Source organism: Castanea sativa, chromosome 11 (assembly GCF_040712315.1).
Source record: "Castanea sativa cultivar Marrone di Chiusa Pesio chromosome 11, ASM4071231v1".
Classification (NCBI taxonomy): Eukaryota; Viridiplantae; Streptophyta; class Magnoliopsida; order Fagales; family Fagaceae; genus Castanea; species Castanea sativa.
The window spans coordinates 63,287,208-63,354,693 of record NC_134023.1 but is presented as its reverse complement, the minus strand read 5'-3'; the positions used below and the strand labels follow the sequence as shown (position 1 = coordinate 63,354,693).

The 67,486-nt window shown below is 34.3% G+C and overlaps 4 protein-coding genes across 10 annotated transcripts; 2 read left to right on the top strand and 2 right to left on the bottom strand.

Annotated features, from left to right (window-relative positions):
• The first annotated feature begins 18,006 nt into the window (after positions 1 to 18,006).
• LOC142618025 (zinc finger CCCH domain-containing protein 53) lies at positions 18,007 to 22,978 on the top strand. 4 transcript variants are annotated; one of them, XM_075790999.1, is made up of 10 exons: positions 18,007 to 18,494; positions 18,856 to 20,096; positions 20,182 to 20,361; positions 20,458 to 20,637; positions 20,755 to 20,849; positions 20,934 to 21,182; positions 21,305 to 21,488; positions 21,640 to 21,843; positions 21,925 to 22,006; positions 22,158 to 22,978. In XM_075790999.1, the coding sequence occupies exons 2-9, from the start codon at positions 19,087 to 19,089 to the stop codon at positions 21,986 to 21,988; spliced, it is 2,166 nt and encodes a 721-aa protein (XP_075647114.1). In that variant the 5' UTR covers positions 18,007 to 18,494; positions 18,856 to 19,086; the 3' UTR covers positions 21,989 to 22,006; positions 22,158 to 22,978. The 4 variants fall into 4 exon arrangements, with proteins under 4 accessions (XP_075647114.1, XP_075647115.1, XP_075647113.1 ...); XM_075791000.1 differs by having other exon boundaries at positions 18,047 to 18,494; positions 21,925 to 22,001; XM_075790998.1 differs by having other exon boundaries at positions 18,047 to 18,494; positions 20,458 to 20,643; positions 21,925 to 22,001.
• Positions 22,979 to 35,450: 12,472 nt separating this feature from the next.
• Positions 35,451 to 48,783, top strand: LOC142617285 (calcium-transporting ATPase 4, plasma membrane-type-like). 2 transcript variants are annotated; one of them, XM_075790071.1, is made up of 8 exons: positions 35,451 to 35,753; positions 39,900 to 40,109; positions 44,512 to 44,575; positions 44,665 to 46,604; positions 46,726 to 46,884; positions 47,272 to 47,443; positions 47,555 to 47,853; positions 48,275 to 48,783. In XM_075790071.1, exons 2-8 carry the CDS (start codon positions 39,936 to 39,938, stop codon positions 48,581 to 48,583), a joined length of 3,117 nt encoding a protein of 1,038 aa, XP_075646186.1. In that variant the 5' UTR covers positions 35,451 to 35,753; positions 39,900 to 39,935; the 3' UTR covers positions 48,584 to 48,783. The 2 variants fall into 2 exon arrangements, with proteins under 2 accessions (XP_075646186.1, XP_075646185.1); XM_075790070.1 differs by lacking the exon at positions 35,451 to 35,753 and having other exon boundaries at positions 39,747 to 40,109.
• A 1,045-nt stretch (positions 48,784 to 49,828) lies between these two features.
• Positions 49,829 to 53,769, bottom strand: LOC142618071 (uncharacterized). 3 transcript variants are annotated; one of them, XM_075791038.1, is made up of 4 exons: positions 53,616 to 53,739; positions 53,536 to 53,585; positions 52,247 to 52,555; positions 49,829 to 50,006 (listed from the first exon to the last, which is right to left on the bottom strand). In XM_075791038.1, exons 1-4 carry the CDS (start codon positions 53,670 to 53,672, stop codon positions 49,937 to 49,939), a joined length of 486 nt encoding a protein of 161 aa, XP_075647153.1. In that variant the 5' UTR covers positions 53,673 to 53,739; the 3' UTR covers positions 49,829 to 49,936. The 3 variants fall into 3 exon arrangements, with proteins under 3 accessions (XP_075647153.1, XP_075647152.1, XP_075647154.1); XM_075791037.1 differs by having other exon boundaries at positions 53,536 to 53,769; XM_075791039.1 differs by lacking the exon at positions 49,829 to 50,006 and adding an exon at positions 50,095 to 50,399 and having other exon boundaries at positions 53,536 to 53,746.
• A 1,357-nt stretch (positions 53,770 to 55,126) lies between these two features.
• Positions 55,127 to 59,634, bottom strand: LOC142617378 (putative glycerol-3-phosphate dehydrogenase [NAD(+)] 1, cytosolic). Its single transcript, XM_075790206.1, has 5 exons — positions 58,519 to 59,634; positions 57,289 to 57,510; positions 56,316 to 56,563; positions 55,724 to 55,863; positions 55,127 to 55,535 (listed from the first exon to the last, which is right to left on the bottom strand). Exons 1-5 carry the CDS (start codon positions 59,177 to 59,179, stop codon positions 55,409 to 55,411), a joined length of 1,398 nt encoding a protein of 465 aa, XP_075646321.1. The 5' UTR covers positions 59,180 to 59,634; the 3' UTR covers positions 55,127 to 55,408.
• Positions 59,635 to 67,486: the final 7,852 nt, after the last annotated feature.

Sequence of the window (67,486 nt, the reverse complement as noted above, 5' to 3'; positions counted from 1 at the left end):
TGTCCTCCTCTCCCCTATTTTCAGGTCCTATCCCACACATTTTCTTCGTTTATTTCTCACCCAACTTCATAGGTGGACTTGGCACATTCTTGTTTACTAAAAGATTCCTCTTTCCCCACAAGATTAATTTCTAATTACATTTATGAATACATTTTTTTTTAAATCTTACCATTCAACAATTTCATGATGATTATTATTTACACTCAAATCAAAAGAAAGAACATTCTATGATGATTATTATTTAGCATTAAGTTGAGAAAACAATTTGAGTGTTTTTTTTAAGAGTAAAATGTTATTTTGATCTCTAAACTTTGCTAAATATTTGTTTTTTGTCCTTAAACTTTAAAAAATGAATTTTTTTCATCCTTAAACTTTGTAAAAAGTTTTTTTAATAGTTAATAGATAAAAAATAGGGATGAAAAAAAAAAACTTTTTCAATAGTGTTGGGATGAAAAGAAAAAAAAAATGGTAAAATTTAAAGACAAAAGGTAAAATATTTTCAATTTGAGTTTTTTTTTAGGGTAAAATACTATTTTGAATTCTAAACTTTATTAAATATTTGTTTTTAGTCCTCAAACTTTAAAAAGCTTTTTTTCATCCTTAAATTTTGTAAAAGAAAATTAGTAGTTTAGAGATAAATATATGGATGAAAAAGAACTTTGTTCAACAGTGTTGGGAGGAAAAAAAAACTTTTTGTAAAATTTAAGGACAAAAGGTAAAATATTTTCAATAGTTTAAGGACAAAAAATGAAATTTTCAATAGTTTAAGGACAAAAAATGAACTTTTTAAAGTCTATGGGTGAAAAATGAACTTTTAATAAAACTTAGAGACCAAAATAGTATTTTTACCATTTTTTTAAGTGACAATAAAAAATTAATTATATGCATAATTGAGTTAATCGGAACTCACTTCTTTACCATTGTGGGAGGTAGAGTCTAAGGATAGCAAATGAGTCAAAGTCCAACCGCCCTATCAAAACAAGAAATAGCTAAAAGGCCCGAGCCAAGCATAGTGGGTCCAAATCAAGGCGGGCCCCAATAGCGCATCCAAAGCTCGGAGTAAATGGGAGGATGGATCAAGTTATCACAAAAATCCAAGGATTACCACCTAAAGAAGACTCCTCGAAAGGATGCCCAAAGAACAATTAACACTCAAGTAATGAGTCATCTCTCCTCATACTAGCTCACCTAGCTCCCAAAACATAAGTAAGAGAAACAGAGGATTAGGAAAACAAACAAGAGGATAAGAAAAACCATGGGGGGGGGGGGGGGGGGCATATATCCCTTCCGCATTAAATACTCCCCAACTACTAGTAGTGCCGCATTTATAGTTGAATGACACACTAGAACAATGTCAAACAGACTGCCTTCCCCCCACCTTACTTCAAAAGAAGGAAAAAAGTAAGGGATGTGAAAAATATCTTAACCCGAACCATATCCTCCCTACAAATGGATGGTGAGGAGGGGACCTTCATGAGTATAAATAGGGACGGATTTCCCATGCACAAGGGATCTAGAACTAGTGAGTTTAAGAAAGAATATAAGTGTTAGATAGGGATTAAAGTTAATATAAATTTGTATACTTAGAAAGGAACACCCCTTCTCGGGAGAGCCGAGGATGTTTTATATGCAATAAAAACAGCATCTTTTTCTTCTTATTATCAAGTATTTTGCTACAATTCATTTGAGATTCATTTTTACATTTGCAAGTTGGTTCTTCATCCACCTCTACAAATTAATTGCTTCCATTTAGAGTCCGTTTGAATAGAACTTATTTTGCTAAAACTGAAAACTGAAAACTGAAAACACTGTAGCAAAATAATTTTTAAATGTGTGAATAGTACTGTGGGACCCATTTTTAATGAAAAAGTTGCTGAAAAGTAAAATTTGTGGAACCCATGAACAGTGCATTTGTGCACTATTCATGGCTGAAAAGTCAAACCTTGCGGCTGGGTTAAAAAAAAAAAAAAAAAAAGCAAAACGCGGACGTGGACGCAGAAACTTGGATCCAAACGCCCTCTTAGGCCTTAATACTTCAATTTACAGGTTTTACCCATAAAACCATAATTGTATTGAATATTCTTATAGCATTAAGTGTATAATATAATGTTCTTCTTTCTGAATTAAAGAAATGGTAATTTGGGCTTAAAACGAAATGATGAACCATTAAAACCTTATAAAAAGAGTCTAAATTAAAAAATAAAATAAGTAAAAGTTTGTCTATTCACCTAGCTTGTTTGAGTGAGTTTATGTTTTTTTTTTTATTTATGTGTAATTTTATATATAATTTTTCAATCCAACTTATTTTATTCAATTTATTTTTTAAGCAACATAAGAAAATAAGTTCACCCAAACAAATTCTTTATAACAAGAATTTTTTTTTTTTTTAAATGAATAGCCCTAAATTGAACACTTGCGTTTTGATATAGACAGAAGAGAAGGTTGACGAGCCGAAACTGAGTCAATGAATCATCTATGTTCCATGAATTTTCATCGATTCTCTAAATCCAACCCTCTAAAGCGACATATATTGGGTTTTTGCATGCAACCTACTAATATTTACATTTTGGTGGACCTTTTCCTTGAGTGCTTTATTAAACAAAGATATAAGGTTTTTTGATAATCTAAACAAAGATATAAGGTAATAGTTACTAATCCAACCTTTCACATCTTTGATTTGAGGTGGCTACTTGCTCAGCCACTTGTTTTCCTTAGAAAAGCCGGCCTCATGGAAAACATGTTATTTTTAGCCCTAGTTGAATACTATGACCAAACTGTGATACAAAGTAAATTTGTCTTATTAATCAATCAAGTGCCCATCTTCACTCAAAACAAAAAAAGCAAAATGGGACAAGATATATGGCCTGCCATCAAAAACTCCATTATAGAAAAAATTTGCTTTCTCTTTCTCTTTTCTTTGCCTTTGGGGCTTTTTTTTATTTATCAATATATGATTGTGCTCTTTATCATCAGACTAAGACACCAATCGATTTTTTATGTAAGCAAAAATTATATCTCAAATTTCTTATTCAATTATCAAAGACCTTACCAATTACTAATCCCACCTTTCACATCTTAAGTTACCACACTGCGGGCTACACTCCTTGCACTAAATTTGTATTCGTTATAATTGGAAAGGTATAGCTTGACATGGTATTTATAATTGGATGAGAACTCAACTAGAGACCATACATGTCACTTTCTAAATACAGAAGCCAAATTCTGTTTGCCGGGGTAAAAAAGGTGATTGAGGAAAAAATTACAATAGTGAATAAAGTAAGATATGTCACCACTCACCACATGAAAGTTATTATTTTACTTCATGATGGTTAAAATGACTTTATCTAGTGAATTAGATCTCTCGTGATATGGAGTAACTGTCACAGCATATATTGAGTTGTCTACTTAAACCCTAAAAATAAAAAAAAATTTAAAAATAAAAAATTTGAGAGAGAGAGTGTTTATGTATCAATGAATGCAAAGTACATGGAAGTGTCCTCTATATCTAAAGAATTTAAAATACATTATGAACAATAATAATAATTAGAACTGCAATAGAAAGGACCTGAACACTATATATGAGAGTGATTTATGCCCTTGATTTGAGAGTGATTTATGCCTGTCTTGAAACTTAACGCTAAAATTAATTATTAGCCAGTTGTTCATACCAAGTCATATTCACACATTAAATATTCTAGTTTAATTCAACGAGTCTACTTTTCTAGCTAGCAAAAATATCTACTCCATTTACAGAATATTAGTACATGCATTTGCTTTGGAAAAAGACTAAAAGCTTTTCAGGCTTAAAAGTTGATTTTATCTCTCTTTTGATACGCAACCCATCTAGCAAAAACTCCTTATTCATCCAAAAAAGTAAAAGTAAAAGTAAAAAGGAAAAACAAAAGTATATTTAACACACATATAGAACAAAACAACAACCCAATTGGATTCCAAACTTTGTCTTTCTAGCAATATATATATAAGAGAGCTTCTTGGGTTTCCATCATATAATTGATTAAAGAGAGTGAGAAAGTAGGGTTAAATAAGCAAAGGGTCCATGATTCTCTCATGCGGGCCACTTGATTGTGCCATGATAGCAAACCTAGCTAACCTCTCTCTCTCTCTCTCTCTCTCTCTCTCTTTTTGGCTCTGTGAGAGAGTATATGTATATATAAACAATGACCCATGCATCTAGTCCTCTTTGTATAAAAGTCCTTTGTCTTCAAACATGAACGAGACCTTGTACACACAAACGACAATGGTGTATGTATAAGCTCCAATCTGAACACATACGGCCTCTGCATCACGTTTATGATTTATCAACTCAAAACCTCACACGTATACACACAGTCAGTCATGTATTTATCAAACACAGTACGTACCAAACAGTACTTTGGCATCACTCTAAAGTCTCAAAGATCATCATCGAGAACCTTACATAGCTTCAAACTAGTTAGTTTGTCCCCCACTATCCTTTTTTTAGAGAAATGATGATGCATTGTTAAGGATCATGATCCATGAAAGAAGAAGCTTGAATTTCATAATGATTCAATTTCATGAAAGTGGGGTCTCAAAGATTAGACATAGTAGAAATACTATATATGTTAGTGCCATTATATTGTTGTTAAGTTCCATTTTTGCTATTGCATTTTAAATCCTTTAGTTTATGGTGTACTAAACTAAATTTTTATAGTTTTAAAAAGTAATAATTTAAACCATAAGATTTTAAAAAATAACAAACTAGCTCTTTTTTTTTTTATAAAAACTTTTCCATTGTAATGAATTGAGATTTAATTTGTTACACTTCTTAATTATAGGTTTATAATTATTTTTATTATTTATTTGGTTGAGAGTACATGCATGGAATGTTATAATTTATAAGTTGAAGATCATTTTTCTTTTGCATATTTTTTCAATAATTCATGCAACATCACATGCGGCCCACCACTTCACACGATAAATAGATTAATTAATAGCTATAAGAAATTTAGAGAGGATCTTTCTGTTAAGATTTGAGAATGGGAAGAGAAACATATATTCTAATTTTTTATTTAGGATTTAGTTTTTTCATTTTATGCAAATTTGACATATGGAAATGTGTCATATCTTGAAGAGAGAGAGAGAGACCAAAGTTATAATACAATGTCTTTGCAGTTCACTATCATCTGCAGAACAATGTTAGTACTTACTAAGTTAAGTCTTCCCATGTCACACTCACCTTTAGATTCCAAAAAGAAATGCAATATCGTGGTGCAAGATGATTGGGGTATAGCAAGTTTTGATTCTTTTATGAATTATTATTTCCACTATCAGTGGATTTATTGAAGTAAATTATTTCTGAAATGTTCATAGTTAAAAGAGATGGAGATACTTAAAAGTCAAAGACTCATAGTAACTGCCAAAAAAAAAAATGGCTGATAAGAATATTTTTGTTAAGAAAATGTATCATGTATGTTTGTATTAGGTATTGATTTTGTGTCAAAACATACTTAAATTCACACAAAGCCTTGCCTTTTGCCGTGATTGGATAATATATAAAAAACTATATGAGAAAATTTTGTGAACAGAAAAATAGATTAGTAAACCGTCTTTTCTAGATGTATCCTCATTCTCAATTAAATAAAGTAAACCATCCTTGTTAATCCCTTCATTCTTGATGATATTAGCTTCTTGTTGGTTCATTTTAACAAAATAATAATAATAAATAAAAGCCTGATTTAATTAAATAAAGTTTAAAGGCAAGAGTTAACTAATCAAGTCAAGAAAACATGCATGTAAATTAAGTTTAAAGTTATCTAAAATAATAAATCTTGTGTATGTTAAAATGACCTAAGGTCCTTAAAAGGAAATCCTTTATTAACCAATAGAATATATATATATATATATAAGGCCACCCACACATGGCAACAAAAAAAAAACATTTATGGCCCTATTATTGGCCCAAAAAAATAGCATTATCTATTCATCTTACAATGTAGTTTTTTTTTTTTTTTTAAGTAATAAATAAAAATAAAAAGCTATCTTCTCTTTGAATGTTGTGCACTATTTTAATGAATTTATTTTAATTGCAGCAGTTTAAGACTTTAAAATAATCCAATTTCCTAAACACATTGATGGTAAATAAACTATTCATTTCTTCCTCTACCAAAATTAAAATAAGAATGAATAATTTTTCAAACAAATTTGTTACCTGAAATCCAACATTTCCAAAAGAGAGAAAATGACTATCTCTAAATACAAAAGGGAAAAAGGATACTTTCTCTCCTCTTGATTTTTGCAAAAATCAAGACTTTTCTTTTTCTCATTCCTCGCTTTGCTACTCTCTGTCTTGATTCTTTTTTTCTTTTTTTTAGCTTTCTTTGTAGCTGCTCATCAATTGATGTACAATGTTTGATTGCTCTCCTTTCATCTTTATATAATTTTGAAAAATTAAAACTACTAAACTCTATTTGTTTGCAAAAATAGTATTAATTTTGAATATTTTCTCAAACATAATGTTTATTCTCAAATTGATGAAAATACTCCAATTAGCATATTAAGTTATTGAAAGGTTAGATCTTTTTTCAAATGCATGTGTTATTTACAAAAAATTATTAACAATATTTGTTGCAGTTATATTTTCTATTTAAGATTAATTGACTATGTCATAAGAATGAGTGACTTTGTTATTTTGTCAATTAAAAATGAAATGTTAATAGAAGTGCAGAAATGCATGAGATGATTCTATGAATAACCATTGTTTTTGGATATCTAGTTAATTATTCCATGAAGCTGAAAACGTGTGATCACATGTGTAGACTATTTAACTCAAGGGATACCCAATCTTGCTTGGGTGAAAATCAATCCCACTCAAGCAAGATTCTTTAACTCACTATTAATCTCGATCACAGGATTCTTAAAGTTTGCTTGAGTGAGAAAGGTTATTATATGCTTAATGTATAAAAAGTATACGCATTTTCATTCCTTCTTTTGAAGAATTATTAGACTTAGTAGACTAATTAAATTAATCATCATACTAGAAACATAAGAATTTATGATTGAATGATGGTCATAGCAACAGCATGAGATGATTCTATGAATAACCATTGTTTTTGGTAGGGCTGTCCACGGGTCGGTCCGGGTCGGGTTTGTGCCCAACCCGGAACCGACCCGCCGGAATCGGGTGGAGAAAAAACGCACCCGCCGCCGACCCGCCGGAGTAATCGGGTCGGGTGGTTCAGGTCATCAACGGGTGGCGAGCGGGTCGGTCGGAATCATAGATCTGAGAAGACGACGAGTAATCGGTGAAAAAACACACAGTCCGGCGAAGAAACCCAGATTCCGGCGAAATTTTCCAGATACCGGCGATATTTGTCTTAGATCCGGTGAGATTTCGCAAGATCCGGCGAAAATCTCACCGGATTTGATGAGATTTCGCCAAATCCAGTCAAAATCTCACCAGATCTAAGGAAATATATCGCCGGAATCTGGGTTTTTTGCCGGAATCTAGAAAAAATTCGCCGGATTCTGGAAAAAACTTGCCGGATTCTGGAAATTTCGCCGGGATCTGGAAATATCTCGGTCGGGTCGGTTAAAATCGGTTTCTCAGCCTCAAAACCGCCAACCGACCCGCCGTTTTCGGGTTAAGGAAGCTGAGACCCGCCGCCGACCCGTCACCGACGTCGGGTCGGCCGGTTGTCGGTCCGGATCGGACGGTTTTTGCGGGTGGGTCGGGTCCCGGTTTTGCTTGGACACCCCTAGTTTTTGGATATCTAGTTAATTATTCCATGAAACTGAAAACGTGTGATCACATGTGTAGACTATTTAACTCAAGGGATACCCAATCTTGCTCGGGTGAAAATCAATCCCACTCAAGCAAGATTCTTCAACTCACTATTAATTTCACAGGATTCTTAAAGTTTGCTTGAGTGAGAAAGGTTATTATATGCTTAATGTATAACAAGTATACACATTTTCATTCCTTCTTTTGTAGAATTATTAGACTTAGTAGACTAATTAAATCAATCATCATACTATAAACATAAGAATTTATGATTGAATGATGGTCCTAGCAACAGCAACTTGTTTTCATTTGACCCATTTTTAACCCATACCTAAATCTCAATTTGACTCGTTATCGACATAATCAAACTTGAACCCTCTAATCCAACCCATTTTCCATGTCTAATATTCAAAGGAGGACATGACAATAAGAGTAGGCAAATGCAAAAGTCCCAAAATATTAGCCTTGTTATTTAAATGATTTGATTGCTGGTAGGCCTCGAGGTTAAATTTTATTCAAGGCAAATTATAACTTACTCATTTGTGATTTGACTAAAATTTAAGCAACTTGTTTTCATTTAACCCATTTTTAACCCATACCTAAATCCCAATTTGACTCGTTATCGACATAATCAAACTTGAACCCTCTAATTTAACCCATTTTCCAAGTCTAATATTCAAAGGAGGACATGACAATAAGAGTAGGCAAATGCAAAAGTCCCAAAATATTAGCCTTGTTATTTAAATGATTTGATTGCTGGTAGGCCTCGAGGTTAAATTTTATTCAAGGCAAATTATAACTTACTCATTTGTAGTTTGACTCATTTGTGATTAGCTCAGTTAAATTTCTGTAACCTACCTTTATTAAAAATATGGCTAAATATGTAATTTTTCTCCACTTTTATATCTTTCTTTAAAAACACAAAAAACATAAAAATACAAGATCAAATAAAATAAAAAACAATCCATTGCAACACTTACATCATGGGATTTTAAACAACTTAAATTTCAGCCAAACCTCAAGTAGTTAAAGTGTCAAATTGGGAGTCTAGGAGAAAATGGTTTGAGCTGCGAAATTAACAACATATTGTAATTTTTTCTTTAAAAAATTGTCAAATTTTAAATCACAAATAAACAATTTATATTTCAACCTAAACACATGGGCAAATTATAACTTTCCCCTTCTAACCAAAAAAAAAAACAACATTCCCTTTATTCAAGGAGGAAAAATGCAATCTCCGTACTTTGAAAATTATAATCCATATTTTCATTTTTTTTTTTTTTTTGATTGTGTTTTAATATGTTCGAATTCGAAATATAGCACCCAATGTTGTCGAGAAGATAGAGAGAGAATGGTGGGAGTAATCAAAGGTTGGGACACGTTTCATATAGAGGGTGGAAATCTCATGCACCCTATGGATGTAGGCCATGTTTACAACATGGAATTTTGATTTGGGCTTAATGACAAAATTCTCGATATTCGAGTTTTTCCTTTTAAATTATATTCTGACCGACCAAAATCGATTGGATCAAATCGAATAAGGTAGTTTCATCGGTGGGTCAATTTTTGGAGCACCTTATTTAATTTAAATTAAAAAAAAAAAACTTAAATTATTGTTTCTTTAGATAACAATGACTCACTAATGAGACAAAATGAATGGTTCTAGAAATTTTAGAGAGGGTTTGGTAGAATAGTTTGAAATAAGATTTTTAAAATATATATGAAAGAAAATGTGTATAAAAATGTATGTAATGTTGTTTAAAATATAAAAATGTGAGTTTAGAATGGAGTACCAAACAAACCCTTAGTGCGTGATAAAACCTCCAATGTTACGGTAACAATTTTAAAAAAAATTTATAATTAGTAAGAATTATGAAATTGACCCCAAATAATATTTAAAATTTATATTCTCTGCTTGGTAATGTTTAGGTAACTATGTATCTATCTCATATCTATTTGGGGAAAAAATTACAGAATTTGGCATGATGGGTGCCTTTTATGAAGCCCAAGCTAAGCTCCTTAACATTATGAGGTGCTCCTTTCCTCTCTTATTGTTATGTTTTATAACTACAAAATTGCTCACAAGTGTGGTTATTTACTTTCCTAGTCCATTTAAACCCAATTTTGACTTAAATTGAGACCACTCGAGCAATAATGGTGTTTATCATTACTTGAATTCGCAATCTTAAACTTGCAATATGATATAACACAAAAAAAAATAAAAAATTCTTACCACTAAATTACCTCCTCGGATTATAATGAGGTGCTCCGTTTGCACAAAGGAGAAAGGAGAGTGAACATGATAAAACAGCAACTTTGAAGCATTGGAAACCAGAGAGGGCAATTAGACAAAGCAATGGGACAGATCACGTGCAAAGAAGCGTGCAAAGCACTTGAGTGAGAAGAGTACTAGTGTCCTTGTGTTTGGAGCTAAAGTTTTAATTGAGCCATGTTCCACAGGTGGGAAACAAACAGTAAACCATAATTCAATGTGGGGTTTTAAAACAGTAGCCACAAAAACAAAAACAAAAAAAAATTATAAGAGAGACACAATATCTTTGTCTTAAAAACCCACTCTTAATTAAGAGAACTTACATATAAAGTCAGGCAAATTTCACCATCTTTTTCAAAAAAGTTGTTTCTTGGGAGAGCACAAGTTGATGTTTGTTTCGATATTATAATTTGGAGGGGCTACCTAACTGTGACTTCTAATTCCATTGCTTTACTAAGAAAAAAACTATTATGCATTTATGCTTATCAAAAAAAAAAAAAAACTATTATACCTCTTTGTTTCTGTTTGCTAATTTGGCTCCTTGCATTTTTGGGTGGCCAGGGGGCATGTAACATCATTATATCTATCTTCAATCTTCTATTGTCTACTAGCCTAGATACCTTTCATTTATTGCTGTACTTTTTCTTTTTTTCTCTTCATAATGTTACAAGAATTTTCACTTTCATACATAATAATTATAAGGAAAAATTCCAATATTTCCTCTCTCTGTCAAAAAAATAACCTTCTTGGAATTTGGACAGTGATGAGTTCCATGGTAATTGGAAATGCCACTAGATCCATAGGCTATCGACCTTATGAGCATTAGTATATCCCTGAAGAGAAGACATAAATATATATAAATACCCACTTCAAAAAAAAAAGTACATAAATACTAGGTTAATTTTTAGAATTGAATCAAAGATTTAAAAAATAAGCCAACATTTCTTAAAAAGTCTGAATTAAATGAGCTTTTCTTTAATTTTCTTAAAATAAGAGAGTCAAGGGTCAAATCATTGGTTCAATTTTATATAGATGAATGATTTGTTTTTGCCTACAAAATAAAACTTTCTCAATGCTCCGAATTTGTAAATTGTCATCATACTTCTGGAAAATTGAAAAAGAAATAAGAATGAATTTAATTAATAGATACTTTCTAAGAAATCATACTAAATTGCAAAAAAATATATGTATACAAATAATATAATATTAAATGACTCAACAGTTACACATAGATGAGGCACAATGAACCAATTTGTGTTTGTATTACCACAATTTGATGTGTTATGAACAATTCAAGCTTTTCGTAAATAGAGCGATCATCATAAGTTTCAAAGCAAAAAGTTTGGAATGTGAAATATAAAAATACTAATAAACATTCTAAAAAAATCGATAGAACTAGTAGATACATATATACCATTAGTTTTGGGATATATCTTAATTTGTAATATTACTTTTTGTGACTCAATTCATTTTGTGTCTAAGAGTCCGTTTGGATAGAATTTATTGCTGAAAACTGGAAACATTGTAGCAAAATATTTTTTAAATGTGTAAAAAATTAATGTTCACTCTTTTTTTACTGTTCATATGCCTTGGTGCATTGTTCATATCCCATAAACAGTGCACCAGGCGTTGGTCTTTAAAAAAATAAAAAAAAATAAAAACAGAAAAGGAGGAAACCTCACAAACGTAGACGTGAACGTGCTATCCAAACCAGCACTAACAAGAAGTAGGGTTTCTCTTGGTTTCCCTATATAAGTTGGAGGTAGTAGCCCATTGGGCATTTTGAGCTTTTTGTGAGGAGTCATGTTTGATGATGTACAATTTTATATGATGATTTAGAAATGACTTATTTTTTAGTTTGGAAAGACTCTTCACAATATAAGGTTGATAATGTATAAAGTATTTTGACCTACCTTGTTTTCTTTAATTAGAGTACAAGATACTTTCTATTTGTTCATTTCACAATCTAGATTTTGCTTGTTGAATCTAATCATCTAACAATGTATAGATTGTCACATCATTTAAACTTATAAAATGTCATAGCAGTTTATAAACCTTTAAATTTGTAAAATTTTAATTCGAATCATGAAATTGACATATTTTAAAAAGAGGTTATCATTTTTCTTTTTTTATAAAGAAATTGCTAGTCACTTTTAATATTCAATTTGAGTTAATGATTCAAATCCTTGTTCTTTGTTTCATGTTATCATTAAGGTTAATTATATTCTAACTAATAACTACCTATGAATTAGATCGAGTTTGTTTACTAGCCAATAACTAGGGGTTTAAAAAAAAACTACATTTTACATATCCAATACATTAACCCAAATAATTAAATTTGCATGTACAAATCAAATTCATTGAAAAAAAAAAAGTTAAAAAATCACAGTTGTTTACCTGATTATAATAGAATGCATTATATTTATAAGTTAATAAAACAATTAGAACTCAATTTAATAAAATTTTTAATTATAGACCGTCAATTTATACTTTATGTATGTCATAAGTAAATAAAATGTAATCTCTCTCTCTCTCTCTCTCAAATTACATTTTGTTCACTGTGATATAGGGATAAGGTTAGGATTCGGTATGTAGTTAGGGATGACAACAAGCAAGGCAGGTGTCCTATCCCCTCTTTAGGGTGGGAAAAATTTATGTAAGGTGAGAGCAGAATAAGTCAAGGATGACAACAAGCGGGGTGCACTCAAATCAAAAGTGTCCTATCCCCTCTTTAGGGTGGAAAATTTTCATTTAGAGTGAGCGAAGTAAGTCATGGACAAGGTGGGTTAGATGTGTTTTGCATCTTTAATAAGGTGACTTTAATAATAATGAGTCAGAGATGAAAGATAAAGGGGAGTGATAAACATGGGTTCGTCAGTTGTAGTGAGGTCATCTAGACAGCGCCAAACTGATGAATCATGGGTTTGTCAGTTGTAGTGAGGTCGTCCAGACGAGACTAGAGGTCTGCTTGTGTCGCGACGGAAGAAGAAATTCTCCGGAATGGTCACCAATGTGGTGCCTGCCACAATGCCTCCGATGCCAAAGTTAGTACAAGGGAGTTTATAATAATAGACTATAAGAATGATTAGGGATATCTTATAACTGTGTTCGTACTTTCTGTTGGCAATGCATGAGCTTTATATATGTTGTTCTAGATTCTAGCCATTGTGACAATTATTGTGACTTTAATGCCTCTTTTAGTAACGCCTCCTGGCTTGTTGATATGAACTTTAATGGTCTCTTAACGGTCCATACAATTGTCATTGTAACCGCCTAAGGTATTTATTTAGAGTGCATTAAGTAGTTTTTTTCCCTTTGTCTATGATGAAGCTGGAATCGTTAGTGGCATTTGATTACCTCGTCTATAAATGCCAATTCGTTGGTTTGGACGACTTCGTCCAAATAGGTTCAGTTCGTCAGTCCCATCAATGCCTTTCTTGGTAACGCTTCTTGCTGAGTAATGGGATTTTAATATGCCTTCAATGGTTTGTCTAGCTGGTTCTGTAACCGTCCGGGGTATTATTGGTGGCACTGAATGATCCTGATATCCTCGTCAATGACGTGGATACTTGCTTAGGCTCGTCTTAGAGAGCAGTCTCGTCTGTCCTACTGAACTCGTCGGTAGTTGATTTTGTTAGTTCCATTAGGGAGGAATAGTCGTGAGAGTGTCAAGAGAGAGAGAGAGAGAGAGAGAGAGAGAGTATTTAAGGGGTGCTAATAGAATATGTTAAAAATAAATTATAAATAAGATATGTATAAAAGAAATATAAACTATATATAAAAAAATAATCAGTATATATTAAATCAAACACACACGCATTTGAGACAAGACCAAATGAAAAGAAATGACAAGCAAAACTTATCCTCATCCCATCACCCCCTTCAAGCTAGGAAAAATTCGTGTAGGATAAAGTGAGGTAGGATAGATCAAGCTAGATGATAAATTTTTGCAATCCTTAATGAAGTTTAGAGAGTAGCATTTAACAAATTCTTAAATTTTTATTTATTTATTTTGGTGTCACTTAAATTCTCCCTTTAAAAAAGTTCACATGTAAGTCAAATCGATTCAACTATATATTAAAAAAATCCTTTCAACCACCCCAGTGTAACAAAGATGTACATATAATTTAAGGTGATTGAAGTGACTCTTTTAAAATCACAACCAAATGGTCCAATGAATTAAATATGTTTTCTTGAAAACATTGTTTGCAGCAAAGACTTAGAATTCATTATGTACACACGTAGTATTATTAAATGCCAAATTGGTTAGTTTCAACTTATAACCATGTTACTATAATTTAACAAGAGATAAACTGTTAGTAGAACTCCTTGTCAATTAATGTTTGAGATTGATGTTTAAGGTAAATTATTCCAAAATTCCTTAAAATTTGTGAAAGTATTAGGAACCTACTTTATCCAACTAGTTTAGTTATTATTCATTTGTTAGAGGCATTATGCTCTAAGATAAATGATATGTCCACAACATTTTTACAATATTTTTACAACAAATCCTAAGTGGCAGGATGTTACTGGTTGTTATTGTTGGGGCAAAAAAGTAATCTTAGTGTTAGGTTCAAATTTGAACCAATAACAACTAACCACCTATGATTTGTTGTAAAAATGTTGTAAAAATTTTGTGGACGTAGCACCTCTCTATGGTCTAAAAGGCTCAAATTTATTAGTCTAAGCTAATGTATTTATGAGCAAACAAAATAGTTTTAATTCTATTTTTATTGCAAGCACTACAATCATTGAATTAGTTGGCTGCTATATATACTTGAAAGTGAGATTCATTATAAAATACAAATTATATATAGTAAAGTTGAACTACATTAATTCTTTCTCTTGCATTGTCTCTCCTCTCTCAAATGCTTTTAATCTCCCAATAAAATTTTTTTTTTTAACAAAACTATAGGGTGTTGTTTTAGATAAAAGTTAAAGAACAAAGTTTTCCTTCAACTCATTATATATATAGAAACTTATAAAACAATTCACATGTATTATTTGAATCAGTTACAAAATTAATTAAATATGTCATTTGATTAAAAACACACGTGAAATTAAGAATGATTTTATCAATTGTCACGAAATGAGTTTGAGGAATTTGAAATAAAAAATTTCCCCAAACTTGAATGGGGATTAATGTAATTCTTTTCTAATACTTTATTTTTGTTAGTTTACAAAACTTTTGTTTGCTATTCATAATATATCCACTTTGGATTTGGACATTTGGGAAGAAAATAAGATTGAAGTGGGTTTCAAATCAGTGTAATGAATTGGGGGATAAGTTTATTTATTATGACATATATATATAAACCTTCTTGAAGGAATTTCTTGACTAAATAATTTCTAAGCAAGCTTTCATTGCCACCACCCTAGTTTATATTTTGCTATATCCTCTCATAATGATTGAGAGAGAAGAACAGTTTTGATAATTGATATATGATCCGACCACCTAAAAGGCATAATATTTTGAGACATAAGAGCCAACGCATATTGACAATCTTCTTTTTTTCTCATTTGCTACGCGTTTTTGAAGCACGTGAGTAGCACATTCTGCAGAAAGACAAACCTTGTGGAGACAGATACTACTGCATAATTTGGTTTGCCTTCTTAATACATGTACCTCAAATTGGGTTTGGTCAATGCTTTTTATTTGAACTTGCCAAAATTGCTTAAGTAATGTATTTCTAACTATGATTTGTATATTAAAATTGGCATATATTAATGCGCTAATAATACTTGTAAAGATGACAAGATGAAAGTTTGCATAATTTTTTATAATTTAACTTGATGGCAGGCCATGTCAATTTTTATACCATAATTCTATATAAGAAAAAAATTTATTTCTTTTTAAAACCTTTGAAATGAAACACTGAAATGTATTAGTTAAACTACAAAACTCCATTGACTAATAATAACTTATTTTTTAATTTTTTTTGTTAGATCGGGGGAGCTTATTAGAAGAGTTATATGTCATGCAAGCGAATAACGTTAGAGACACATTTCTCACCATAGTTGATATTATATTTTGTTAAAATAATATCACTTTCACATGATGACACATATCTAACATTACCTTTATAATGCACCAATTATAACGACTTGTGTAAAAGTTGTCAAATATAGATGAAAAACAGTTTTCTCTATATCGATGTGAAGAAATCTTATAAAATTTATTATATGATAACACATATAACTATTTATGTATATTATTTAAATAATATACAAGCGAATAACGTTAGAGACACATTTTTCACAATAGTTGATATAGCATGGCTGCCCCCCCCCCCCAATTTTAAAAGATAGTTTTATATTATATATAAATATTAAATATTTATCTACAAAAATAGAAGTTGGTCCACCCAAATGTTTGAGTTAGTCCAATAATGCTCTTAAAAACCAATAGAATTTGTCAATTAGTCTAGTAGTTATAGAGACAAGGTAGTTTTTGTTTCCTCTAATTCATTTTTTGTACATGTCTAATATGAAACTAGACAATTTTTATATACTCATTAGAGTTTAAAAGATGATAAATTTCCCTACAAAATTATCTTACGAATATTTATATATTTGAAAGTTGTTAATTTTATATACAATATATTTATAAATTATGACTTACTCTAGTATCAAAATATTATGTTTATATATGTGTATGTACATTTAAGCATATGTACAATGATTTATCTTGAGCAGAAACTAATATATAAATACTGAAATTTGGCCCCAAACAAAAAATTCTAATTCCATCCTTGCATATAACTATTTATGTACAATTATTTAAATAAGTTACCTTATTAATTAAATAAGCATCGAGCTATTGGGTGTGTGTTAGAACATGTGAATTGTTCTATCAATCCACATCTTATGGGTTGGGAGGAGTTCTTCGAATCCATTTGTAAGTAAACTTTTTCATATATGAGTTTCTCAAAAAGTGAAAAAACCATGAGAGTGCCCACACCCCATGTGGAGGCTCCATGGTTTTCCTTTTCTCTCTCTCATGAAAGCCATACTTTATAAGTTCCAACTACTTGTTTTACTCACCACCCAGAGGAAACCACTCATTTCTCCCTCCCTCTCTCTCTCTCTCTCTCTCTCTCTCTCGTACATATCACTGAGTAATAAACCATAAAAAAGACGTAGAAAAGTGATTGAGCTCTGTGCTGTAAATTATAACAGGAGGGGGGGGGGGGGTCTCTGAGTTGAGTTGAGTGTTTAGAGAGAGAGAGAGAAAAAGAAAGAGATTCAGTCATCATTTATTTGTTGTGGGGGCATCTTAAAAACGACAACTGAGGAAAGCAAAAGAAATGCAAGAACCATGCCTCGCTCTCTATCCTATACAAATCCCCATACCTCTTGTAATTTTCTACCCCTCAAAAGAACAAATCTCTCACCCTTTTCCCCTCTCTCTCTTACATAATTAGACATTATAGTATCATAAATCTTCATCATAATAACAATTATTTTTTTAAGGGAACGAGAAAGAGACCCATGTATAGCAAAGACAGGGGAGCATATGCTTGTGGGACATAACCGAAACTATCCCAAATGATGTGCTCATTTAGATGCAGAAACAAAAATTTTAAAATTTTTTTTTTTTTTTCCTTTAAGAAAGAAACCAAATAGAGTTCTTCTTTTTTTTTTTTTTTTTTTGAGAGAGAGAATTTGATTGGGGAGGCATTGACTCTCTCCCTCAAACAACACATGATGAGCCAATCCTGCCAAGGACTATAATATAAGCGCGTGAAACTACCTCCAATCACAAAACATTGTGATTCTGCATTATGGGTCCCAAACCTTCAGCTTGATTCTCATTGGTGCGTGTGGTACACAAACGCATGGTTGAGAGTGTGGAATTTTCTTACAAATTGGCTTGGGAAAAGATAGAAGAAGAAGAAAAAAAAAATGCATAGTATAGTATAGAGTTTTTTTATTTTATTAAAAGAGTGTCAGAGGTTAGGGTCAAGTGAACGTGCAGTATTTGAAGCACAGATCTGGATCCACTCAAAACACCAAACCCAACTCAACTCAAACTAGACAACACAAAAACAGTACAATATACACAATACATCACAACACACCAACACTTCTCTCACTCACTGCCACTCTTACCAGTCTTTTGCTTTTATACTTTCAAAGGAGAGAGAGAGAGAGTGTGAGTGTGTGTCTGTGTGAGGTAGTGTTTAGAAAGAGAGAGAATCTAGAGAGAGAGAGAGCTTAGGTAACTAGCTTTCAGCTTCTTCACTGCTCACTTAATAGCCCTGACCCCAAAAAACAAAGCAGCAGCAGTGAAGCAATTGAATGGTTCTTCTCTGCTCTGCTGCTAGACTCTGCAGACCAGCATAGGAAGAAGGCGGTGGTTTGGCTTTTGTAGTAAAGTTTGACACTTTGACTGCTATTATTTATGTTTGAAGAGAGAAAGAGAGAGAAACAGCAACAGGAAAGTACCTTCTTTCATGGGTAAGCCTTATAATTCTCTCATGCCTCATACCCCAAGAGCTGGCTCTTTCAACTTTCAGCTTTAAAATTGAAAAAAAGGATGAGAAAAAAGTAAAAGGGTTTTATACCTACACGTTGCTATTTCTTGCTCCTTTTGTTTCTGAAAGCTTTTGCTCTTGTAGTTTCTTAACAGAGAAATTTAACCACCAAGTCATTTTTTTTTTTGTTTTTGTTTTATTTTTTTTTTGTTTCCTTTTAACAAAGGCAACTCATAGCACCTTCTCTTTTTAAATCAAACCACACGGGAATACTCCTTTTAACACTCAACTTTCTTTTCATTTTTTTCCTTTTCTCTTTACCTTACTTTTGTTGGGTTTTGCAGGAATAAGAGAGAGAGAGGCACTGTACTACTATTCATCATCACAAGTTGGTAGGTAGGGTTTGTGTGTGGTTGAGAAAGAAAGTTTACTTGTATAGAGTGAGAGAGAAAGATAACACTTTACTCTCACATACCCAAAGGAACAAACAAAACCAAAAACTAGGAGAGGCAGGTCGGTTGGTTGGTTTGGCGTGTGGAAATTTTTAGTACCAAACCTTATATCACTCACACCTCATGGATGGTTACGAAGCAACAAGAATTGTGTTCTCAAGAATCCAAAACTTAGACCCTGAAAATGCATCCAAAATCATGGGTCTACTACTCATTCAAGACCATGGTGAGAAAGAAATGATTAGGCTAGCATTTGGTCCAGAAGCTCTTGTCCACTCGGTGATTCTCAAAGCTAGAAAAGACTTGGGACTAACTTCGAACTCTCCGTCTACACCTTCTACTCCCTCATCTCCGTCTCCTTTTCTCTCAAGCAACACTCTTTCTACTATGTCAAGGCAAAATTCCACAGCTTCAAGGCTTGGTGGGATAAATATTCCTCCATCTTTAACTATTCCAAATCCTTCTTCAGCTAGTTCAGCTTCTTGGGCTGCTTTGTCTGAGCTTCAAAGTCCAGAGGACTTAATTAGTCCTAACAATTTAGCTGTCGGGTCATCTTCTTCAACTACAATGAACTCTTCTGCTTCTTTACCCTTCTATGGAAGTGGTACCACTGATGTGATGGATGACTTTCAGCTCCAAGACCAGCTTTCATTCCTCAATGATGGCTCTCCCACCTTAGGCCCCAAAAACCCAGATTTATATTATCCTCAGTCAGACTTATCTTCAAGTCCAACTGGTGCTGACCCTATGCTTTTTCCTTCATATGGTAGTTGGGGAGGGTCTTTACATCGTAGAAGCTGTTCAGTTAGTGATGTTTGCTTGGGTTCTGAGGACCCAAATTCTGGCTTTGGATGGAAGCCTTGTCTTTACTTTGCTAGAGGGTACTGCAAGAATGGAACTAGCTGCAGGTTCTTACATGGTGGACTTGGAGAAACTGTTGATGGTACTGCAATGGTTGGTTCACCAAGCAAGATTGATATAATGGACCAGTGCCATGAAATTCTTAGATCCAAATCTGCTCAGCAACAAAGATTAGCTGCAGCCTCTCAGCTCATGGCCTCAGCTTCTTTTCCTTACTCTCCCAAGTGCATGAATATCCTACTACAACATCAGCAACAAAATGATACTCAAAGGTACAACTTTGTTACTGTATTTAAGCAAATTATTAAGCTTGGTCTTTTTGGGGTTCCATTTTTTATTGTTTTTGCGTACATGTAGAGCTGCTGCGGCTCTAATGATGGGTGAGGATATGCACAAGTTTGGTCGATCCAGGCTTGAAAGAACCGAGTTTTCAATGAATGGTGGGGCAGGAATGGTGAACCCAGCTTCAAGGCAGATCTACTTGACTTTCCCAGCTGATAGTACTTTTAGAGAGGAAGATGTGTCAAATTATTTCAGGTTCTACTGTCTTCACCCTTAGCATTGAATTGAGTAGTTATTTGTGGAAAAATGATTGGTTTTGTTGCTAAATTGTTTTGATTTTGTTGGTGATAGCATTTACGGGCCAGTGCAAGATGTGAGGATTCCATACCAGCAGAAGAGGATGTTTGGGTTTGTTACTTTCGTTTATCCAGAGACTGTGAAGCTCATTCTTGCCAAGGGGAACCCTCATTTTGTTTGTGATGCTCGTGTGCTTGTTAAGCCTTACAAAGAGAAGGGAAAAGTTCCGGACAAGTACAGGCACTCTCTCACTCACTCTCGTTTCTATCCTCCTTATCACATTGCTTTTAGTACAAATTTCTATGTACTGCATGTGCTTATGCAGTAATGCTAGCTATTTGCTATTTGCAGGAAGCAACAGCAGCAACAGGTGGAGAGGGGAGAGTACTCACCTTGTGGCACTCCTACTGGAGTTGATGCTAGAGACCCATTTGATCTCCAGCTTGGTAAACAAACTAGTCTCTTGTAATGCATATAGATGTGCCTAAAATGCTACTTTTCTTTCAACTAATGGATTTGTTTGATTAAAGGATCAAGAATGTTTTACAATACACAAGACATGCTGTTTAGGAGGAAGTTGGAGGAGCAAGCTGATTTGCAGGCTCTTGAACTTCAAAGTAGAAGGTTAATGGGTTTGCAGCTTCTTGATATCAAGAAACAACATCACCATCGTGCTCTCTCTGCTGGCAGCCCTATTCCTTCACCTACTCAGTCTCCCAATCCATTTAACCAAAACATTGTTCTTCCTTCATTCCAAAATGGCCCAGAAGTCCCAGAAGGTATGTCTCTAATCAATTTGTTCTAGGTGCTACCTATGATTTGGTTTGAAATACCTTATTGCTAGAGTTTAAATTTTTAAAGAATTAGAATGAAGTTTTGGATTGTATTTGTTTGATTGCAGATAATAATAATTCTTCAAGCGCATCGTCGGCCATTTCTGCAACTGCTCCTGCTGATCAGCAGCAGTTGCAGCAGACGGCAATCACTGTTGCCGGCAAAGAATTGACTGAAAATGGTGAGAATGCCAATGGTAATGGCAATGGGAAGCAAAGCCCCTCTCATGAAGAAAGTGATTTGCAGGAATGGTATGTAACTTTTCTAAAGCATAATGGAAAGGCAACCCAGAATACTAAAGCACCTTTTTGTATCATCAGATTTGTATCAAATTTCTATTTTAAACCAAGCTAAAGACTTCCTATACATTTTTCTAATTGTGTATCTCATAATTGAGTGCAGTTTGGAGCACAACCTCCCTGATAGTCCTTTTGCTTCTCCAACCAAAGCAGCTGCAGACTTCTTCACCAATGGAACTAGTGAGACAAATGTCTCAGATGCATCAGCTTCATCTATTAACAATAAATTGGCTACTTCAACAATACTTCCTGCCGCTTCTACACTGGAAATGGCATCCTTCAAATCTTTCAACTGCCAAATGCCAAGGTACTCTCATACATTGCCATTAATGGCTATTTTTTAGTGCTTGCTCAATATCTGTAAATTTTAATGGGGTTTTCAATTCAGGTTCTCCTCTGGCCATGGTGCAATTGGAATGTATGCCGGCACCGGTGGACCAATTGGAATTTAGCTGTTCCCTTAAGGTCAGGTAATGAACTTTGGATTCCTTGATATCGAAACAACATAATTTATTTGTTTTTGTTTAGCAAGCAAACAATTTGTGATTTGTTTTCTATAAATGAAGTTGGTTTTGTTTTTGTTTTGATTTGTTTTGGCTGTGTCTGCTCAAATGTTTGCAGGAAAGATTGAAGGAAAGTATTATAACCAAACAAACTTTCCCCATATCAAAACAAGATCTGTAGAGAATCACCATTACCATCACCACCACTCACCGCCATTATCATCATCATGATCATCCTCATCGTCAAATACTATACTACTTACTACCATACAAAATGCATACGTAAAAAGCAGTAAAGGAAGTGGGTCAGCCACTTCTTTCTTTGTTGTTGTTGTTGTTGTTGTACTATTTTCATCTCCCATTGTCTGTAGTTGAAGTTGAACCACAGGTTAAAAAAAAAAAAAAGAAGAAGAAGAAAGAACATAGAAAGAGTCACACTGTCAATGTGTAGTGGTAACAAACTCCTGGCACTGTAATTTCTCTCTCATTTTCCCATTGTTTCCCCCACTAGAAACAAAAATCCCAAATTTAGTCTAGTCACTGTTAGTCTGTGTCTTTAGGGTGTACTCAAATCTTTGTACAGCAGAAGAAAAGAAAGAAGCAAAGAGAAAGCCAGAGAAGCTGAGGAAAAAGAGGTAAAAGCAGAACATAACTACAAGCCTGATTGATAGCCCCATAAAGGGTAATTTAGAATTTAAAAAAAAAAAGAAGAAGAGGGAGGTTCTGTTTCAAGACTAAAAATAGGAGGAGTACAATGTGGAATTTCTCTTACCAATTTAATATGTATTTTGCTGTTTTTATTTGTAGTACTTAGTTTGTTATACACAGTATCAAACTATCAAAAACCCCCCCTTAGATTACAAGACAGAAAGAGAGATTTGGAAAAGAAAATTCCTCAAAGAAAAGTTTTTTCAATTTTTTTTTTTTTTTTTAAAGTCTAATTGGTCTCTCTCTCTTTTACTCTTTTAGTGCCTTTTGATTGTCAAGAAGAAGAAGAATTTGTCTCTTAGTTAATTTTTTCATTTTTGTCATTATTTTTTTCCCTCCTCTTCCTTTATTATTTGTGTGGGACCCATCTATAAATTTTTGCCATTATTGGTGGGGAAAAGAAGTTGGGCCACAAAGGCACAACCTCACATGGGGAGGGTGCTGACAGTGCATGTGGGTCCTACTCATTTATAGGATGCCAGGTTGTGTGTGGGTCCTATCCACCAATTCCCAAACCCATGTGAGTGATGCCACACTTTCTCTCTGTCCCTCTAAATATATATATTTTTATATATGTATATATCCCCAGCCTTTACTTTCTCAGTTGTTGACAGGAAAGGACATGCACAGATCTAAAAGTAGATGTAGATGCCCACACGTATGACAAAAGTGCACGGTCTTGCGAGAATCTTTTGGGGTCTGTAATTTTGTGACACCAAATTATATTTTTGACAGTGTGTGAATTTTTTATTTATTTTAATTTTTAACTAGTATAGCATAGTACAGTATAGCATTGAAGTTTGTAACAAAAGTTAAAGTGAGAAAAAAGAGAAACCAGGCTGGCTTTGGCAAAGCTGTGGATAAGTACAAGCCGTCAAATTGTTGTTATATGACACGTATTAAAGGGTGGGGACTTTGATGGGAGACCACACCTGTTTCCTCGATGGTGAGTGAATGAAAAAAAAGAAAAAATAAAAAGAGTGCCTTTTCTTTCTAGACCCTGTTTGGTTTCCTGGAAAGTCATCATTAGTTTCTTTCAATCATGGCCCAATTTTTTCCACATAGAGATAATCCCTGGTCCGATTTGATAGAGACATCTTTTGTCCACATTAACATAATTGTAGGATTTAGTCTGTAAAGTAACAATTGCATACGATTGTGGGTATTTAGTGGGGGAATCTAGGACTCGTTTCAGTTCAAACTCTTAGATCTTTGGCTATAATTGCCAAGGAAGTTACTAAATCAGTAAAATTTGCTGTCTTTATGTTTTTCCAATGTTTCGACTGTCTACAACTTCTGAGGAATTTTCAAGGATTGGTAAGTATTTATTGGGACATTGTCTTTGAATACCATGCATTGGCCATTAGAATTAAGAAATCCATGTGTCTCAAATTTCTGTGTTATTTAATTTGTATCCAAATTCCCAAGTCATTGGTCAGCATCATAAAAATTCCTTGTAAATTTGTATTCGAATGCGACTCAACTCAGCCAAATTGAACTGGATCGTTACTTGATAATCTCGAATTCTAGGCAATTAAATCTAGCACCAAGTACCTAGTATTACTTAATGGCTAACCACCGCTAATGTGTTTCCATTGGGTGGTCATGGAACAATATTTTATGAATACAATGCAAAAGTAGATAGTCAATATCATATTAAATTTTCCTTAATGATGATCTACAATCTAAAGCATCTTTATGGGATATACTTTCTCAATTCACCAAATCTATCCGTGTTTAATACCAGATGTACATCATTTTGTGGGGGCTTGACATAGCACCCTACCAACCTTTGGATGAAATGCCAACCTTTTGATGGAATACTTAATTGATTGAAAGAAGCTTGATATAATTGGCTTAACTGGTAAATTTCTTGTCTCGAACAAGGGACATAAGTTTGAATCTTGTATTGGCTTGATAGTAAAGAACAATAATCAAGGGACATATACCATAATTTTAAATCTTATGATATCTGAAAAAAAAAAAAAAAAAAAAGGCTCATTATGTTAGTAAGTACTCCTTATGTCTTACACTGTTTTTCTTCTATTTAATTTAGGGATGTTCTAAAATATGGTTGTTGGGGTTGTTTGTTTTTGCTGCCGTGCCACATTTTGAAATGTTAATGGGCATAGCCTTTGCAGTTTGGTTCAATATAAAAGGTGAGCCTAACACTCAAATGACACCTGCTTGAGATGATGGTCAATTGTATGACTTTAATACCCACACAGAGACAATAACCCACCTATAAAGAATTAAAACTGAAGTAGCTTGATAATTATAATTCATTTTATTATTAGATGGGAAAATTTTGAAAGAGGTGGTGAGTGAGAGAGAGAGCTCTACTCGTGCTATAAAAAATACACAGTAAACCTACTCTCAAATTTGTTGTATATAAACTAATGAATTACTAGGGCATTGAGATAATTTTGACAAATTGATGGTAGGTTGAATCTTGATCAATGCTTTCACTTGATCATGCTTCTATAGAATCTCAATTGAACTACTAAGATTTGTTTTCACGTAGTCGTCGGTTTTTGGAATTTAGAGAGGGTTGCAACCTTGAGGATTGGGTTTCATGGGATATTGCGATAATTTGGTATAATGTAAATTTCAATAACGTAGGAGAAAGGAAAGAAATGAAAATAATAATTTTATAATATTCATTTCTTCTTTTGTTTGAGAGTTTTAATAGAGAGAATAGAAATTCAATTACCTTCTTAGAGAATTTAAGTGAAAATGAATGGAATGGGTAAGAGGGAACTTTTTTTTTTAAGCCAGTAAGAAGGAACTTTCATTTCTCTCCATTTCTTCAAATTTTCATTCCTCTCAAAATTGGGAGGAATTGGAGGGATTGAAATTAAATTTAATAATCTTTTTACTAAAACTCCCAAAATAACCCTATATATTTAGCCATTTATTTTAAAATATGGATCTAATAGTAATACCATTATAAAATGATAATATTCATTTCCCTCTATATTACTCCCAAACAAGGTTACTTATCTTTCATTCCTGTATTTTAAAACATCTAAACAAAGTTACTCAATTTTATTCCATTAATTTCTTTTCTATTTTTTTCCTTGTTTAAATACATTCTATTCTTTTATGATCATTCTATTTCATTTAATTCTATTCCCTTTTGAACTCATAAACGAAGTTTACTTATTGGCTCATGAATTTTGCAAGTACTACATACATTGCAATCTTTCCTTTTAGGCCAATGGGTGAGCTTAGACTAAGGCCTCTCATGCCCTTCAAGCCATACTCTCTCGAATTTTCCAGTAGTTTTTCATATGGGCTTGGAAAACATAGATGTGAGAAAAGACGAAGTAATTGGCCCATTGATATTTGAGCTTGCTATAGCAAAAATGGGTTTAGCAAAAATGGACTTGACAATGATTTTCTTTGAAAAGTCAATAATTATAATATTGATATATTTACCTTTTTATTTCATTTTCTTTACAAGTTTCTTTTGCGTTTAATTATTGATGATAGTTTTGATAATTTATTTATTTATTTTTATTTGAAAGTGTTCCTTAAAAAGTATGTTTTTCCAAATCAGACCGACCCACACACACACACACACACACACACACACACACACACACACACACATATATATATATATATATATATATATATATATATATATCATACCCCTACTAAATCAGTAAATCTTGTAATTGAAAATTATTGATTTTCCAAATTAAATAAACGGTTCAGTTAAAAAAATTATATATATATATATATATATTGTGTTTATTAACTTTTTAAAATAAACAACATTCCTTTAAAGTCATTAATAAAAGACTTAAAACAATAGAAGGAATATTTGATATTTCAGATAGAGTCCCATCCATTTCCATATCCTTCATTAATTTTTTTATTTCATTAGTTTTTTTTTTTTTTTTTGAAAATGGTCATTAGTTTTTTCTTGGTGGGCAAAAGTAATTAAGATATGTATTTGCATGGAGTTGCATGTTACTGTTAACCACAAATAATAAAGAAACTTATACATTGCACACTTCTAAAATTAGTCCAAGTGTTCTTTTCTTGGTATAATTATTGTATGTTTATCCATTGCACACTTCTAAAATTAGGCCAAGTGTTCTTTTCTTGGTATAATTAATGTATGTTATTTTATTTGTCTTCGGTTGGGTTTGAGGCTTTGAGATAATAATGATTAGTGAAATGATATATTCATAACATTTTCACAACATTTTTACAACAAATCCTAAGTGGTAGGTTATTAGTGTTGGAGCAAAAAAGTAATCTTAGTGTTAAGTTCAAATTTGAACCAATAACAACTAACCACTTACAATTTGTTGTGAAAATATTACAAAAATATTGTAGACGTAGGACTTCTCGAATGATTAAGACTAAATTGGCTTCATTACTTCCTAGCCATATATTCTTTGCACTGCTATGCACGTTAACACTGGGCTCCTCTGCTTCTTCATTACCTAATTGAGACCAACAGGAAAGTGTGTGTGTGTCTATATATATGTATATATATTTATCATCCTTGTGTAATCCATTATCACACTTTGATTGAAAAAGACGAAATGCTTCTATTTTTTTAATTAATTATTTATCTTATTAAAAAAAATCTTGAAGGTAAAACTACACATCACAAACTTTTAGTTTAGAAAGTTTTGTTAGAATTGTTTTTTTGTGATGAAATATTTTCCATAATAAGAAAAAACTTACATGGTAAAACATATATTACCGTAAACACAAAGGCATGTAATATATATGATTGCCCTAATCATCAAATGGCTTGTCGTTTTCATAGATTTGGATCTATGCTTATGTTTGATGACATAATAAAGCAAATAAAGCTTCTTTTGTTTTGGGGCCATTTCTAAATTAGTGGGCTAATTACATGCGTTGGTTAAGCTGACCTTTCATCACCAAGTTTTTTGACAACGCCAAATTTAGACAAACATGGATAATGTCTATTTTAATTAATTATCTATTACTGCATATATGAAAGTAACATCAGCGTGAGGTTATGAAGTCATGCTCACCTCAGATTCCTCCTTTTTTTTTTTAAAAAGGATAAAATATTATTTTACAAAAAACATCACTTAAACCATAAAGAAGACTTTAAAATTCTATTAAAAAAAGAAAAAGAAAAAAGAATAAGATGACTTCAAAGCATTGTTCTTAACTCCTAACTAGAATATAAAATAAATTCCACAACAAATTTAAAGAATTTTTTTTATTTGCCTTTATTCGGTCGCTTTTGTCCACTAATATAGACACACTGTCCCAAATCTTTCATTATTTTTTGGGTGAAGTGAGAATTTGAACTCTAGTTCTCTTAATAAAAAAAGAGAGAAGGCTATACCACTGCACCACAAAACTACATATTATCTTTTTAGTTTAATTTTATTTTTAATTATTAATGAAGTAATATTGTCCTTTCCTTTTTTATTTATTTAATTATTATAGAAAATTGTCCTTTCTTATAGTATCATTGTTAGGTAAGGATTTCATTTTAGGGGACCAAAGTCAGGTTGTTAATGAATACAACGCATTACTGAAAAATTGTTTGCAGGAAGGAAAGGAATATACTTCAACTGAGGACTTGAAAGCCCACTAATATGGGTCCATTTAGAATACGTAAGTGTCCATTTAAAATCGCTTCCATAGGCCCCTTTTAAAAAATGTGCTAACGCCACAATTGATTAGTGTTGTAAGAAGCAACATCTGGGGGAGAAATATCTTGTGAGACGGGTTTATGCATTGCCTCTCTCACATTTTATGGGTTATGTTGCGAGGACATACGCGTTAACTCAATTGATAAAATCTCTTTTTGTCGAATTATAAATTTAGGATTTGAATCCTTTTTACATCAAAACCAATTAATATCTTGACAATAAAAAGCAATTATCATGGGACGGATGTCATAAGTTGATATTCTATGGTACTTCTAAATTAAAAAAAAAGAAAAAGAAGTGCCCTTAAAGATAATTTTTTCATCTGAGAAATCGGACACTAATGCCTTTTATTTTCCACGCAGTCCTTCTCATTTATTCAGATCAGTTCAGCATTTGAGTCCATTTCTATTCCTTCAACCATCTTCCTTTGAATCCTGATATGAGGAGAGGAGATGCCACATTACTGAAAAACAAAATGTTGTTGAACTTCAAGTAGGTAATGCTGTATTGCGATAGAAACAAATAGGCTTTTTCTATCATTGTGAAATTGTTTTCAAAATGTTTGATGCTCTCAGTAACTTTCCTCTAATACTATTGCACTACAATCTTATTCATTTTGGGTTCGCCAAGCAGCATGATCAAGCCCACAAAGAAGCAAAGCCCACACATGGGCCTGTCTTCGTTTTTTTTTTTTCATGACCGACAAGTGTTCTAAATTTCTAAGTGCTACGATTGTGAGTCCGTGTCCTCCTAGAGTACTAGGCGTGTTTAGCAGCAAAGGGTTTTGCATATAAACGAGAAGAGATAGTAGTGTGATCAGTGAGAAGAAGGAAAAAGAAAGTAGTGTGTTTGAGAGTAAAAAAAAAAAAAAACAATCAGATTTTCTTTATGGCGAAAAATCCATTTTAGTCCCTATATTTTCACGCGATTCCTACTTTGGTTCCTAACTTTTTTTTCCACCGATTTTAGCCCATATCCTGAAAAACGCGTCTCGTTTTTGCCCCTAACATTACATCAAAGACGGAAATTGCATAGCTGGCAAACATCATAAATTAAAAATATTAAAATAATACCCACAATCTCCACGTGGCTTTCCACGTTATCATCTAAATTTAAAAAAAAAATTAAAAACAGAAATAAAAATAAAAAATTACATTAATTGAGATCTAAGTGTCTTGAACAAGAACACAAATTCAGATCTAAGAACACAAAATTAAAATCCAAAAATCACAAACCCAGAAACACAAACACAAACCCAGCAACAGATCTTCCTTGTCAACCAAACACAAACCCAACAACTGATTTTGCTTGTCAACCAAACACAAAAACAACAAACGCAAACCCAAACATCAATAAGAAATGGGTATGAAGAGCTGACTACAATGGATTTCTTCAAATCCATCTTCTCCGAAGTCCCAGACCAACCCTAAAACGATGACACTCCCAAACCGAACCCAGACCCAAACCTAAACCCAGATCTGGACTCGGACTCCACCGCGATTTGGAGTTTCGGTTGACTACAATGGATTTCTTTAAATCCATCTTCTCCGAAGACCCAGACCAGCCCCAAAACGACGACGCTCCCAAACCGAACTCGGACCCAAACCCAAACCCAAATCCGGACTCGGACTCCACCGTGATTTGGAGTTTCGGTGGATTGATCAAAACGATTGCATTGAAATCAGAGTCAGTGATCCAGAACGGTATGCGATTGAGTAGTAGTAGTCAGGTTTGGATTTGGGTTTGTGTTTGGATATGAGTTTTTTGGATTTTCTAAAGATGGATTGCAAGTTTTCTGAAGATGGATTGTTGGGTTTGTGTTTGTATTCTTATTGATGTTGGAGTTTGTGTTTGTTGTTTTTGTGTTTGGTTGACAAGAAAAATCAGTTGCTTGGTTTGTGTTTGCTGCTTTTGTGTTTGGTTGACAAGGAAGATCTGTTGCTGGGTTTGTGTTTGTGTTTCTAGGTTTGTGATTTTTGGTTTTTAACTTTGTGTTCGTAGATCTGGATTTGTGTTCTTGTTGTTCTTGTCCAAAACACACTTAGATCTTAATTAATGTAATTTTTGGTTTTTATTTTTGTTTTTAATTTTTTTTAATTTAGATGCTGAAGTGGAAAGCCATGTGGAGATTGTGGGCATTATTTTAATATTTTTAATTTATGCCGTTTGCCAGCTATGCAATTTCCGTCTCTGATGTAACGTCAAGGACAAAAACGAAACGTATTTTCTAGGATAGGAACTAAAATCGGTGGAAAAAAAAGTTAGGGACCAAAGTGGGAATCGCGTGAAAATATAAGGACTAAAATGAGTTTTTCGCCTTTCTTTATCTAATACATATACAAGAGAAGATTAATTTTAGGTTTCCTCTTGGAGAAAGTTTTTTTGATTATTGCAATCATGGGGATATGCTACATGTATTCAAAGTGAGTCAATATCTTAGGTGAGTTCATATAAATTCTTAGAACAATTGCATTAGTGCTTATATAGTAGAAAAATGATCTCATTTTAGTTAAGTAAGCTCAAAATTCATTCACATTTATATAAAGTTGTGTAAAAATGAGTGATTGCTATAGTACTAACCGTGTAAATTTACATTGGCAGTATTCATTTTGCATTTAATTTTTTGTTCTTTCTTTACGTATCTTGATGATGAAGGAAGAAAGTAGATGGTCATTGTTGTGTTTGAAGAAAGAGAAACAATTAAAAAAAAAAATCAAGAAAAATTGATATTTTAATGAAATGTAGTGTAAAATAAATAATTTGATTTGAAATGTTTAAAAAGTGAGTATGTAGAATAGAAAAAGTAAGAACAATGTTGGTGCTAAAAAGTTATATTTATATTTTTAGTACTACCAAAGGCTCTACTTCTTTGCTACAGTACAGAGCTACTTTTGCTTGTACATTGTAGCTTCAAGGTATAATAAAATAATGATATTTTATTTGCCTCTTCAATTAAATAATGTTTTTTTTTTTTTTCCGTATGTCCTATGTTTAGTCTTCAACCTCTCCCCTTTTGTTTTTCCTCTCTTCCTCCAGCCAATCCAAATCTTACATAGAAGCTCACCATCTCCTTTTTTTATTTTTTCCCCTCTCTTCCTTCACTCGCCGCCGACCCATCAGATTTGTCCAGTGCATAACCATCAGATTTGCCCAGCCATCGACCCATCGAAGCTCTATGCTCGGTCAAGGCGGCAGTAAACGGCACCATGATCGATGACAATAGGAATTCTGGGTTCATGGGTTTTTTGGATTTTTGGGTTTGTGGATCTGATATATATATTTTTTTTGTGGTGTCTTTGGTTTCTGTTTGCATGGGTTTTTTGGTGTTTGATTTTTTTTTTTTGTGGGTTTGGTTGTGACTATGGATTATGGTTAAAATGGCGGTTTGGTGGCTGTGTTGTTGGTGGTTTGGTAGCTGTGGTTGTGGTTTTCGTTGGCTGTGTGGGGTTATGGCTGTGGCTGTGTTGGTGGTGGTTTGATTTTTTTTTTTTCCTGCCATGGGCTGTGGTTGTCACATGGAGGTTGTTGCTGGTGGAGTGGTGGGGGAGCTGGATGTGGCTGTCTGAAAGGTTTTTGTGGTTGATATTTCTTTATATTATTTTAATCAAACAGCTAAAAATATAGATCCATTAATGTTGAGTTTATTGTAAAGTGAAAAAGTAAAGTAGATAAAGTGACTTTTGTAGGTGCTAAATAGCTAAATTTTTGCCTCCATCAATGTGGATACTCTAAATTCTCATGTTAAAATAGAAAATTTTTTTGCACGAAATAATCCGAATAGTCTTAAAGAGAGATATATTATTGTATTTGGTATGGATTTCAAGTAAGACATCAATAGAAGATATTGTAATTGATTTTATAACAGTGCATTTAACATTCAAGGAAAAAGAATTTTTTTCACACATATTTATGTGTTCTTGTGTGTGACTAATATCTTGACTTGATAATTTTGCTGACGATTGATTAAAATTATTAGTTGATTTTCTTAATTAGCACAATATTAAATTTTGACCCAACACATACTAGTTCTAGTCTTTAAGCTTTCAACTTCAAAAATTTTCCTTTTGTCTTTTTTCCTTCCAGACCTAAAATCCTTCCCAGCCGTTTCCATTACCAATATACCTTTACTTTTTATGGTTCAATTTTGATAGTATTAGTGAATTCCTTATTGTCACTAATATGGTGATCAATTGTCCTTTCCCAACCCGAATAATATCAATGGCCATGACCTAATAACATCTCTTGAGCTCCCAAGAGGCGGTGAAGATTCAAACTAGATATTATTATTATTGTTATTATTTTGAACCAACTACATATTATATATATAATATATATTTTAATAGTTACAACTGGAAAGGGGATTTAAATTCTAGATATATCTGTTGAAAACACCAAAACATATCAATTGAGTACAAGGTTCATGATAATTCAAACAACATTATGCATATGATATGTTTGTAAATGGGAGAATTTAAGGGCATTTAATATATAGAATACACAATCCGCCAAGGGATCTTGCTAATGAAGATTTAATCCTCATCATGTATGCATGTTGACAAAGTCTAAAAGTGAAACAAAATCTCTCAACATTTCAAAATACCCTTATTATGAGTTATAGTGAGTTACAATGGGTATGAGACTTTGAGATAATAATGACTAAGACTAAATTGGCTTCATTACTTCCTAGCCATATATTCTTTGCACTACTATGCACTTTAACATTGGGCTCCTCTGCTTCTTCATTACCTAATTGAGACCAACAGGGATTAGATGCAGATATTGAAAGGAAAGAGTGTATATATATATGTCATCCTTGTGTAAGCCATTATCACACTTTGATTGAAAAAGATGAAGTGCTTCTATTTTTTTAAGTAATTATTTATCTTATTAAAAAAAATCTTGAAGGTAAAACTCCACATCACAAACTTTTAGTTTGGAAAGTTTTGTTAGAATTGGTTTTTTGTGATGAAATATTTTCCATAATAAGAAAAAACTTACATGGTAAAACATATATTACCGTAAACACAAAGGCATGTAACATATATGATTGCCCTAATCATCAAATGGCTTGTCGTTTTCATAGATTTGGATCTATGCTTATGTTTGATGACATAATAAAGCAAATAAAGCATTTTTTTTGGGACCATTTCTAAATTAGTGGGCTAATTACATGCTTTGGTTAAGCTGACCTTTCATCACCAAGTTTGTTGACAATGCCAAATTTAGACAAACATGGATAATGTCTATTTTAGTTAATTATCTATTACAGCATATATGAAAGTAACATCAGCATGTTGTTAGGTTAATTTTGAGTCTAATCACATTGTGGTTATGAAGTCAGGCTCACCTCAGATTCCTCCTTTTTTTTTTTTCGAAAAAAAAAAGGGATAAAATGTTATTTTACAAACACTATCACTTAAACCATAAAGAAGACTTTAAAGATCTAAAAAAGAAAAAGAAAAAAAGAATAAGGTGACTTCAAAGCATTGTTCTTAACTCCTAACTAGAATATAAAATAAATTCCACAACAAGTTTAAAGAATATTTTTTTATTTGCCTTTATACAGTCACTTTCGTCCACTAATATAAACACTATGTCCTAAATCTTTCCTTATTTCTTGGGTGAAGTGAGAATACGAACTCTAGTTCTCTTAATAAAAGAGAGCAGGTTATACCACTACATCGCAAAACTACGTAATAATTTTTAATTTTTTTAAATTTTTAATGAAGCAATATTGTCCTTTCTTTTCGTTTGTTTTTAGAAAATTGTCCTTTCTTATAGTATCATTGTTAGGTAAGGATTTTCATTTTAGGGGACCAAAGTCAGGTTATTAATGAATACAACGCATTACTAAAAAATTGTTTGGAGGAAGGAAAGGAATATACTTCAACTGAGGACTTGAAAGCCCACTAATATGGGTGCATTTAGGATACGTAAGTGTCCATTTAAAATCGCTTCCATAGGCCCCTTTTAAAAATGAGCTAACACCACAATTGATTAGTGCTGTAAGAAGCAACATTTAGGGGAGAAATATCTTGTGAAACGGGTTTATGCATGGCCTCTCTCACATTTTATGGGTTATGCTGTGAGGACGTACCATTAGCTAAATTGATAAAATCTTTTTTTGTCGAATTATAAATTTGGGGTTTGAATCTTTTTTATATCAAAACCAATTAGTGTCTTGACCTGATAATAAAAAGAAATTATCATGGGGCGGATGTCATAAGTTGATATTTTATGGTATTTCTAAATTAAAAAAAAAAAAGAAAAAAGAAAAAAAAGTGCCCTTAAAGATAATTTTTTCATCTGAGAAATCAGACACTAGTGCCTTTTATTTTCCACGCATTCCTTCTCATTTATTCAGATCAGTTCAGCATTTGAGTCCATTTCTATTCCTTCAACCATCTTCCTTTGAATCCTGATATGAGGAGAGGAGATGCTACATTACTAAAAAACAAAATGCTGTTGAACTTCAAGTAGGCAATGCTGTATTGCTATAGAAACAAATAGGCTTTTTCTATCATTGTGAAATTGTTTTCAAAATGTTTGATGCTCTCAGTAACTTTCCTCTAATACTATTGCACTACAATCTTATTCATTTTGGGTTCACCAAGCAGCATGATCAAGCCCACAAAGAAACAAAGCCCGTGGGTTCCAGTCAGCTCAACTGGTAAAGTCTCTGATGGTTGTATAAGAGATCTGGGGTTCAATCTCCGCTTAAGCCAAAAACTGATTGGTGTCTTGGTCTGATAATAAAGAGCAATTATAAGGAGCGGACGCCATAAGTTGAAAATCTAAAAAAAAAAAAAAAAACAAAGCCCACATATGGGCTTGTCTTTGTTTTTTTTTTTTTTCTTCATGACCGACAAGTGTGCCTATGATTGTGAGTCCGTGTACTAGGCGTGTTTAGCAGCAAAGGGTTTTACATATAAACGAGAAGAGATATGATTATGAGTCCGTGTCCTCCCAGAGTACTAGGCGTGTTTAGCAGCAAAGAGTTTTGCATATAAACGAGAGGAGATAGCAGTGTGATCAGTGAAAAGAAGAAAAAAAAAGTAGTGCATGTGTTTGAGAGTAAAAAAAACAATCAGATTTTCTTTATCTAAAACATACACAAGAGAAGAGATAGCAGTGTGATCAGTGAGAAGAAGGAAAAAAAGTAGGGTGTTTGAGAGGAAAAAAAAAAAAAACAATCAGATTTTCTTTATCTAAGACATATACAAGAGAAGATTAATTTTGGGTTTCCTCTTGGAGAAAGTTTTTCTGATTGCTGCATCATGGGGATTTGCTGCATCCGGAAGTACCTAAGAATTACTCTTCAAAATGAGTCAAGATCTTAGGTGAGTTCATATAAATTCTTAGAGCAATTGCCTTAGTCCTTATATAGTAGAAAAATGATCTCATTTTAGTTAACTAAGCTCAAAATTCATTCACATGTATATAAAGTTGTGAAATGTAGTGTAAAATAAATAATCTGATTTGAGATGTTTGAAAAATGAGTATGTAAAATAGAAAAAGTAAGAGTATTAACATTGGTAGTGCTAAAAAACTATATTTCTATTTTTAGCACTATTAAATGCAAGAGTGAGGCTCTATTTGTTGGCTTCTTTGCTACAGTACATAGTTTCTTTGCTACATGTACAAGTAAGCTGTGCATCATAGCTCATGGAATGAAATAATGATATTTTATTTGCCTCCTCAATCAAATAATGTTTTTTTTTTTTGTCTGTACGCCCTCTGTTTAGTCTTCAACCTCTCCACTTTTGTTTTTCCTCTCTTCCTGCAGCCAATCCAAATCTTACATAGAAGCTCACCCTCTCCTTTTTTATTTTTTTCCCTCTCTTCCTTCACTTGCCGACAACCCATTAGATTTGTCTAGTGCATAACCATCAGATTTGCCCAGCCACCAACCCATCGAAGCTCTATGCTCGGTCAAGGCGGCAGTAAGATGGCGCCATGATCGGTGACAGGAGGAATTTTGGGTTCATGGGTTTTTTGGATTTCTGGGTTTGTGGATCCGATATGTTTTTTTTTTTTTTTTGGTTGGTGTTTTGGGTTCTTCTTTGCATGGGTTTTGTGGTGTTTGATTTTTTTTTTTTTTTTTTTTTTGTGGCTTTGGTTGTGAATGTGGATTATGGTTAAAATGACGATTTGGTGGTTGTGTTGGTGGTGGTTTGGTAGTTGTGGTTGTGGTTTCCGTCGGTTGTGTTGGTGGTGGTTTGATTTTTTTTTTTCCTGCCATGGGCTGTGGTTGTCACATGGAGGTTGTTGCTGGTGGAGTGGTGGGGGAACTACATGTGGCTGGCTGAAAGGTTTTTGTGGTTGATATATATATATATATATATATATATATATATATATATATATATATATATATATATATATATATATATATTTAATGAGTTATTTATATTATTTTAATCAAATAGCAAAATTATAGATCCGTTGAGTGTAATGTAAGGTGAAGAGGTAAAATAGATAAAGTAATTTTTGTAGGTGTTAAATAGGTAAATTTTTGCCTCCACCAATGTGGATACTCTAAATTTTGATGTTAAAATAGAAAAAAAAAATTCACGAAATAATCCGAATAGTCTTAAAGAGAGATATATTATTGTATTTGGTATGGATTTCAAGTAAGACATCAATAGATGATATTGTAATTAATTTTATAATAGTGCATTTAACATTCAAGGAAAAAGAATTTTTTCACATATATTTATATGTTCTTGTGACTGATATCTTGACTTGATAATTTTGCTGATAATATTTTTGGGTGATTGATTAAAATTATTAGTTGATTTTCTTAATTAGCACAATATTAAATTTTGACCCAACACATACTAGTTCTAGTCTTTAAGCTTTCAACTTCAAAAATTTTCCTTTTGTCTTTTTTCCTTCCAGACCTAAAATCCTTCCCAGCCGTTTCCATTACCAATATACCTCTACTTTTTATGGTTGAATTTTAATTATATTAGTGAATTCCTTATTGTCACTAATATGGTGGTCAATTGTCCTTTCCCAACCCGAATAATATCAATGGCCATGACCTAATAACATCTCTTGAGCTCCCAAGAGGTGGTGAAGATTCAAACTACATATTATTTTTTTTTTTTTTTGAAACCAACTACATAATATATATATATATATATATATATATATATATATATATAATATATATATATATATATATATATTTTAATAGTTACAACTGAAAAGGAGATTTAAATTCTAGATATATCTGTTGAAAACACCAAAACATATCAATTGAGTACAAGGTTCATGAGAATTCAAACAACATTATGTATATGATATGTTTGTAAATGGGAGAATTTAAGGGCATTTAATATACAGAATACACAATCCGCCAAGGGATCTTGCTAATGAAGATTTAATCCTCATCATGTATGCATGTTGACAGAGTCTAAAAGTGAAACAAAATCTCTCAGCATTTTAAAGTACCCTTATTATGAGTTATAGTGAGTTACAATGGGTATGAGTATATTTTTTTGACATATCGTAGGCTGACATTGCAATTTATTATGAAAAACTAAAAAATTTGAGAAATTTTTTTTTTTTAGTAGAAGAACTCAAGTATGATGTCTTTATAAAGTAAAGAATTTAAGGACATTTAAAAAAAAATGTATATTGTATACACTCATAATTTCATAAGTTTATACATTTACAATCTTTTTCATAATGTTTCTATTAAAAAAAATATTTTTTATAATTGTTGAGACAATATAAAAATGATATTTCACCGATCACATTTTTATGGTTAAAGTTTTTATATCTTTTGTATCAATAACATTGCACCCTATCAAAAAAGAAAATTACACATTTTCCTAAAATATATATATATATATATATATATATATATATATATATATATATATATATATATATATATATATATATATACATACATTTGAATAACCGGTTTGTCTTTTGGATATGCATGAAAAAATTGACCAATTAAAATAGAATAGTAGATAGTGAATAGATTGAGATCTGGTGCAATTGTTAAATGTAAATTCCCTTAATCTTACGCTCTGTTTGTTTCAATGGAAAACTTTGTGTAAAGATAGTTTTTTTTTGTTTTTCAGTGTTTGGTAGTATAAAAAAAGATGAGACAAAGAAAAACTATTTTTGGTCAGCATAAAAAGTATGACTTATTTTTGGAGATTGTTTTTCATTAAATTTTTTTGGAAAACAACTCTATCTCACAGCAAGCTAAATAAGGGAAATTAGGAGGTTATTTTTCAACTCATTTAAAGTTGCTACCAAACATTAGAAAATGAGATAATTTTATAGAAAATGTTTTTTAGAAAATAACTCATTTTCTAGAAAACATAATTGTTGAAACAAACAGAGCGTTAATACATAGTGAATATCGCGTCCGAACAAATAGGCACATAAAAATTGGATCGTTCTTCGATTCTTTCTTCTTTTTATTTATTTATTTTTGAAAATATCAAAAGCAAACAATTTTTTTTTTCTATAAAGAGAAAATGAATTTCAAACTTTTTTTACTTTTTTTTATTATTTATTTTTAGAAAGGAATGAATTTAAAACTTGAAAGTACCAATAAAAAATTCCTAGTTTGGTGGATTCCAGTTAGCTCAACTAGTAAAGTCTCTTATAGTTGAATAAGGCTTTGTTTGGGAGTTCATAAGGGAATGAAATGTATTTAACCAAGGAAAATGAATGAGAAAAAATGGAATGGAATGAAATTAAGTAGCATTGATTGGATGTTTTAAAATAAAGGAATGGAAAAGAATGGAAAAGAATGAAAATGAATGGAATGTAAGTAATCTTGTTTAGGGAGTAACATGGAGGGAATGTAATGAAATAATTTTATGACAATATTACTATTAGACATTTATTTTAAAATAAATGGTTGAATATATAGAGATATTTTGAGAGTTTTAATAAAAAATTCATTAAATCTAATTTCATTCCCTCTCATTCCTCCCAACTTCGGGGGGAATGAAAATTTGAGGTTTTAAATGAATAGAGAGGAATGAGTGTTCCCTCCTACCCATTCCATTCCCTCCCACTTAAATTCTCAAATAAGAGAATGAAGTTTCCATTCCCTCCATTAAAATTCCTAAACAAGAGAAGGGAAGAATATTCTAAAATTGTTCTTTTTATTCATTTCCATTCCATTCGATTTTCTCTTCCCAAACGAGATCTAAGAGATCTGAAATTTAATTATCGTCCGCTATAGGTTGAAATTTCCTAAAAAAATAATATTCCTAGTTTGACCCTGATATATATAGTATTGATTCAGTGGGCAACCCATTGTATCTTTGAAAAAGTATATATTTGTCTTCAGTTTGTTGCATCTCTCTGACTCTCTCTTCCATTCCCGCAGATTTCGCCATGGTTGTGAACCTTTCCTTCTTAATCTTCAAAGAAGTCCTAAGTCCTAACCCTACGTCTCTCCATAACATTTTCTTATGTAACCCTTTTGTTGTCACTGTCAGGTTCATTGAAGCGTTGAAAACAATATATATATATATATGGAGAAGTATCTGAGGGAAAACTTTGATGTTGAATCGAAGAACTCTTCCGATGAGGCCCTTAGGAGATGGAGATCCGCCGTATCCATGGTCAAGAACCCTCGCCGCAGGTTTCGCATGGTGGCTGATCTCGCCAAACGCGCAGAAGCCGAAAGAAAACGAAGAAAACTACAGGTTTCATTGCTTTTTTCTATATATATATTCACAATCGATCATTATGTTCCAGCTTTATGAGAAACCGTGTTCATATCATAAACTGTAGATTTCATTCCCTTGATAACGAAAATGAATGGTTTTGTTCGAGATAAATGAGCAAAAGTGTTCAAATATAGAATTGCGTTTAAATTATACCTAGTATGAATGTAATTCAAACGTGAAAGTTTTATAATAAATGTTCAATAGAATATATTGAGCGGCCTCATGAACGTTTGTTTGTTCGTTACTTTCTGTTTGATTGTTTGAGAGGAAATACGAGGTTAAGGATTTTTATGGTTTGTCTGGTTTTTGGTTCTTAGTTTTGAGTCTTTTGACAGAGGTGAATATGGGTGCAATGGTACAGTAGTGACATGGGTGAGGGGTTATAAACTTTTGACTTTTGAGTACCGGATTTTGATTAATGATGAAAAGATTTTAAGATGCGGAAAGTGTTACTTTTTGCACTACCATTTTCCCAGATCAAAAAAGGGATTTTGGTGGATTTCTGTTTGCATTTGAAGAAGTTGATCGTACAGTTTTCATGTTAATGATTGTCTGATTCGTGTTTCATTTTACGGCCATAGATATTTAGGTTACCAATGCCATTCAAATCAACACAGAAAAATAAGGATTTTGTGCAATTTCAGCTTAGTTTCTTGGATGGTGATGTGCTCATACCATTCGTTGGAGGGTGAAGAGTTGTTGTTCATTGTTTGATCAAATACGTTTGACAAAACTGCACGAGACTTAATGCCTCATTGATTGGTATAGATAAAAAGTCAAAAGAAATTTGAGAAAAGTCATTCAATATACTCACAAGGAATAATGATAGAGTACAATTCCCATTACCTAGTAATGGGAAATAATTTACTGTACCTAGTATATTATATATTAAGGGTTTGTTTGGGTTTTTATTTTGCTGAAACTGAAAATTTATTGTTGAAGGTATGATAAATAAAAATAAAAATAAAAGTTAGTTAAAAAAGTACAGCGAGATCCATAAATAGTACCAAAAAGTACACAGTGGGTTTATAAATAATAGTAAAAATAAGTTGATAGTAAAATATTTTTTATTTTTTATTTGTATCCAAACACACACTAATTCATCTTCTCACGTGAAGAGGGTTCATTGCACTTGAAATTCGCGTTTCAATGAGAAAAAAAATATGTAATACATTATCATAATAGACAATGTCTATTACACACTTGTATGCATCCATACAATTGTGTAAACGCACTAAAATCGTGACTCTAAGCTATGTTTTCAAGTTTGAAATGACTACTTCTGCCACGATTTCAGTGCATTTAACAAGTTTTTTCCCACATCACGTGCATGTCCATAATATCTCAAAAAGTATGTGTGATTGTACGATTTTTGTACACAATTCCTATTCAGATGCTCTGGCGGCTGGGTCAAACAAATGGGTTATGTAAGAACATTGTCACCATGTCTTTGTCTTCAAATTTTATAGGTGCCGCCATTGGTATATTCATGTTCTTAAGAGTTCTTAGAGAACTTTCATACCATCACTATTCGTGTTCTTTACCAAGATCACGCGTTTTCATTCCTGTTTTTTGAAGTAGGAGTCTTTGTTTTTGGTTTCTCATCATTTGGCTCATTGGCTGCTCAAATCATTCAAAGTTTCATTTGGTGTAAAGTTTTAACTAGAAAGGTTGACATTGTTAATGTGAATGTGAACTTTTTTACTTTTATTTGTTTAAATATGAGGATGACTTAATTTTAAAAAAAATAAAAAGCGTTTGCTTGCCAAAAATGACTTCCCTCTTAAATTGGTACACGGCATGATAAAAAAGTAGTTGCTTGTTCTCAAAGGAATGGAACTCATTGCTTCTGGAGATATTCATCTTACAAGTAAAAGAAATCGTAGTTTCAAATTTATTATTCGTCCTATACTTTTAACTTTTAAGCAATCTGATGGTGATGGAATTCATTCAACTTTAGCCAATTTGTTTACCAATTTCCTAAAGTTGACTGGTAATTGGAAATTGCTAGCTTAATTAAGCAAGTAATAACTATAATATACTAGATAGGGACACCTTTTTTTTTTAATCTCTCTCAGGATAGAATGATACCCAAGATGGAATAGATCCTACATACTTGGAATTGATAACCAAGCTTTTGCATTTTTCTACACTTTGTCAATTTAGAAATACAGAGGGAATGTCCTGGTTAGTGGTTATACTTAACTGCGTATAGTTGGCTTAGAGTCAAGTATATAACGTGTCAGACAAATCCCAATTGAGAAACCAATACCGTGATCCAAAAAACCAGGTACTTGACCATAATTTTATGGTATTTTTGATATTGCTCAATCGGAAATTGAATTACACAACTGTACATTAGAATAATAGATTGGATCTATAAAAAGGAATTTACGGATCTAAGAATGTGTTTGGATTCAACTGAAAAGGGAGCTGCGTTTTGCGTTTTGCGTTTCAGTCTTTTTTTTTTTTTTTTTTTTTTCAGCCGCAGATGTTGACCAAGTCTTCCGTGAACAGTGCATCCGTGCACTGTTCACAAACCCACAAATTTCACTTTTTAGTCACTTTTTCATTAAAAATGGGTCCTGCGGTACTATTCACACATTTTAAAATTATTTTGCTACAGTGTTTTCAGTTTTCAATTTTCAACAATAAATTCTATCCAAACGGACCCTAAATGTCTTGGTCTTCAAGTTGTCACGTTTTGCTTTAAAAACATTATCTCTTGATTCTTTATATGATTATTAAATAAACAAACATAGAACTTGCCTAGTAACGTCATCACATTCACATGCATGAATTGGTCAGGGCTGCTCATTGGGCAGGCAATGTTGAATGACAAATGAAACTTGATGCTTTAGTGTATGTTCAAAGTTTTTAACTGTTTGGTACTTGAAATATATAAAAATGTAAGGTGAATCCAATGGTGATAAAGTTGGTCAATACCACATGCAATGTGTTGTTTTGTCTTAATTTGCAGAGATCTTACCTAGTGTTAGACCCACTCAAAACTTTTACAGTATTTGGGGCCATTTTCTCCCATGCTTTCCTACCCACGACTTCATCTATGCTTGTGGCTGAAAATTCTTTCCTCTTCTGACCGACATCCCATTTTCTTGAATTTCTTTGACAATTATGAATTGAATTACGGAGATTGACTAGGATCATTCTCAATCAGCACAGGGTTATTAGCTATTTGGGAAAATTTGTTTATATCATAAGGCAGACAAATATATAATGGATAACTGTAGTGTTGGTGATAAATATCATTATTGTTAGTAGTCCCAAAACTTTCTATGAAGTATTTTTCGGGTTTGTGGAAATGTTATAAGTTACTGTGAGTGCTGCATGGCAGATGTCATGTATTCTTCTGTGGAAAGCTAGCTGCCAAAATGTGTGTTGGAATAGTGCTTGACTCTGCTCAAACCTAACAAACCAACTTTGTGTACATAACAACATTGAATACAGGAACCTAACTAAACAAAGCACTAGTATAACATTGAATGCTTGAACTTTTTTGTTGTTTCATTTTTGGTTCCTGTTGTACTTAGCTAAGCCCATAGATTGAGGGACTTCTATTTTACTTCTAATACAAGAGGTTGAGCTTTGATGCGATGGCAAGTGCCTTCCATCAAAAGCGACAGGTTGCGGGTTTGAGCTCAAGAATCAGCTTATCTAATAAATTGGGGGTAAGATTGCTTACAATGACCTCTCCTAAACCCCAAAAAAGTGAGAGTTTTGTACACTGGCTATGACTTTTTTTTTTTACAAGAAATTTGAGAAAAGAAGCGGCAGGTTTTATAACCTTTTATTTAACTCACCAGAAAATAAGAACAGGTAAATTAATGACTGGGTCTTGGGCAAGCTTATAGGATTAGTGCAGAGGACCATAGTCTAGAAGTATTTTTCGCAAAACGTAACTAAGACTAGCCTTACGTTTTGATATTTCCAGCAGGAGAAATAAAACCAACTTTAAATTGGTAAAAAATCTCCCATAGTTGTGCTCCATTGTTTTTGAAAACCTAGAATAAGTCTATAAATACTTTAAATGGAAGAAAACCATGTCAAATCAGTAATCCAAGTACCAAACATACTATGCCTTGTTTATAACTTTATATACATGCACGTGGACATTGCTAATCTCATCGTGCTTATGTTGATATTAGCAGAAGCTAGAGAATAATTTTGATAATCAGGATAAGGGTGTGGAACTATGTTAATTACAAACAGAGTCGCTATGACAGTTTCCAATACATATTCTCAACCGCATGCATCATGTAGCTTAAATTTTATGTACAATACCAAATGCTGCATAAATTACATTCCTTTGCTAGAGACTTGTCATGCTCTCATTCTCTCTTATACTACTTGTGGCCAGGAAAAGATACGAGTAGCTGTATATGTGAACAAGGCAGCACTGCAGTTCGTTGGCACTATAGATGGTATTAAATGCACTGTAGTATTGTAACATCTAATTCATCCAAAATTCTATATCATTTCTCAACTATATATATGTTTTTGCCTCATGCAGATAAGAAAACTCATTACAAGCTCTCCAATGAGGTCAGGGATGCTGGTTTTGGCATTGAACCTGATGAACTAGCATCCATTGTTCGAACCCATGATAGCAAAGGTTTGGGAAGTCATGGAGGACTTGAAGGATTAGCAAGAGAGCTCTCTGTGTCTTTAAAGGATGGTGTTGTTTCAAGTGACATACCTCTCAGGCAAAATATATATGGTTTAAACAGATATGTTGAAAAACCTTCTAAGAGTTTCTGGATGTTTGTCTGGGATGCACTACATGACTTAACTCTAGTTATTCTCATGGTTTGTGCCGTGATTTCTATAGGTGTTGGAATTCCGACTGAAGGTTGGCCAAAGGGTATGTATGATGGGGTAGGAATATTACTTTGTATATTCTTAGTAGTGCTTGTCACTGCAATGAGTGACTACAGGCAGTCTTTACAATTTAGGGACTTGGATAAGGAAAAGAAAAACATAATTGTTCAAGTCACCAGAGACGGATGTAGACAGAAGGTTTCAATCCATGATTTGGTGGCTGGTGATGTTGTTCATTTATCTATTGGAGATCAAGTTCCTGCAGATGGTGTTTTCATTTCGGGCCACAGCTTATCAGTGGATGAATCTAGTTTGTCAGGCGAGAGTGAGGCAGTGAATGTAACCCAAGAAACGCCTTTTCTTCTGGCAGGTACCAAAGTGCAAGATGGGTCTGGTAAAATGCTAGTGGCATCAGTTGGTATGAGAACAGAATGGGGAAGATTGATGGTTACTCTATGTGAAGGGGGAGATGATGAGACACCACTGCAGGTGAAGCTTAATGGAGTTGCAACCATTATTGGGAAGATAGGTTTGGCTTTTGCTGTGCTAACATTTTTAGTTCTGACTGGAAGGTTTTTAGTGGTTAAGGCACTTCAAAATAGGATCACAGTGTGGTCGGGTAGTGATGCACTGAAGCTTTTAAATTACTTTGCTATTGCTGTGACTATACTAGTTGTTGCAGTGCCAGAGGGACTACCACTGGCAGTGACACTAAGTCTTGCCTTTGCTATGAAAAAACTAATGAGTGATAAGGCACTTGTGAGGCATCTCTCTGCATGTGAGACAATGGGTTCTGTGAATTGTATTTGCACGGATAAAACAGGAACATTGACAACAAATCATATGGTGGTGAATAAAATTTGGATATGCCAAAAAACTACTGAGATAAATAGTAGAGAAAATGAGGATGTACTGAATATTTCACTCTCAGAAAAAGTTCTTAACCTCCTTCTGCAGTCGATATTTCAGAATACTAGCTCAGAGGTTGTCAAAGGGAAGGACTTAAAGAAAAACATCATAGGTACTCCAACCGAGACTGCACTAATGGAGTTAGGCATGCTTCTTGGAGGTGATTTTAATGCTTATCGTGAAGAGGATAACATAGTGAAAGTTGAGCCTTTCAATTCAAATAAAAAGAGGATGTCTGTGCTTGTGGCTTTTCCTGGAAGTGGTGGATTTCAAGCATTCTGCAAAGGTGCATCAGAAATAATTTTAAAAATGTGTGACAAGATTGTTAATGCTGATGGGGAAGCCATCCCGCTGTCTGAAGAACAGAGAAAGGACATCACAGATGTCATAAATAATTTCGCTTGTGACGCTCTAAGAACTCTTTGCTTGGCCTTCAAGGATATAAAAGGCACTTCTAGTGCAGATAGCATACCTGAAGATGGTTATACATTAATATCTGTTATTGGAATTAAGGATCCTGTGCGTCCTGGGGTAAGGGAAGCGGTTAAGACTTGTTTAGCTGCTGGGATTACCGTGAGGATGGTCACTGGTGATAATATTAATACAGCTAAAGCCATTGCTAAGGAATGTGGTATCCTGACAGAAGATGGTATAGCAATAGAAGGGCCAGATTTCCGCGATAAGAGCCCACAGGAGATGGAGGAGATAATCCCCAAACTGCAGGTTTTATAGTTGATTAATGAACTTTTCTTGAACTCTCAAGTGGCAGAAATTTCTATGATTGCTTATATTATGCGTGTAGGCAATGCCTCAGTTTCTATAATTGCTTATATTATTTGTGTAGGTAATGGCACGATCACTGCCTTTGGATAAGCACACCCTAGTAACCCATTTGAGGAATGTGACTAAAGAAGTTGTGGCAGTGACAGGTGATGGGACCAATGATGCTCCTGCATTGCATGAGGCTGACATTGGACTTGCTATGGGTATAGCAGGAACAGAGGTTCGTTAGAGACCTGATTTTATCATATGCAACATTTGTTTCGTATGTTACTTAGATCAGTTACCTTAGTTTGGTTGTTTGTTCCAATGAAAATGTTCTGTGATCGCTGATAGGTGGCCTTGAATGTTAAATTGTTCTAGCAAATGTTTTGTTATCTTACTTTCAAAAGATGTGATTGAGTCTAAGATTATTGATTGAATAGACAAGTAACATCGAAGTATGGAACTTTTATTGGCTGAGGAATCTGTCAAAGTCTATAAGGAGGATTTTTCATTTTCAACACTTACTACAAATCATATAAGCAAATATACATACTCTATATTACCATATCAGTTTCTATCTATTATTGTTAGCTAAGCATCTTCTGCTTATATTGCATTCTTGCAGGTAGCAAAAGAAAATGCAGATGTTATTGTAATGGATGATAACTTTTCCACTATAGTGAATGTCGCAAGATGGGGTCGTTCAGTTTATATTAACATTCAAAAGTTTGTACAATTCCAGTTAACAGTTAATGTTGTTGCTCTCATGCTCAACTTCATCTGTGCATGCGTTTCAGGTGAGTCCTATGGTGCTAAGCTTTTAGACATTCAACTTCTACTTTTCTGTTGGTTACTCTATGTCTTCATTCAATGCATATGGCTAATAAATATTTTGAAATAAATTTCAGGCTCCCCTCCTCTCACAACCGTACAAATGCTTTGGGTAAACTTAATCATGGACACTCTTGGCGCCTTGGCGCTGGCTACAGAACCCCCACATGAGGGGTTGATGAAAAGACCCCCAGTTGGGAGGGATGTAAAATTCATCACCAGGATCATGTGGAGGAATATTGTCGGACAGAGCATCTTTCAAATTCTTGTCCTTCTGATTTTTCAACTTAAAGGGAAGCAGCTTCTAAAGCTCACTGACCCAGATGCTGATTCCATTCTCAAAACATTCATATTCAACTCCTTTGTGTTTTGCCAAGTATGGAAGCAGCCTTTACCTCTATTTTCCATTGAAGCACATGCATTGCACATTTGCACTATCTACAGCACATGTTATCCCATTTTTGTGTTTTATATTGGTTAACACATCTTGTTTTCAAAATTCTGTTGAAGCTAGTTTTAGTTTGCCTTTAGCTTGTCTTCATAGTTTTCGGATGCTGATAGCTCATTCAGCTTAAGAAACCCATCATAGAATTGCTAATTCCTAGACTTGTTGCATTTTGTTATGTGAATCTCTCTGTAGCCTTCAGATGTGCTATCAGATTCAATACCAACAAGCCAAGGATGCATTACAATAAAACATTCCATCTTACTATAGCCAGAACCATAAAACATTCACTTTTCCATTTTTAGTACCGATTAAACAATGACTTATGTTGCTTTTCTTTCCTATATTTTAGGTATTCAATGAGATAAACAGCCGCGACATGGAGAAGATAAATGTTTTCCGTGGCATCTTTGACAGTTGGATTTTTTTGATTGTCATTATCTCCACAGTAGCATTCCAATTCATAATAGTCGAATTTTTAGGCACTTTTGCAGATACTGTGCCACTTAGCTGGGAATTGTGGTTAGCCAGCATCTTAATTGGAGCTGCAAGTTTAATTATCGCTGTTGTCCTAAAGTGTATTCCTGTTCGAGAGAGCAAGCTCATTGTTGAGCATCATGATGGTTATGAACCACTCCCTACAGGTCCAGAGCTGGCATGAAAGACTAAGATGGACGTTTGTGAAGCAATAATGGCTCCAAGAATTTTTCTCAGGGTGTTCCTTAAAAAAGCATAAATTACACAATTTAATAATTTGTTATATTGTTGTTTCATTAATTATAAAATTATTAATTTTTGTTTAGCCTAACATAATTTAATTTGCTTGTCTTTTATAATATATTGAATAATTAAATTATTAATTATTGTTTATTAGATGCTTCCCTTAATTAATTATTGGTTAATTAAATTATTGTTTATTAGTTGCACTAGCACACATTCCATGTGCATTTACTTCCCCAATTCAAATATCCCACCTAGCTCCATGTGCCCATCCATGGTGTGTAGCATTTAATCCTAAAAATAAAATGCTAAAATTATTACAAAGTGTTTTACAAATTGATGTAGCAATAAATGCGATTGGTGACTTTCAACAATCTCTTAGATAAAGGTTTAAATTATTTTTTTGTAATTGATGACATATAGCATCATCAACAATGGTGGTGTTGGCTGTGCCTTATTTGACTTAGCTACCTGTACGTACTTTCCCATTGATAGCACCACAGCCTGTGGCTTGTTATATTTTAGTGATTTCTTCAACTCATTTCTAAAATTTGCTGCGGCAGAAGTTACCACAAATTGATTCGACCGCACCACATTTACGTCCCAAGGTTAAAAGAGATCACATAAGTGCTTGGCTCTACAGAACTTCCTTTAAGACAGTCCAATGCTTATCTTGGACCCGCAATGAGCAAAAAGAAAACAGACAAAGAAAGTTGCTGTCTTGAACCGATTTAGCAATAGAATGTGCTTGGTTTGCAAGTTCAAGAGATTTGGGAACCCAACTTGCCATTCATATGGATTGCTTCTCTCAATCAAGTTGGCTCTCAATTCATGCTCAAAGTTGGGAATGAGAAGAATGTGTGAACCTTTTTCCTTGGAAGGCAAGGAAAGAGAAGAAATGAGAACTTTGGACTCACTTCGTTGAGGATAAATCCATTTTCCATGGAGCAGTAGCTCATCAGCAAGTGAATTTCTATACATGAGATCAATAATAACTCAACTATTAGTTGCTGTCATGTCACTAGAACCATTTGCAACAGTTCATCCGGTGCATCAAGATGTCTCCGTCTTTAGCAGCAATGACTGAAATTTCTACTCGTGAGTTCAACCGATAACTTTCATCAATTAGTTGATGTCATAAAAACTTGCTGCAACAGTTCATCAAGTAAGAGCTAAAGACAACCCAGGATATAAACACAATTTTATAAAGTATTACATTCTACAAAGAAATCCAAATGTTTACAAGTGGCATTATCCCTACAACAGTGTCAACTATCAGCAATTTAAAGATCCATTAGTTAGAAGAGGGTTCAGCATGCTTTCTGACAAAAAGCTTCCCTATATCTTCTGTAACAACATTGCTCCTGGAAAAATCAAACTAAATCATCAGCAATGGCTTTTCTTGATTAAAATGAATGACTTTGACCTATTTTAAGCTTCAGTACCAAATGATATTGCAAAATACTAGTACAAATCCATACCAAATTCAGGACCCTTCAAACAACAAACCAGAAATGAATCCTTAAACAAAATTTTGAAGGCATTGTCTATGGATATAATTACTGGAACCAAAAAATACAAAAAAAATCTCAGTCTTAGTATATTACTGCAAAGCATGTATCTACATGTTTGTGTCTGTAAAAGCATGTTTTTCCCCAAAAGGAGAGGGAAGGGGAGAGTCAAACTAGTGAACCACACTTCATGAGGCATGATCCCTAGCCAAGTGTGCAAGCCCTGGCTTAGCTCCAAGCATTTATCTATAATACATTTAAAACACACAAATCAGATTTATCTTTTAATATAACAAGATTTAAAAAAAATATTTAATTAAGATCCAGTGAACCCATCTATATCTTTGTGATGAAACGAGTCAAATTTAGATTCTACAAGACTACACCACCACCACCACCCCACCCCTAAATTATAAAGCCCATAGACACTGAAAGGCTTAAAATATGTAAATTGAATATCAACTTATTATCCTACTGATCAAAAAATAATATCTACATATTATCCTCACTGGACAATGGTATCTAGTCTAACCAAGCAATGAGTTAAGGTGGAAAGACAACCCACAGCTTCAAATAAGGAGTTGGATGGAGCCAGTTGTTGCATCTGTGTCGATTTGCTATCATACATGGATGTAAATCCCTTGGTCCTTCTACACACCAGCCAGATCTTTCCTGAGGGATTTGCTCACAATAGATGATTTGTATACAGAAACAGAGCCATCATTATGTGAACACCACTGGTTCAAACACTACCGTTTTGGTGAGAATCTCAAAAATCCAGTGTCATACTTAATCAACAGAGACAGCACTAAACAGTTGGCATTAGGCTTAGAAGGTTTTCTTCTACAAGCTACCTTTCAAGAACGCCACTATTCTCTGCCTAATTAGTGGGAATTCTTTTTCACAAAACCTTACCATTTGAAACCCAGCAGTACCAGTGCTGATACAAACCTAACTAATCCAATTACACAAAGAAACGAAGATCTACTTTCTTATTTAACTTGCAAACCTAAGTTCTCACAACAGTGCCTTAAGATTATCAGAGCACATCCATTCCTACCTACGATGGGTGTGAAAAAGTAGTTATCAACAACAACATGCCATTGACACTTGAAAGTACGAGCATGTTACATATTTCAATGAGTTTGACCTTGAAAGATCACCTCCCCATGTTTAATATTTCTATAACAAACATGTTTCTAAGCGAGTTAGGTCTACAAATTAATTTGAGGTTGCAACTCATGTTTCAGAGCAACAATTTTACATGTTGGCTTGCCTTGATCTGGTTCCCGTGTGAGATTGATTTTCTCTCTTAAAATAACTAGTCCAGTTGAACCATTAACGAATAGACAAACATATGCTGTTGCATAACTTTATTTTGCCTTGATTCTAACAGAGAACTAATACCAGATGGAAATCTTAGAATTGGAGAGAATTCAACCCATTGGAAACGAATAAACAAACTTCCAACTAGAAAAATTACCACAGTAATTAGCTCAGCTATGAAAAAGATCAAACGAGGATATCACTCTAATAACTGACTCCAAAAGGGAAAATTCGTAAAATATAAAGCAAGGGTCTCTCAGCTCAAACCCTGAAAGCAGAAGAGTCTGAACTTTGAACAGGTAACAGAACTCACACAGTTAACATTTTCCAATAATTGATTTGAAATGAAATTGAATTTTAGAACTGCGATACTAACAATTAACAAAGAGAAAAATAGTAGTTTCAATTCTACCCAAAACAAGAGCCCACTTATAATACACACACACAAACACACACTGGAACTGCAATTTAGAAGTTAGACTGAGCAATTAATGAGGTAAGCAGACTGCATCATAATATTTCATTAAAGTCGAAATTAGTGTCATCAGCAGTAATCAACACTTCCAGACGTGCACGCCATTTCACAATTCAATATAGATCCATCTACATTCAGAACCCATTTCATTTAATCATTAAACTTCATATGAGAAGAGCAAGCAAGCAAACAAACAAACAAACATAAACACACGAGTGTACATGTGTTTAGAGAGAGGCAAATAACTTAGCAGCAAGATCAATGATGGATATGTCAAAGTATAAAAACTGACCTTCCACTAAGCTGAGGTGGAACTAGAACGCCACCAACAGTATCTGGAACATTCCTTGAATGAGGCAAGGTCCCTCTAGGAACTTTATTGCGGGGAAGAGAGGAAGCCAACCCATTTGAGTCCCTCTTGCGGGATGCATTTTCAGCCATAGCAGCAGCAACTCGAGAAGAGTGGTCACTACTGCTCATCAGATTTGACAATGAAGCAGGTGAATTCAAGAGAAAGGAAGCATCAGGAAGTCTCTCAATAGAAGGCTCTGATGAATGCACAGTACTTTCTGGTTGCAGATTTGATGAAGACCCAGAAATCCTACATTCAGAAAATTATTGGAACAGGTTAAACCCCAGAACAGTGAATACCCCACCATGAGAAATGTCTGAACATTCAGCTTAATATCATAAAAACTGAGTAGGAATACTACAAGTCTATCAAGGAAATTCATTAACAGACACCAACTTGGTGCAAAACATTTACACTTGAAGAAGAAGAAGAAGAAGAAGAAGAAGAAGGAAAAAGAAAAAGTGAAGCCTCTGACAAGACCCAAAAGCCTTAGTCCCAAAACTATAAGTCTATAACGCTGACGCCATGGTTCCTCAATAATATGTATTCTTCTCCACCATTCTATATTATCCAAATTCATACTGTCAGTCACCTCTTTAACTAACATGTCCTTTTTTACTAATTCAATTAGTGTTGTGTTAACTATAATTCTACCTCCAATATATATATATTCACACACTGACACACATATATATAAGGCAAATTAATTTCCTTTAACTTAAGCTGCTTTAGAAACAATGACTAAAGCCAAAATGCTATGGACTCTGCTCACTTCAGTATCAGAATAATTTCATGAAGAGCTAAATGCAATACTTGAGCCTTACTAATTCATCAGTTAAAACACAAGAAACAAACACACCCCACTTAATAAAAACCCATAAACCAAGTTACTATTTTAGTGTTTTCAGTTTTTACCTACTTGTTCTTCCCTCCACATTAACCAGAATAAAAATCTAACCACAACCCAGAAACCAAAAAGGCCCAAGCTGCAATAAATTATAGCAAAGTAAAAGCACCCAACATTGTTTCTCAACCCAAAAAAAAACTTTCTTTCACTTTTCTGACATTTTCTCAGCAAACAAACAGCTCCAAAAATAAGTGAAAAATGGGAAACAATCCATAAATAATAAAAATGGGAAATTTATGAAAATATAGAACCCTAAAAATACGAATTAATTTAGGGGTTTTGTAATGTAAAGAAAACGATATAAAAATATAGGAGAAATTACTGGTTGTGAGGATTGGGGTTTGGGAGTTGTTGAGGTTCGTCTTCTTCTTCGTGTTCTTTTTGTTGGTGTTCTTCTTCTTCTTCTTCTGCTGCAGATACGTCGTCGTCTGATGAAGAAGCGTAGTCTACTAGAGACATCTCTCTCTTCTCTCTCTCTCTCTCTCTCTCTCTGAACTTTTGTTCTTTTCTGCACAGCTACGCTGATTCCTGATGAGATGAAGCGATGTCGCTTTACCTGCTTCTCTCATCATGGTTCATAGGCCAAACTACAAAGTCCAAACTACAAGGCCCAAACATGTAGCCCAAACTTTTTAATTGGGCCAAATTTTTAAAAAAGAAAAAGGAAAAAATTAATTAGGCCACCTTATCAAATTAAGATAGTTTTGAAAACTTTTAGTCTTAATTGATATTAGCCCAAATTTCAGGAGTATTGATTGTATTTTACCACAAAAAAATAATAAAAATAAAGCTAGTACTTGTAATTTTTAAAAAAAAATGCAAAAATGATAGTAACGTTAAATCTAATGGTGAAACTTGTACCAACCCTTCGTAAAAGTAACAACATATATTGCTTAAAGGTATAATTAATCTCGTGCAATTCATTTAAAAGTAATGACATTAAAATAAATAAATAATTGTCCTAGATATTACAATTGTATATTCATTGGTTTCATGTTTAGAAAAAAATTTCATTTAAATTTAGTCAAATCAAAGTGAATTGAGATTCTATATTAATGTAGCTTAACAAAAGTAGAGTAATTATAAATACTATGCATAAGATTTTAGATATTACGAGTTTGAGATATATATATATATATATATATATATATATATATATATATATTTGGATTTAGAATAGGTGTTCTCAACTCAAATCTATCTTTTCTTATTATGTAAGTACACAAATATGAACCAAGGTGGACCAAAAGGGAACAAATGGACCGAATTAGATTGAACTGGACACAAATGAACCAAATAAAACCATATGAACCAAAGTGGACAAAATAGGATCAAAGTAGACCAAATAGAACTGAATATGACCAAAGTGGACTAAATAGGACAATATAGGTCAATCGAAAAAATCAAATGGACCGAACAAGAGTAAAGTGGACCGAATAGAATCAAAGTGGACCAAATAGGACCAAAGTGGACTTAATAGAATTGAATGGACCGAATAGGACCTAAGTAAATCAAATAGGACCAAAGTGGACTGAATGGACCGAATATAACCAAATTGGACCAAAGTGAACCAGAATGGACTGAATAGAAACGAAGTGATAGAACTAAATTGACAAAATAGGACCAATGTGCACTGACTAGGACTGAAGTGGACTGAATAAGACCAAATAGGACCATTTATACGTAATCCATTCTAGCTTCTGTGTGTAGCCCTTCTTTCTTTTACAATAATGTTTCACAAATATTTCAAGAAAGAATGTAGAGAGAATTTTACTGAACACTCAGGGTACAATAGAAGTAACCAATCCATAAGACACCATTTGTCAATTTTATAATTTAATTGGAGTGTTATTTTGATAGTTTAGTAATTAGTATAAGCAGTGGAAGAATTTAATAAAAAAAAACATAATAGGCTAGTTGCTAAATTGCCCCAAGTGTTGCTTCATTAAAAACCCTCCTTATATTACATTGGCATTAGTGTAGTGTAGCTATCAAACATAATGCAAACTCATTCATAAATTATGGATAAAACCATAACCAAAATTGAAAGAATTAAAACAACACAATGTAATAAACAAATTATAAAATAACCCATGTCCTCACTAATTATATAAAACCCATAGATGATACACTAACTAGCTTACTTAAAATTTACATCCTTTAAAAAGTTACAAAAATGACACACAAAATTGAGATCAAGGCTGTTGACCAAGAAGGTATGGTCTGTAAACAGCATGGGTTTGTGCAATCTCAATACGGTCTCGAGGATCATTCATGGTCTCATCTCTTAATGCCTGAAGAATTGCCTGACATGGAAATTCCCTGAAAATGCATATAAACGGGAAGCAGCACACATCAGTTTGTAGAATTGGTAAAAAATGAGGATTCAATTATATTATATCTGAAAAGCATCAGAAAATGCTTTCAGGGTCCAGATAAATTAAACTCGTGGAAATAATTCATATGCACGTTCACATGCGTGATGATAATGATGAAAAAGAGTTGAATACCTTATTATCAGTATCTTATATAATGTCTTCAAAATGGGGCAAAGCTCAACAGGAGCAACATGCTTGTTTTCTTCAGGATGTAGAACACTTAAGCTTGATTGACAGAGCAGCTCGTAAAATGCCTTAACAGCAGAGACCCCCTGCAAAGTACAAAGCAGTGGCAAGATTTGGGAAAGTTAGGGAGATGAAGGAAAAAGTAAAAGTAATGTCTACACCCTAAATAAATTGCAAAACTTTCAAGTGGTTATCATTGACCAGAAACAGTACAAGTTTTGGGATTATTCAATGGTCATTGACTGCAAAGAAAATATGAGACTCATATAGGGGCTTGTAAATCATATGATTATGTAAGCTTAACATTATATTTTAGCAATGATGGGAAACAAACAGGATTATGCCCAGATGAAATTAAGGACATACTAGAAATCAGTTGGATTGATATAGAGAAATAGAAAACTTATCATAAACATGTAGGAAAATGTATTTAGTCTTTTTGACTTTGTAGCTAAATCAGACCGACTTTCAACAAAATTCAAGATCATCTTTTGGAGTCTGTTTTTTATCCAGCTCGTCAAATTATTAAGATCCATACCTGAATCATCCCTTTGCCCTTGATGCTATCACCCATTTCAAGGCTCAGTTCTCCTTTGGCCAAATTGTGTCCATACCATGAATTACGGCCTTTTAAAAGTGTTACGTAAGTGTCAGCCAACAAAGGCCCTGCCAGTCTCTCTGGTTCTTCGGACAAGAGATGAGTGATAAATATCATCTCTGATGTACAGTGTGCAAAGTATACTGATTTGCTGGTGGCACTCTCATTGGTTAGAGCTGCTACCATTCCTGTGGAATCCAGAGAGTAAAAGTTAAAAGAGAATAATTCATCAAACCATTTTAATGTAAGAAAGTCACCATTTCCTTCAAATCAATAAATTACTATACCGTCTTACCAGGAAAAAATGTTACCAAACTTGAGTGCATATATGCTTCGAGTGTAATATTTTCATGAGCATTAAGAAGTTGCACAGTTGAACCCCCAATAATTATATTGGAAATTTATTTTTTGGATAAGTTATATTGGTCAAGTTTTTGTCCAAACTACCAAGATCAAAGCAAACAAATTGTATGGATAACACAAATCACACCCTCAATAATTAAGGACATTTTCCAAAGTTCTAAAATATAACCGAATACCATTTAGAATTTCATCTTCGTAGATAATGAACTAATCACAGCATAGATATAGAATGCATTCTTCCATTTTATACTTCATTTTATTATGAAGTATCAGGCATTTAAGAGCTAATGAGGTCAGATTCCTGAAATTTTCCGTCAGAAAAGTTTCCCACGACTCAAATCATAATAAATTTTTAACAATATTGTCACCATTTTGAAGCTGCATCCAACTTATACTCATCAAGCCTGAAGCCCAACTAGGAATGGTTGATATAAAAACGGGAATATATTAACATACATGGAAAAAAAAAAAAATCAACAGTCGTGGCTCCTGATAAATACATTTATTTTGTTTCTTATTGTCCAAGCACCATTAAGAAACTGAATCTTACCAGCACCAATGGCATAGACATTCTTTAAGCCTCCCATCACTTCATGAGTAACAAGGTCACCATTGTCCCACACTATAAAGTGTGGCTGCCTCAAAAACATTGCCAATGGTCTCCTCCACTTTGCAGCTCCACATATTCGAGCATTAGCATATTCCTTGTTGTAGATCTCTGCTGCTATATTAGGTCCTCCCAGGTAAAGAATGTTCTCCATGGAAACACCAGCTGCAAAGCACCATGTATTATCAGTGTGTCATAGGGAACAAAGCATTTGTTATTAAGAGGGGACAACCACGCAAGTACCAAAAGAAACAAAGAAACACCATCAAATTCACTGCTTAGTGAGACAGGAAGTAGCAATATTGACAGCAAACATTATTTTCCTTAATATGGAAGAGTCAATTCCACTTTTCTGTTTATCTTTTAGCTGTCCATGAGTTAGAATATTCCAAGAAAGCATGGGCATAGTTTTAGATAAAAAAGTGGAATAGGCAAGCAACTGGGAAACCCAGGTAGGAAGCTAATTTCCATTATACAAGGGAAAGACGAAGCGGTCAAATGAACTTGAATTGTATAAGGGACTTGCACAGAAACTACAGGTAAAGATCTGAAATGAAAAATATGCACACATACATTTGTCTATGTTGCAAACTTAAGAGCATAAGTAACGGAAGTGTGAATGTAAGTCTGAGGATTGCTTGTGGGTACTTCAAAAAAGAATATGGAAAACATGATCCACACAAATTTTCATCAGATCCTTGAGAATTTCATGTTCAACAAGAGAATAAAAATTTGATCCAAAATCCAATCTAAAGCAAAGAAGACAAGCTAAGAGCTAGATGACAAACAGAAACTAGTATATTGCCAAAAAGAACAGACCGTCAGAAAAGGGGAAGCATTGCATGAAGGAAAATATTTATCAAAAAACCTTGCCGCATCAATACTTTCAATCATATTTTTAATGACTTACTGTTGGTAGCATTCAACTGTGACCACGGATCACATTAACATGTTAAACATATGTATTCCAACAACTACAATCATGGTAATCAAACTCTTAGCCTCAAGGCATGATACTTGAAAATATTGCAAACAAATAGGACCAATTGGTAGTAAGCCATTTTTCCAGAGAAAGACAGAACTAAAATTGCTAAATAAAATGCAGATTCAACCAGGCATTCTTGTTTTAGAAAAGCAAATAACAATATTCAAGATAAATGGAAGGAATCTTACTTGCTCGATTGATCATTTGAGTGGGAGTCACTATGCGTGGTTCAGGCTCCAATTCAGCCTCCACACCCTTTGCCAAAGAAATGATGACTGGTGCTGTTATTCTCTCTTTCCAATACCTACTAATTTCTTCAAATACCGCACGTGTTTCTGTTGATGGCAAGCCATTTATCACAATATCGGCATCCCACACAGCCTCCTGCAAGTTAGTGACAACCTTCAAAGGGCAGAGAGGGGTATCAATCATATTTAAACAAAACCCATCTTTCAAAATCTCATCAGCATTAAGTGTTCGATCGCCTAATCTTGCCTCAACATACTTCAAGTATGCACACCGCCTAATCAGTCTCCTCAACACATCCTCCCTTGAATTGATCACCTCAAACAAGTGTTCAGCCGTGGCTCTATCAACAGTTCTACCAGCTCTTCTCCATATCCTAATCTGAACCTTCTCTCTCAAATGACCATAGCTATCTTGCAACATAGCTGCAAAAACACTACCCCAAGCACCTGCCCCAACACCAACAATCCTCAATGGATCACCCTCAGCCTTTCCCATAAGGCGACGAAGCTCATCAACCTTCTCTTCAAAAACATCATTTGAATTATGAATTGCCCCATTGGAATCCTCATTATGATTCGTTACTTCAGTGGTTCCAACCATCTTCTTCTCCCAGTAACACTAACCTCAAGCTATTCAAATTTCAAAGACAAATGCAATGGGTAAACAAAAACTAATACTCACACAAACACACAAAACCTTTCTGAGAAATTTCTTTCAACCCTCACACTCAAATTACAAGCCTTTAAACCTCTGATTCTTAAATCAATTTCTACAAATTCAGACAGAACCTACTTCTGATTATCAAATGAGTTTTGCACCTGCTCAAAAACTATTAAAGAAACGATTTTGTGTGGGATTTTCACCAAATTCAAAACCAACCCCTCTATTTGAATTTCCAGCCACCAAAGACCCAACAAAACTGAAATTCTAGAACATAAAAAAGAAGATCCAAAAGGGTTTTACTACATGGGTTTTAACCTTTTTCTATTCAATCAGCAATATCTATCAAATATACAAACAAACAAGAAAAAGCATTGAAATCTCAAACTTTAAGTTGGGTCATCTACCCCCACCAAAACCAACAAAGTCTTAAATCAAAAAAAGCTAATAAAAGGAAGGGAAAGCAAAAACAAGCTGTACTGTACTTGTCGGTTGAGAGAGTCCTCAAACACGGTGACAATAATAGATGTGGGATTTGTTTCCTTGTGCTTCTAAGATGTTTCACACATTGGTCATGAAACACAAAAAAATAAGTGTAAGAAAAGAAAAAACAAAGAAATGGGTTTTGTGTTGCGTGAACTGTAATGGAAGGTTCAAGTTTCAACTATAACTTAATGAGCTGCGTGTGCGGCTCTCTCTTGTATAGTTTAAATAAGAATAAAGAGGATCGGATAGGAAGAGAAGGTTCGTCAGTTTCGACGAGCAAGCACCTTGTTGTTAACGTTGTCATTTGTCACAACTCACACATTTCGCAAATCCCAATAACACTAACACAATGCTTTTTTTAAGCTATGGCTAAATTTTACACACAACATTTCCTTTTCATGGAATATTATTAGTAAGATATGCTTTTACGATTAAAAAAAAAAAAAGGATTAGATCAATTTATAAAGTTTTTTTTTTGTTGTCTTGCTCAATCATCTTTACTAAAAGAAAAAAAATTGGTATCTTTAATTATAATAAATCAAATAACATAAGTTTAAATATGTACCAAATCAAAAAAAAAAAAAAAAGTTTAAATATGTATGGATCTAGGATTTTAAGCTAGTAGGAGTTGAAATATAAAGAAAAAAGAAAATTTTAAATAGACATCTATATAGTAATTATAAATACACAAAATTTCAAATAGACATTTATATAGTAATTATAAATACACAAAATCATTGTTTCTAAATACATTAAGATGTAATCATCTACCAACAAAGACAAAAAAAAAATATATATATATATATATATATATAAATTTATAATGCTTTTAAAAAAAAATTACTTTATCTATTTTACCACCCCACTTTACAATATACCCAATATTAAATGTTCTATTTTTTATCGCTTCATTTAAAATAATATAAACAACTCATTAAAATAATAAAGAAAAAAAAAAGAGAATTTGAGTTTTTTAATTGAAGGTGACAAATTGCTACAGTCAATTGGTATTTATACCAGTTTACTGTAATTACAAAAAATTTAGTTTTAACTTCTCCAATAACACATGATTTTTTGGTTCTTTGGAGGTAAAATAATTTTTTTGCTAAAATACAATCACTATTGTGAATGTTTTATTGTTTTTGTTAAGTTTTTGGGATGGAAAATTGCTATTTGGGTTAGGCTAACTAAGCTGATTGGGGAGAAGGAGAGCTTAAGATTTTGGAAGGGTGATTCAACTACAAAAAAGAAATACATAATATCTATATATATATATATAAAAAAAAAAAAAAAGGACCTATAGGGGCCCTGGGCCCTACCTAGATCCGTCCCTAAGTTCAAATCTATGTATCAACAATAGTTGTCAATTTCATTTTAGTAATCATTTCAGTTTATTTATTAGAACGGAATATTATTTTCAATACCCGTAACATTTTCAAAATTATCTATAAAGTTATATTATTTAATTCATATATATATATATTGTAAGTGCACAATTGCACCTGGACCCAAGAATAGTTATGGGCTCAGGCCCAATGAGCCTTAAACAATAAGAATTTGTAGAGTGTGGGCTTGAAACCCAGGTTAGAAGTATATGAGGATTAAATGACAAACTAAAGATTGCAAGTAATTGAAAACAACAAGGAATATTGTAACTGGGCCTCCTCGGACGTAAGCCGAGAGCTGTTCTTATATTATATCTCTCCCTTTGTCTTTTGTCTTTTTAGGTTACCAAAAGTTCCGTCCCGTTTCTGTTCCAGGTCCCTCCTTAAATACTCCTCTTTTTAATACTTTATACACGTGTTGCCCCAATTCCTCCCTTAGCCTAGATATTTCTTTTCTTAGTGCCTTTGAACAGTAACTAGAAGTTTCCCTTCCACTGTTCAAGTGTCACCTCCCCATTAATGCAGCCAGGGTGGTAGGTGCAGGGTCTTTAATGTGGAAGTAGCAGCCTTTATTTTTGACATTTCTTCAACACGGTGCTTCGGGGCATTCAGGGGTTCACCCCTTTAACCATTGGTCTTGACCGTGCCATTCCATAACCTGTACCATGAAGTCCCGGGTTCTTTGGTGTCAGTCCGAGGGGAAAAGCATCCTCGGCTCGGTCCTCGGATCCTCGGCGTATGGGCCGACCTAGAGTATCAACAAGCCCTAAACCCAAGAGTAGGTCGGCCTTCCTTAGCAAGGCCCAATGGCCCATATCCCTATTAAGATATTTTTACTCCCCACAATAGCCCCTCAAAACTCTAATTTTCGACGTCCGAGGAGAAAAATAGGGTTTTGATCCGACGAGAACCTGCTCTACACACTTTATAAGTGACGGCACGTGTGGAAATCGTTTCGCGTCCCAGAAGATGACACTTGGCGGTTTCATTTTCGAAAACGCGCGCATTTATTACTGTAAGTTACTCTTTGTCTCCCACGCACAACGGTGAGATGGGCATCCAACGGTTCTCCTCACTCCACGAAATTTTAGGCGGGACAGACATAATTTTCGAGGCCGCCTTTTCGCACGTCGTGACGCTTCGGGAACCTGCGCCTTCATTTAAGTCATCAGGGATCAATCCCATCAAAACAACAACAATCATTCTTCACCAGCAGAAAACCGTGGAAACCCGTACCTTCAACTTAGTAAGTTCTTGCTCTCTCTAGTCTTGACCTTTTCTCCTCGGATACAGTCCTCGGCTACCAATACAATCACTCTCCCTTTTAAAGTTTAGTCTATCGTCTCTCTGTAATGGGAAGATTCAAGTGTCTAGTTGATACCGCCGCTGGGATGGAAGGCTTTAGAGCCAAATACCATATTCCCAGCGACGTAGGGTTAGAATACTGCCCGGCAACAGCCGTGGCTGGTTCTAGGAAAGAGGGAGAGGTTATCATTCCTATGATAGCCTTCATAGAGGGTGGGATGACCCTACCAATGAAACCTTTAATGAGGGAGTATCTTCGCAACCACCGGTTGTGCCCCGACCAATGCCTTCCAAATGTTTTTAGAGTTTTAGGTAGTGTAGATGCTCTAAACGAGCAGATGAGTTTAAACCTCACATGGCACGATGTCGTGTTCCTATATGAGTCCCACAAACTCTCTAAGGTAGGCTATTATATGAAATCTCGGTCTAGCACCGTTAGGCTAATCTCCTGTCTGCCCAAATCAAACAAAGGCATGAAGGACGACTACACGATCGTGTCCGGAACCGGCACGACGGCCTCCTTGCCCGGTTCGGTGGGGGGATCCAGGTGCGACACCATAGGATTAATCTCCCCACAACACAACTTCTCCTAACACACACACGAAATGCGTATTTGTATTTACTTAAATTCGTTAAATATTTGTGTGAATCGACCAGGTTTGTTTGTTTTGACGTCTTTTTTGCGGATAAGCGGCACGTGCGTCCTCGTCGAGTCACCGTAACGTTGCCGATCTAAACCGAGTACTTCGCTCCGAGGTATTCGTTAGTGCAGACCTACAACTCCGGGCTGCTCATCTTATTCTAGGATACACCCCCCTTTCCAAAGACTTTCAGGAGATAGAGGACGCCATTATTGCCGGCGACCGAAGACGAAAGAGGATAAACGTAGCTCGGCCCCATTTTTTGGACGACCGTGACCTCCCGGACGCTCCTGACACTATTTTATACAACCGGCCGATAGCAGCAGTCCCCCTCGCCATACACTCACAAACAACTGTCGTTCCGAAGAGGAGGTGTCTTCTTCACACACTCTTGACGACGAGATAGACCAATTCCATCTCGAAGACACCGAGAGACCTCGCGGAAACCAGTTCGTGGTACTTTCCGACGAGGAGGAAGAAGCCACCGAGGCCTCTGGAATCGCAGTGTTTGTAGTTGCCCTTCCCGAGGACGAATCCGTAGAAGACATGGGACGAATGGAGGGTCTTCTCACTAATAGGGCTGCCAAAGTTGCAGAGAAGAAGAAAACGGGGACGTCCCAAGTTCCCCCAGCTTTACCTCCTCCTCCTCCTCTAGCTGAGCCAAAACTGCCAGCCGAGGATCCCAAGAAGAAGAGAAAGGGGGATAATGACGGGGCGATCACTAAAGACCCCAAGAAACCACGCCAACAACTCCCACCGGCCCAGCAGCAGCCGGACAAGTGCAAGGGTAGAGCACGTTCGGGCCGAACTTGGGGAAATCGGGGATGAGGCCGTAGTGCACCGAGCACCGGCCACCCGGTCCCCCGATCTAAGGCCGGACGGCGCTCCTATCTCTGCCGGTCCGGTATAAGGGCGGTTCAACAAGGCCACGACCACCACCTGGCCGAGGTCCTAGAACGCCCTCTTCAGCTGCCCAAGGACATGGAGACCTTGGAAAAGATGGGCCAACCACAACTATTCCTCTCTCTAAAAAGAGACTTAGCACTGGTAAGTGTTTCTCCTTTTAACAATATTTATAAGTAAATTAGTTTTTGTTATTCCTAACTCCATCATGCTTTTTTACAGGCTATTCAGGAGGTCTTTGTAGCTGAAAAGTTTATTGAAGACGCTCGGAAAGTAGCCAGGGCTGAGCTCGAAACTAGGGTGGAGACTGAGAAGACCTTAGGTACAGCCCTTGCCGAGAACGAGAAGCTGACCTCGGAGGTAGCAGAGCTGAGGAGAGAGAAGAATGGGGTCGAGTCAAACTTGAAGACCATGAAGACCCAGATAGAAGGACAGCGCAAACTCCTTAAGGAAAGAAATGAAGAGCTCTCCCAAGCTCAAAGGGAGTGCTCGGATCTGAAGAAACAACTGGCTCTGATGAAGGAAGAAGCCAGCTCCTTCCAACTCTCTCTTCAAGCTGCCAAGCAGGCAAGTTTTGACGAAGGGGTAGCGACCACCGAGGAACAGCTGACAGAGGAATTCGCGGCTTTATGCCGCGAATACTGTCAAAAAGTATGGGGGGAAGCTTTAAACGTAGCAGGAGTTCCCCAGTCTTCGGATTTGAGGAAGTCCGAGAACGTTTGGCTTCCCCTAGAAATACAGGAGATTGAAGAGGCTCCTGCTGCTACTCCTACCCCTGAGACAACTCTTCCTGTCCTACCTCCGATGGTCCCACAGCAAATTCTTGATCCTACAGAACCTTCTGGTTCCAATAAAGAAAAGGAAGGAGGAGTGGATGCAGAGAAGGACTTGAACCAGATAGTGGAACCCAACGTCCTTCCAACAAAGACAGCGGATAAAGGAAAGCAGGTTATGACTCCTTTTGAGCTGGAGTTGAGAAAGACCGAGGGCACTAGTACCTCTCAGCAAGATCCTCCTCCAACAGCTTAGGACTTAGCTTAGGGCTTCTCTTTTTCCATTCTTTTTTTTGTTTTTTGAATTATATATTGTAATGTATATTCACCTTGATTAATGAAGAACAATTTCGTTTGCTTTTCACTTGGATTGTGTCTGCTTTTTCTTTATTCTTTATGTACTTATTACAAAAGTTTTCCCATTAAGTCATATCAGAAGTTTCTCAGAGCATCAAAATCTAACTCCAAGGATTGCATAGTCATAACTTTCACATAATCATGCGTATATTATTAAAGATTTAATACAAGGTGACATGGTTAATCCATTTGAATAATACCTCGATTAAAAAAGGAAAGAGGACTTCATATAACAATTAAGCCCTTATAATGCATAACACTGTTTTTAGTAGGTTGTAAGATCCGAGGACCATTCCTTATACAAATTTCCTCAATACTTAGAGATATAAAACTTAAGATCCGAGTTAATAAACAGTAAGGTATTAACATCCAGACACAATCAGAAGTTAAGTTTAATCAAAGTCATAGTCCGAAGATAAATCTTAAGCAATCTTTCGTTTAATTCTTCAAAATTGTAACTGTAAATGATAAGACATCAATTTCCACAAGGTTTGTGGTCCGAGGACTACACTTAACCATGTTTCTGTTTGATTCTTTAAAACAATAACTTCAAATGTTAATTTTCCCAAAGTAGGAGGTCCGAAGACCCGACATAACTAAGGTTACGTTTAACAAATGATAAGACATCAATTTCAACAAGGTTTGTGGTCCGAGGACTACACTTAACCAAGTTTACGTTTGATTCTCTAAAACAATAACTTCAAATGTTAATTTTCCCAAAGTAGGAGGTCCGAAGACCCGACAAAAATAAGGTTACGTTTAACAAATGATAAGACATCAATTTCCACAAGATTTGTGGTCTGAGGACTACACTTAACCAAGTTTCGTTTGATTCTCAAAAATTGTAACTTTAAATGTTAATTTTCCCAAAGTAGGAGGTCCGAAGACCCGGCATAACTAAGGTTCTGTTTAACAAATGATAAGACATCAATTTCCACAAGGTTTGTGGTCCGAGGACTACACTTAACCAAGTTTCTGTTTGATTCTCAAAAATTGTAACTTTAAATGTTAATTTTCCCAAAGTAGGAGGTCCGAAGACCCGGCATAACTAAGGTTCTGTTTAACAAATGATAAGACATCAATTTCCACAAGGTTTGTGGTCCGAGGACTACACTTAACCAAGTTTCTATTTGATTCTCAAAAATTGTAACTTCAAATGTTAATTTTCCCAAAGTAGGAGGTCCGAAGACCCGGCATAACTAAGGTTCTGTTTAACAAATGATAAGACATCAATTTCCACAAGGTTTGTGGTCCGAGGACTACACTTAACCAAGTTTCTGTTTGATTCTCAAAAATTGTAACTTTAAACGTGAGAGCTAGCCATAACTTTGAAATATTAATTGACAAAAGCTTATTTGATTAATAATAATACCTTCTAAGATTATTTACATTCCATGGACGTGGTACAACTCGTTCATCTAGGTCAGCTAGCCTATATGACCCTATGCCTGCTATTGAAACAATGCGGTAGGGGCCTTCCCAGTTAGGTCCTAGCTTACCCCATGCTGGGTTCTTAGAAGTGCCTACAACTTTCCTTAATACAAGATCACCGAGTGCAAGTGGCCTTAGCTTCACGTGGGCATCATACCCTCGTTTTAGCTTCGCCGATAATACGCCAATTGGACCATAGCCGCCTCACGCCGTTCCTCAAGTAAATCAAGATCTTTCTCTAGAAGTCCCTCGTTTTTCTCGGACTAAAAGAACTTGTCTTTAGAGTAGGAAAACCGGATTCCAGTGGTATCACCGCCTCGGCTCCATAAGTCATAGAGAATGGAGTTTCTCCAGTGGACCTACGCGGTGTGGTCCGATACGTCCACAGGACATGAGGGAGCTCTTCTACCCACCTGCCTTTCGCATCGTCTAACCTCTTCTTAAGCCCGTTGACTATGATCTTGTTAACGGCCTCGGCCTGCCCATTTCCTCGAGGATAAGCTGGAGTAGAGTATCTATTTATAATACCCATCTCACCACAGTATTGCCTAAAGGCCTTGCTGTCAAATTGAACGCCATTGTCCGAGACGAGTGTATGTGGTATACCGAATCTAGTAACAATATTTTTCCAGATAAATTTCTTGGAATCAACATCTCGGATATTGGCCAAAGGCTCAGCCTCGACCCACTTAGTAAAGTAGTCTGTTCCCACGAGCAACCATCTTTTGTTTCCAGCAGCTCTTGGAAAGGGCCCTACAATGTCCAAGCCCCATTGCGCGAAAGGCCAAGGGCTGGAGAGAGGGTTAAGAACCCCTCCAGGTTGGTGGATATTAGGGGCGAACCTCTGACACTGATCACATTTTCTCGGCATAGTCCCGAGCCTCCCTCTCGCATATTGGGCCACCAATAACCCCGAGTCGGGCTCTATGGTCTAAGGAACTTCCTCCCCTGTGGCTTGAACAAATT

What these genes read in the sequence shown, in the direction of transcription:
- LOC142617285 (XM_075790071.1), top strand. Translation starts at nt 39,936, where the DNA reads ATGGAGAAGTATCTGAGGGAAAACTTTGATGTTGAATCGAAGAACTCT. An exon ending in AGATAATCCCCAAACTGCAG is followed by an intron (nt 46,605 to 46,725) that starts GTTTTATAGTTG and finishes TTATTTGTGTAG; the next exon opens with GTAATGGCACGATCACTGCC. An exon ending in TGGGTATAGCAGGAACAGAG is followed by an intron (nt 46,885 to 47,271) that starts GTTCGTTAGAGA and finishes GCATTCTTGCAG; the next exon opens with GTAGCAAAAGAAAATGCAGA.
- LOC142618071 (XM_075791037.1), bottom strand. Translation starts at nt 53,672, where the DNA reads ATGTCTCTAGTAGACTACGCTTCTTCATCAGACGACGACGTATCTGCA. An exon ending in AACCCCAATCCTCACAACCA is followed by an intron (nt 52,556 to 53,535) that starts GTAATTTCTCCT and finishes TTCTGAATGTAG; the next exon opens with GATTTCTGGGTCTTCATCAA. An exon ending in CCACCTCAGCTTAGTGGAAG is followed by an intron (nt 50,007 to 52,246) that starts GTCAGTTTTTAT and finishes TGATTTTTCCAG; the next exon opens with GAGCAATGTTGTTACAGAAG.
- LOC142617378 (XM_075790206.1), bottom strand. Translation starts at nt 59,179, where the DNA reads ATGGTTGGAACCACTGAAGTAACGAATCATAATGAGGATTCCAATGGG. An exon ending in TCAAATGATCAATCGAGCAA is followed by an intron (nt 57,511 to 58,518) that starts GTAAGATTCCTT and finishes GGTGCTTTGCAG; the next exon opens with CTGGTGTTTCCATGGAGAAC. An exon ending in TGTCTATGCCATTGGTGCTG is followed by an intron (nt 56,564 to 57,288) that starts GTAAGATTCAGT and finishes TGGATTCCACAG; the next exon opens with GAATGGTAGCAGCTCTAACC.
- LOC142618025 (XM_075790998.1), top strand. Translation starts at nt 19,087, where the DNA reads ATGGATGGTTACGAAGCAACAAGAATTGTGTTCTCAAGAATCCAAAAC. An exon ending in CAACAAAATGATACTCAAAG is followed by an intron (nt 20,097 to 20,181) that starts GTACAACTTTGT and finishes GCGTACATGTAG; the next exon opens with AGCTGCTGCGGCTCTAATGA. An exon ending in CCCATTTGATCTCCAGCTTG is followed by an intron (nt 20,850 to 20,933) that starts GTAAACAAACTA and finishes GTTTGATTAAAG; the next exon opens with GATCAAGAATGTTTTACAAT.